The sequence below is a fragment of the Hordeum vulgare genome, chromosome 6H (genome assembly GCF_904849725.1).
Source record: "Hordeum vulgare subsp. vulgare chromosome 6H, MorexV3_pseudomolecules_assembly, whole genome shotgun sequence".
In the NCBI taxonomy this organism is placed as follows: domain Eukaryota; kingdom Viridiplantae; phylum Streptophyta; class Magnoliopsida; order Poales; family Poaceae; genus Hordeum; species Hordeum vulgare.
The window spans coordinates 38,642,898-38,712,455 of record NC_058523.1 but is presented as its reverse complement, the minus strand read 5'-3'; the positions used below and the strand labels follow the sequence as shown (position 1 = coordinate 38,712,455).

At 47.0% G+C, this 69,558-nt stretch overlaps 25 non-coding genes and 6 pseudogenes across 25 annotated transcripts; 13 read left to right on the top strand and 18 right to left on the bottom strand.

The window, feature by feature from the left end:
• Positions 1-14,318: 14,318 nt before the first annotated feature.
• LOC123406632 lies at positions 14,319-14,413 on the top strand. Its single transcript, XR_006612294.1, has one exon. It is a non-coding gene; the product is annotated as a small nucleolar RNA Z157/R69/R10 (small nucleolar RNA).
• A 62-nt stretch (positions 14,414-14,475) lies between these two features.
• On the top strand, positions 14,476-14,609 carry LOC123406666. The gene has a single exon (XR_006612326.1). It is a non-coding gene; the product is annotated as a small nucleolar RNA snoR80 (small nucleolar RNA).
• A 67-nt stretch (positions 14,610-14,676) lies between these two features.
• LOC123406581 lies at positions 14,677-14,769 on the top strand. The gene has a single exon (XR_006612251.1). It is a non-coding gene; the product is annotated as a small nucleolar RNA R38 (small nucleolar RNA).
• A 70-nt stretch (positions 14,770-14,839) lies between these two features.
• On the top strand, positions 14,840-14,920 carry LOC123406570. The gene has a single exon (XR_006612242.1). It is a non-coding gene; the product is annotated as a small nucleolar RNA R12 (small nucleolar RNA).
• A 76-nt stretch (positions 14,921-14,996) lies between these two features.
• On the top strand, positions 14,997-15,081 carry LOC123406501. The gene has a single exon (XR_006612191.1). It is a non-coding gene; the product is annotated as a small nucleolar RNA SNORD24 (small nucleolar RNA).
• A 1,216-nt stretch (positions 15,082-16,297) lies between these two features.
• On the top strand, positions 16,298-16,390 carry LOC123406493. Its single transcript, XR_006612183.1, has one exon. It is a non-coding gene; the product is annotated as a small nucleolar RNA SNORD96 family (small nucleolar RNA).
• Positions 16,391-16,620: 230 nt separating this feature from the next.
• Positions 16,621-16,692, top strand: LOC123406562. The gene has a single exon (XR_006612235.1). It is a non-coding gene; the product is annotated as a small nucleolar RNA R66 (small nucleolar RNA).
• Positions 16,693-17,076: 384 nt separating this feature from the next.
• On the top strand, positions 17,077-17,180 carry LOC123406545 (annotated as a pseudogene).
• Positions 17,181-17,249: 69 nt separating this feature from the next.
• Positions 17,250-17,345, top strand: LOC123406541 (annotated as a pseudogene).
• Positions 17,346-17,648: 303 nt separating this feature from the next.
• Positions 17,649-17,743, top strand: LOC123406628. The gene has a single exon (XR_006612290.1). It is a non-coding gene; the product is annotated as a small nucleolar RNA Z157/R69/R10 (small nucleolar RNA).
• Positions 17,744-17,805: 62 nt separating this feature from the next.
• LOC123406669 lies at positions 17,806-17,920 on the top strand. Its single transcript, XR_006612329.1, has one exon. It is a non-coding gene; the product is annotated as a small nucleolar RNA snoR80 (small nucleolar RNA).
• Positions 17,921-18,019: 99 nt separating this feature from the next.
• Positions 18,020-18,111, top strand: LOC123406584. The gene has a single exon (XR_006612254.1). It is a non-coding gene; the product is annotated as a small nucleolar RNA R38 (small nucleolar RNA).
• A 68-nt stretch (positions 18,112-18,179) lies between these two features.
• LOC123406574 lies at positions 18,180-18,259 on the top strand. Its single transcript, XR_006612246.1, has one exon. It is a non-coding gene; the product is annotated as a small nucleolar RNA R12 (small nucleolar RNA).
• A 29,553-nt stretch (positions 18,260-47,812) lies between these two features.
• On the bottom strand, positions 47,813-47,884 carry LOC123406560. The gene has a single exon (XR_006612233.1). It is a non-coding gene; the product is annotated as a small nucleolar RNA R66 (small nucleolar RNA).
• Positions 47,885-48,096: 212 nt separating this feature from the next.
• LOC123406585 lies at positions 48,097-48,188 on the bottom strand. The gene has a single exon (XR_006612255.1). It is a non-coding gene; the product is annotated as a small nucleolar RNA R38 (small nucleolar RNA).
• A 609-nt stretch (positions 48,189-48,797) lies between these two features.
• On the bottom strand, positions 48,798-48,883 carry LOC123406500. Its single transcript, XR_006612190.1, has one exon. It is a non-coding gene; the product is annotated as a small nucleolar RNA SNORD24 (small nucleolar RNA).
• A 76-nt stretch (positions 48,884-48,959) lies between these two features.
• Positions 48,960-49,040, bottom strand: LOC123406572. Its single transcript, XR_006612244.1, has one exon. It is a non-coding gene; the product is annotated as a small nucleolar RNA R12 (small nucleolar RNA).
• A 70-nt stretch (positions 49,041-49,110) lies between these two features.
• Positions 49,111-49,202, bottom strand: LOC123406582. Its single transcript, XR_006612252.1, has one exon. It is a non-coding gene; the product is annotated as a small nucleolar RNA R38 (small nucleolar RNA).
• An 89-nt stretch (positions 49,203-49,291) lies between these two features.
• On the bottom strand, positions 49,292-49,425 carry LOC123406668. Its single transcript, XR_006612328.1, has one exon. It is a non-coding gene; the product is annotated as a small nucleolar RNA snoR80 (small nucleolar RNA).
• A 62-nt stretch (positions 49,426-49,487) lies between these two features.
• LOC123406631 lies at positions 49,488-49,581 on the bottom strand. Its single transcript, XR_006612293.1, has one exon. It is a non-coding gene; the product is annotated as a small nucleolar RNA Z157/R69/R10 (small nucleolar RNA).
• A 297-nt stretch (positions 49,582-49,878) lies between these two features.
• On the bottom strand, positions 49,879-49,974 carry LOC123406543 (annotated as a pseudogene).
• A 73-nt stretch (positions 49,975-50,047) lies between these two features.
• Positions 50,048-50,143, bottom strand: LOC123406542 (annotated as a pseudogene).
• A 328-nt stretch (positions 50,144-50,471) lies between these two features.
• Positions 50,472-50,543, bottom strand: LOC123406561. Its single transcript, XR_006612234.1, has one exon. It is a non-coding gene; the product is annotated as a small nucleolar RNA R66 (small nucleolar RNA).
• Positions 50,544-50,776: 233 nt separating this feature from the next.
• On the bottom strand, positions 50,777-50,868 carry LOC123406495. The gene has a single exon (XR_006612185.1). It is a non-coding gene; the product is annotated as a small nucleolar RNA SNORD96 family (small nucleolar RNA).
• A 606-nt stretch (positions 50,869-51,474) lies between these two features.
• On the bottom strand, positions 51,475-51,570 carry LOC123406538 (annotated as a pseudogene).
• Positions 51,571-51,642: 72 nt separating this feature from the next.
• Positions 51,643-51,738, bottom strand: LOC123406544 (annotated as a pseudogene).
• A 317-nt stretch (positions 51,739-52,055) lies between these two features.
• LOC123406499 lies at positions 52,056-52,141 on the bottom strand. Its single transcript, XR_006612189.1, has one exon. It is a non-coding gene; the product is annotated as a small nucleolar RNA SNORD24 (small nucleolar RNA).
• Positions 52,142-52,219: 78 nt separating this feature from the next.
• LOC123406568 lies at positions 52,220-52,301 on the bottom strand. The gene has a single exon (XR_006612240.1). It is a non-coding gene; the product is annotated as a small nucleolar RNA R12 (small nucleolar RNA).
• Positions 52,302-52,388: 87 nt separating this feature from the next.
• On the bottom strand, positions 52,389-52,481 carry LOC123406580. The gene has a single exon (XR_006612250.1). It is a non-coding gene; the product is annotated as a small nucleolar RNA R38 (small nucleolar RNA).
• Positions 52,482-52,537: 56 nt separating this feature from the next.
• LOC123406667 lies at positions 52,538-52,671 on the bottom strand. The gene has a single exon (XR_006612327.1). It is a non-coding gene; the product is annotated as a small nucleolar RNA snoR80 (small nucleolar RNA).
• A 63-nt stretch (positions 52,672-52,734) lies between these two features.
• On the bottom strand, positions 52,735-52,829 carry LOC123406630. Its single transcript, XR_006612292.1, has one exon. It is a non-coding gene; the product is annotated as a small nucleolar RNA Z157/R69/R10 (small nucleolar RNA).
• Positions 52,830-69,558: the final 16,729 nt, after the last annotated feature.

The window sequence follows — 69,558 nt, the reverse complement described above, 5'->3', positions numbered from 1 at the left end:
TCGGCTCATAAAGTCGCGACAGGATGAGGCGAGTCAGAAAGCTCGTGCACACATCCTAAATGCAGGTTTCGTCGGCTCATAAGGTCGCGACAAGATGAGGCGAGTCAGAAAACTCAAGCACACACCCTAAAATGCATGATTCTGTCGGCTCATAAGGTCGCAACAGGATGACACAATTGCTCTTTAATGAAGAAGCCCCCAAGCTAGGGAGTATTTGTAACTTTATTACTTCATAATGAAACTGAAAAACTTACAAAATGTAGAGCTTAAGAGCTCAAGTGTAATAAGGCCGCAGGTGGGCAATATTCCAGGGGCGAGTTGACTCAGCCTCCGTGGTTTGCCGGTTAGGCCGGAGATCCACCAAATAATAAGAGCCATTGCGGAGGTTCTTGCTGACGACGAACGGCCCTTCCCAAGGTGGTGACAACTTGTGCATGCCTGCTCGATCTTGTATCAACCGAAGAACCAAGTCGCCTTCCTGAAAGGTCCGACTTTTAACCCGGCGGCTGTGATAACGCCGCAGATCCTGCTGGTAGATAGCTGAACAGGCCGCAGCCAGGTCACGCGCCTCCTCTAAGGCGTCCAAAGAGTCTTGACGTGCCAGCTCATTGTCTTGTTCCACATATGCGGCGACTCTAAGTGAGTCATGCATTATGTCAGTAGGAAGAACAGCCTCTGCTCCATAGACCAGAAAGAAAGGGGTGAAACCCGTGGATCGGTTCGGGGTGGTCCGAATACTCCACAACACTGAAGGTAGTTCTTCAACCCAACACCCTAGGGTTTTTTCCAGGGGAACCATGAGTCGGGGCTTAATCCCTCGCAAAACCTCCTGATTCGCCCGTTCTGCCTGCCCATTAGATTGTGGGTGAGCGACTGCAGAAACGTCAAGTCGGATATGTTCTCGATGACAAAACTCCTGCATCGCCCCTTGGGACAAGTTAGTACCATTATCAATAAAGATACTGTGCGGATATCCAAACCGGAAAATCAACTTTTTCAAGAATTTGACCGCTCTTTCCGCATCGCAAGCTCCAATAGGTTCCGCCTCAACCCACTTGGTGAACTTATCAACCGCCATCAGCAGGTGGGTCTTCTTATTAGAGGACATTTTAAAGGGGTCGACCATGTCCAGCCCCCAGACTGCGAAAGGCCAAGTGATGGGGATCATTCTTAATTCTTGAGCCGGTACATGAGCCTGCCGCCCATAACGCTGACACCCTTCGCACCGACGAACTATATCTTCTGCATCTGCATGAGCCGTCAGCCAAAAGAAACCATGACGGAAAGCCTTTGATACTAAAGAACGTGACCCGGCGTGATGCCCACAGTCTCCGGAATGAATGTCATTTAAGATTATGCATCCTTCTTCGGAGGAAACACATCGCTAAAAAACTCCAGAAGCGCTCCGCTTATATAACTCGCCATTGATGATGACCATGGATTTGCTGCGCCGAACGATTTGACGAGCCAAAACTTCGTCTGCCGGTAACTCGCCCCGAGTGAGATAAGCCAGATAAGGAAGAACCCAATCCGGCGTGACATGGAGAGCCGCCACAAGCTGAGACTCGGGATCTGGTATTGCTAATTCCTCCTCTGATGGTAGAATCACGGATGGTTTATGCAAGACATCCAGAAAAACATTGGGAGGAACTGGCTTTCTCTGGGAGCCAAGTCGTGAAAGGGCGTCAGCTGCCTCGTTGAGGCACCGATCAATATGGTCCACCTGATAACCATGAAAATGACCCGCCACATCAGACATAGCTCGTCTGTAAGCCGCCATCATGGGGTCCCGGGAATCCCAGGTACCTGAAACTTGTTGTGCCACCAAATCAGAGTCGCCAAAGCATCTGACTCATGTTAGATTCATCTCCTTGGTGAGTCGCAAGCCATGAAGCAAAGCTTTGTATTCCGCCGCATTGTTAGTGCACGGAAACATGAGTCGGAGAACATAACAGAATTTATCTCCTTGAGGGGATACCAACACCACACCAGCCCCCGAGCCTTCCAGCTGCCTAGACCCATCAAAATAAATAGTCCAGTAAGTGAGATCAGGCCGATCTTCCGGAGCCTGTAACTCCGTCCAGTCGTTGACGAAATCAACTAAGGCCTGGGATTTGATGGCTGTGCAGGGGGTATACTGTATGTGATGGGGCCCGAGTTCTATTGCCCACTTGGCGATCCGCCCTGTGGCCTCCCGATTCTGGATGATGTCCCCAAGGGGGGCAGAGCTAACCACTGTGATAGGGTGTTCTTGGAAGTAATGCTTAAGTTTTCGACTCGCCATAAACACCCCATATACCAACTTCTGCCAGTGTGGGTACCGCTGCTTGGAAAGAGTTAGCACCTCGCTGATAAAATATACCGGGCGTTGCACTGGGTATTCCTTCCCTTCCTCCTTTCTCTCAACGACCATTGCCACACTTACTGCTTTGGAATTTGCCGCGATATACAGAAGCATGGGCTCCTTTTCAGTCGGGGCGGCCAGGACCGGCGGGTTAACCAATTGGCGTTTCAGGGCTTCGAGCGCCTCGTCTGCCACATTCGTCCAAACAAACCGATCGGATTTCCTCAATAACTGATAAAGAGGGATCACCTTCTCGCCCAGGCGACTCACAAAATGACTTAGGGCCGCAATGCGACCCGCCAGTCGTTGAACTTGATTAACGTTCGCCGGTTTTCCAAGGGACGTAACTGCTTCGATCTTGTCCGGGTTAGCTTCAATGTCGCGCTCCGATACCAAGAAACCCAACAATTTCCCTGCAGGCACACCTAAAACACACTTGGTGGGATTTAGCTTCATCTGATATACCCTTAGATTATCGAACGTTTCCTTGAGATCTTCTAGTAGTGTCTCCCGCTGGCGGGTTTTGATCACAATATCGTCGACATAGGCATGGACGTTGCGACCAATTTGGTTGCGGAGGCAATTCTGGATGCAGCGTTGATAAGTCGCCCCCGCACTCTTGAGTTCAAAGGGCATGGACACATAACAAAAAGCCCTGAAGTGGGTTATAAAGGCTGTTTTCTCTTGATCCTCCACGGCCATCTTGATCTGGTGATATCCTGAGTAGGCATCCAAAAAACACAATCGTTCGCATCCCACCACCGAGTCAATGATCTGGTCGATGCGGGGAAGAGCGAAGGGATCTTTTGGGCAAGCTCTGTTGAGATCTGTGTAATCAATGCACATATGAAAAGTACCGTTCTTCTTGAGTACCAAAACCGGGTTAGCCAGCCATTTGGGGTGAAAAACTTCCACGATAAATCCGACGGCTAAAAGACAGGCAACCTCTTCCCCAATCGCTTTGCGTCGCTCCTCCTTAAATCTGCGAAGGTACTGCTGGATGGGTTTGCACTTTGGGTCAACATTAAGATGGTGCTCATCGAATTCTCTCGGCACACCAGGCATATCAGAAGGTTTCCATGCGAAGATGTCCCGATTATCACGGATGAATTCGATGAGCGCGCTTTCCTATTTGGGGTCCAGACCCGTCCCGATGGTGAACTACTTGGATGAATGGCCAGGCACGAAATCAATTGTCTTAGTGTCGTCCGTTGGCTTGAACTTGAGGGGCGACTCAGAATCTTTAGTCGGCTTCTTTAGGGGTGACATGTCCGCCGGGTCAACATTGGCCCTGTGGTGTTTGAGCTCCTCCGCAGCATAGGCGACTTCCGCATAAGCCGCGTCCCCTTCTTCACATTCCTTTGCAATCCTTCTATCTCCATCAACTGTGATGGGTCCTTTGGGACCAGGCATTTTGAGCTTGAGGTAGACATAGCACGGGCGAGCCATGAAGCGGGCGTAAGTCGGCCGCCCAAACAGCGCATGGTAGGGGCTTTTCAATTTTACCACCTCGAAGATCAGTGATTCCGACCTATAATTCTGCGCAGTTCCAAATGCCACTCTGAGCCTGACCCGGCCTATGGGATAAGCCGACTTGCCTGGGACGATTCCGTGGAAAACCGTGGTTGAAGGCATTAGGTCTTTTTCTAGTAGGTTCATCCTTTGGAAAGTGTCAAAGTATAGGATATTGATGCTGCTGCCACCATCCATTAGCACCTTTGATAGGGTGTAACCCCCAACTTGGGGAGCCACGACCAACGCCAGATCGCCCGGGTTATCAACTCTCGGCGGGTTATCCTCCCTGCTCCACGTTATGGTTTGCTCAGACCAATGGAGGTATCTGGGAAGCGCCGGTTCAGATACACTGTACGCCCGGTTACTCACCTTCTTATCACGCCTGCAAGCATTAGTGGTGAAAACATGATACTGCCCATTACTTAACTGTTTGGGGTTGCTGCGAAAGCCCCCATTATCGTCCTGACCCTGCGGAGCCCCCTGTGGGGGTGGCTGCTGGAAGGCTCCTGGCGGGTTATACCGCCGCTGGTGGTGCACCGGGTATTGGCCGCCACCTGGCTGCGGGCCTCCCTGAGCCCCCTGTTCGGGAAAACCGCCGAAAGGGTTCTGTCTTTGGTTGGGTGCGGCGAATTGCTCCTGGCGTTGGTCCGGGTCATCATTTTGACTCTTCTTGATCGCCTCCGCCCGAAACTCTCGCATCACGAAGCAGTTTTCCCAAGAGTGAGTCGCCGGACCGTCTGCCGTGGCGTGGTGCGGGCAAGGGCCTTTGAGTAGCTCTTCGTAGTTACGCGGCCTCTTCCCGCTGAACCCCCGATTCTTCTTCTTGCCGTTGTTGGCGTTGGTATTGGCGACTAAGTCCGAGGGCTCCTCCTGCGGTCTCCGGTTGCCATTGGTCCCTTGACTGTGACGGTTACGTCCCTGGGACCGGGTATGATTTTTGGATGACTTGCCCTTCTTGGGCGAATTAGCCTTACCAACCTCGCCAGGATCTTTGGTATCATCGGCCTCAGCGTATCTAGTGAGGGTGTCCATCAGTTCTCCCATGTCTTGGACCTTTCGCTTGAGTCGCCCCAATTTTTGCACCAAGGGTTTGTAATGGCAATTATGCTCGAGGATGAGCACAACTTGAGCCGCCGTAATGCCATCTGACGAATGGATAATTTCTGCAACCCGCCGTGACCAATGGTGGGCTGACTCATCCGGGCGCTGAACACAGTGCTATAGATCGACGATCGTCATCGGACGTTTGCAAGTTCCTCGGAAGTTTTTGATGAAACGTTCTTTTAACTCGGCCCAGGACTGGATGGAATTGGGAGGTAAGTTTTTCAACCAAGTGCGTGCTGACCCCTCGAGCATCATCGTGAAGTATCTGGCGCAAACCGCCTCGTTCACGTCGAGCATGTCCATGGCAATTTCATAACTCTCGATCCACGATGTCGGCTCGAGGTCCGGGGTATAATTAGGCACTTTCCTTGGTCCCTTGAAGTCTTTGGGCATCTTTTTGTTCCGAAGGGCGGGGGACAAGCATGGTACCCCAACTCGCCCTCCGCCCCCGACGAGGGGGCCGAGCGTCTTGGGTGTTCGGGAGATCCCGGCCCGACGGGTTCCGTTCAGGAGGGTTGTCCTGTGGGATGTGTCGCGGCCCGCTGTTTACGGTGGGCTGGTCCTCTGGCTGGCTCCTGGTGTAACTTGCCTGGGGGGTGGAATGCAACCTCTCGAGGCTATGTGAGAACTGGGCGTTTTGAACCACCGCCGTCTTCAACATCTCGATGGCGTTCCTTGCTTCTATCTCGGCAGGGGTGTTGCCGTGAATCGGAAGAGACTCCAGATGGCGAGTTGTCGCAAGCACGTTATCCACCGGGTTGGAAAAGTGGCCCTGAGGCGTCCGGAATCGGGGATATGATCCTCAGCTGGCTGAGCCGGCGGGTTAAGTGGGCGACCGAGTCCTCCCCCCGGGGCGGCTCCCACCCCAGGGGTTCGTGGAGTGTCGAACAGGCGGGTCGGGTTGAGATCATGGGGCAGGCAACCCTGGTGTCTCCGCTGATGGACGGTGTCGGATGCGCGCTGCTGTCTCTCGAGTCGCCAGTTGTCAGTGTTTAAACGCATCCTTTCGGCCGTAATTTGAGCTTGCCGAGTCTCGATCCTGGTGGACTCCATCTCGGCATCCCGATGATCCTTTGCCAGTGCCTCTCTGAGTTTTGCCAGCTCCACATTTATCTCCTCCTGGTTTTCTGGTGTGAGGGGAGTCGCCATCAGCCTTGTGATCTCCGCCGCTAAATCCACCAGGACTGCAGCCGGGCTCCTGGATGTCTCGCCGGTTCCATCGCCTCCGGTAGGGTTTTGCGTGGGTTGCGTCGCCCCAACCATGTAGATGGTGATCTGGCGGCGGGTTCAATCAAGGACTTCAGGGTCCATGGCCAGCGACAAGCCCCCAAGACAATCCCCATGCAGAGACCGGATTGAATCTGAGTCGCCCATGGATGATTCGTCATCAGAGTTGACCGATGTGGTTTCCTGAGTCACCAAGCGCTCTGCCTCCTCCGATCCATGCGTGAACCCCACAAAGACCGGGCGAGTCAAACTTGGCATTATTACTGGGCGGACGTACCTGGCCGGCTCGACGATGTTGGTGGAGATGTCCGGCTCAGGCGCGGATGATCCGATCATGCCGATGAAGATGTTGATCTTGCCGAAGGGGACCCTATAACCAGATTCAATCGAATCCGCTTCAGGTCCCCATCGCTGGTTGTCGATGTAGGTTATCCCGCAGCGGCTTCGAGTCATGAGCCCCGTTGCGTAACTCCCAAACCCTGGTAGGGCTCCCTTTGAGAACTCAACTCCACCGTGCGTAGGCCCCATGGTGGACGCCAACTATCGTGGTTTTGTCACGGCAGATGTCCTCGTGAAAGGACTTAGTATTGGAGCCATCACACCTTGGTGGCGACTCAAAGGGGTTAAGCGGGAGAGACACGACAATTTACCCAGGTTCGGCCCCTCGTGAGGAGGTAAAAGCCTACGTCCTGCTTTGGTGTGTATTGATATGGTTTCGATTACAAGGAGGGCGTAACTCGCCGAACCTAGCACTCGATGATTTCTAACCTACCCTCTCCTCCCCTAGGACTCGCCTTTATATACAGGTTGAACCCCTAGGGTTTACACGGGTACTTTCCTTCCTACAAGTCGTGACCCCTGTGGTCTCTAAGTCGCCGTCTTCCAAAGCCTAGAGACCTTCCAGAAATAATAAACCGTCATACGACCTTGATCCGGCCAGGACAAGGCCCAAATAATTGTCAAGGTGAATCGCTTGATTGAATAACCCGGCCCAACTAGGGTGGGTCATTCACTGGTAATATCCCCAACAGATCCTTTCTAGAGAAAGAGTTTCTCTCGAAAGAAGTAAGTGGGAGGAAAGTAGAACTTGATGAGGTAATTACACCCCCTCTGGAACAGGAAAGTAGCGCAGCGCGGGAAACTGTTCATGTGGCGCCTACACCAACTGAAGAGGAAGTTAATGATAATGATCATGAAGCTTTGGATCAAATTACTACTGAACCGCGAAGGTCCATAAGGGCACGCTCCGCACCAGAGTGGTACGGCAACCCTGTGGTGGAAATCATGTTGTTGGACAACGGTGAACCTTCGAACTATGAAGAAGCAATGGCGGGCCCGGATTCCAACAAATGGCTTGAGGCTATGAAATCCGAGATAGGATCCATGTATGAGAACAAATTATGGACTTTGGTGGACTTGCCCGATGACCGGCGAGCCATAGAAAATAAATGGATCTTCAAGAAGAAGACTGATGCAAACGGTAATGTGACCGTTTATAAAGCTCGACTTGTCGCAAAGGGTTTTCAACAAATTCAAGGAGTTGACTACGAAGAGACTTTCTCTCCCATAGCGAAGCTGAAATCAGTCCGAATCATGTTAGCAATTGCCACCTTTTATGATTATGAAATTTGGCAAATGGACATCAAAACAGCGTTCCTTAACGGGAATCTTAAGGAAGAGTTGTATATGATGCAACCAGAAGGTTTTGTCGACCCTAAGGGTGCTAACAAAGTGTGCAAGCTCCAGCGCTCCATCTATGGGCTGGTGCAAGCATCTCGGAGTTGGAACATTTGCTTTAATGAGGTGATTAAAGCGTTTGGGTTCATACAGTTTTGCAGAGAAGCCTGTCTGTACAAGAAAGTGAGTGGGAGCTCTATAGCTTTCCTCATACTATATATGGATGACATATTATTGATGGGGAATAATATAGAGATGTTGGAGAGCATAAAGGCCTATATGAACAAGAGTTTTTAAATGAAGGACCTTGGAGAAGCTGCATACATATTAGGCATCAAGATCTACAAAGATAGATCGAGGCGCCTCATAGGTCTTTCGCAAAGTACATACCTTGACGAGATATTGAAGAAGTTCAATATGGAAAACTCAAAGAAAGGGTTCTTGCCAGTTTTGCAAGGTATAAGATTGAGCAAGACTCAGTCACCGACCACGACAGCAGATAGAGAGAAGATGAGTATTGTCCCCTACGCTTCAGCCGTAGGCTCTCTAATGTAAGACATGCTGTGTACCAGACCTGATATAAACCTTGCCATAAGTTTGGTTGGGAGGTACCAAAGTGATCCCGGTATGGAACACTGGACAACGGTCAAGAATATCCTTAAGTACCTTAAGAGGACTAAGGAGATGTTTCTCGTTTATGGAGGTGACGAAGAGTTCGTCGTAAAGGGTTACGTCGATGCTAGCTTCAACACAGATCCGGATGACTCTAAGTCACAGACCGGATACGTATATGTTTTGAATGGTGGGACAGTGAGCTAGTGCAGCAGCAAGCAAGAAGTTGTGGCAGCATCTACATGTGAAGCGGAGTACATAGTTGCTTCAGAAGCGGCTCATGAAGGAATTTGGATGAAGGAGCTCATCACCGACCTTGGAGTGGTTCCAAGCGCGTCGGGTCCAATGGCGCTCTTCTGTGATAACACTGGGGCCATTGCCATAGCCAAGGAGCCCAGGTTTCACCGAAAGACCAAGCACATCAAACGCCGCTACAACTCCATCCAGGACCATGTCCAGAGTGGAGTAATAGAGATTTGTAAAGTACATACAGATCTGAATGTTGCAGACCCGTTGACTAAACCTCTTCCTCGAGCAAAACATGATCAACACCATAATGCTATGGGTGTTCAATACATCACAATGTAACTAGATTATTGACTCTATCGCAAGTGGGAGACTGTTGGAAATATGCCCTAGAGGCAATAATAAAATGGTTATTATCATATTTCCTTGTTCATGATAATCGTCTATTGTTCATGTTATAATTGTATTAACAGAAAACAATAATACATGTGTGAATATATAGATCACAATGTGTCCCTAGCAAGCCTCTAGTTGGCTAGCTCGTTGATCAATAGATGATCATGGTTTCCTGATCATGGACATTAGATGTCATTGATAATGGGATCACATCATTGGGAGAATGATGTGATGGACAAGACCCAGTCCTAAGCATAGCACTAGATCGTATTGTTCGTATCCTAAAGCTTTTTCTTATGTCAAGTGTCTTTTCCTTCGACCGTGAGATTGTGCAACTCCCGGCTACCGTAGGAGTGCTTTGGGTGTATCAAACGTCACAACGTAACTGGGTGACTATAAAGGTGCACTACGGGTACCTCTGAAAGTGTCTGTTGGGTTGGTACGAATCGATATCGGGATTTGTCACTCTGTGTGACGGAGAGGTATCTCTAGGCCCACTCGGTAGAATATCATCATGAGATCAGTGTGACTAAGGAGTTAGTCACACGATGACGTGCTACGGAACGAGTAAAGAGACTTACCGGTAACGAGATTGAACAAGGTATAGGTATACTGACGATCGAATCTCGGGCAAGTTCTATACCAAAAAACAAAGGGAATTGTATACGGGATTGATTGAATCATTGACATCGTGGTTCATTTGATGAGATCATCGTGGAACGTGTGGGAGCCACCATGGGTATCCAGATCCCGCTGATGGTTATTGGTCGGAGAATGTCTCGGTCATGTCTGCATGCTTCCCGAACCCGTAGGGTCTACACACTTAAGGTTCGATGTCGCTAGGGTTATAGGGAAATGTTATACGAGGTTACCCCCTCCCCTCCTCCTATAAATAGAGAGGGGTTTGTGGCCGTTTTGGACACCGTTTTCTCTCCTCCTCGGCGCAGCCCTGCTCCCCTCTTTCCTCCTCCTCCCACGGTGCTTGGCGAAGCCCTCCGGGAGACCTCATCTCTCCATCGACACCACGCCGTCGTGCTGCCGGAGAGCTTCCCCAACCTCTCCCTCCTCCTTTCTGGATCAAGGTGCGGGAGACGTCACCGGGCTACACGCGTGTTGAACGCGGAGGTGCCGTGGTTTGGCACTAGATCGGAATCACACCGCGATTTGAATCGCCGCGAATACGACTCCGTCAACCGTGTTCTAGCAACGCTTCCGCTTAGCGATCTTCAAAGGTATGAAGATGCACTCACCCCTCTCTCGCTGCTGGTCTCTCCATAGGAAGATCTGAATATGCGTAGGAAAAATTTCGAATTTATGCTACGTTACCCGAGAGGTGGCCCCTGCCTTGGTTCTCAAGTCTCGTGCGTATCTTCTGTTCCGGAAAAAATCTTTTCGGAAGGTTTATTCCGTTTGGACACCGTTTAAAATCATCCTCTGAAAAGGGTCAAAAACACGGAAAAAACAGGAACTCGCACTTGGCACTGAGTTAATAAGTTAGTCCCAAAAAAAGATATAAAAGGCATATAAAACATACAAAGTTTGATAAGATAATAGCATGGAACCATAAAAAATTATAGATACGTTGGAGACGTATCAGCAGACTATAATCTCGTATCCCCCCTTCCAGACCTATGTTTGAAAAACAACATCATCTCATCAGACCACCTCATTCCTAATCAAATAACCACCAAGGTAGACTATAAGCTCATATCTCCTACCTTCCAGACCTAACTGGTTGCGCGGAGGATGGGAATGAGAGGCGATTTCTGCTTGTCGGGTCTAAAGGTGATGCACATGGGAAGGAGAGGGGAAAATGACTAAGAGATTGGCGAAACTAAAATCGCCGCCATGGTGATTTTGTGACTGATTGGCAGGGACACGACGAGCGTGGAGTGGAGATCGGAGCGTGCGCGGTCGATGGTTGGGCAGAGCGGGGCCGACCTTGTAGTCTCCTTGGCTCGTGCACGGCTTGCGCACAAATCGGTGCCACCTCCGCCTCCGTCAATAATTCCAAACCCTAGGATGATTCCTGGGGCGCCTCGGCTGGATCCACCGAGAAGGCCGCGCGCCGCTGGATCGCCTTCAAGGCCTCGGCTCGGTCACCTCCCATGCCTCGGCTCGACCTGGTGAGAAGACCAGCGGATGCTGGATCTCATCGTGAAACGCCGGCGTGGCCGACATCCCTATATCAAAAGACCCCACCCTACAGATCCTTTGAGCAAACAATTTTTTCTTACGGAGAAAAAGCGCGGCGTCGGATAGTTTTCTACCTAAATGGGCTGCCCGTAGAAACCCAATTAACCACAGGCCTTGAAAAAGGTTTCCAGAACATCGACCTATTAGGACAACCAGCTCAGATCGCGTCAATAAAAACTTAGAGGAAGATCTGACGACCATAAACTAATCTAGCGCAAATCCGACGGCCGAAAACGTTGAGGGCCTGAGAGAGCTCGCTTTAGGCTCAATTTTACTGTCCTAAATAAATGTTCCCACCTGAACTCGTCATACATACGTGTAAGGCTGGTCTTAGTGAGGAGTATCATATAGTAGTATCATGCATATGATACTATTGTATGATACTACCTTCATAGTGCATAATATCGTAAAGTAGTATTACAGATGACCTTATTTATTGACATGCATGACACATAGTAGCATAACATTTAACATGTTATGGTATCCATCTATGTTACTATAACCCTCTCTCTCTTTTTTAATTATCTGCCACATCAGCATGTTTGCGAGTTCCAAGTACATGATACTACCTTAGTTGCTCCCACTATGTCCAGCCTAAGTCTCCACTTAACATTGCTCTCATCTGCTACTTCCTCCGTCTCGGTGAATAAGTCATCTTACGAAAACCAAATAATCCCAAAACACTTAAGCACGATGCATTAACTTTCACCTCGTTTCTTGTTTTTTGACATGAATAAAGGAATCAACCAATAAAAGACGTGGGGCATGTATGTTTTCAATGACTCGAGACTAACTAGCACAACATGCATTGATCAATTCATTGCATGCAATGGTATTAATTAGCAAATTAGCATTAATATCTTTCGTTTTCCTCTCCGTCTTGGTCACGGTGCACAACCTAAGATGACTTATACACCGAGACGGAGGGAATACCATTACATCAATGAGCATAGGGTCAAGCTCCAGCCTTTGTACTTACATTTCTTTTTTGTAACCAGTACCAAAACATCTTTTCGGGCATCTCCCTCACACCAATTTGTGAACCATTCTTAATCTCGTTTGTAAACATTCAGCCGGATATATTTTCAAGTGCGTCTCCGACAAAAACATCACATCTGGGTTGCATGCTCGCTGGACATCCAACAATGCCCGAACCGCTGCAGCATTTTCGAGCCCGTTACAGTTCTAGCTTAAAACTTCCATGATGACCGGACAACCTCCATCGAGAAGGCCATGAATCCGGTGATCTACGACGAAAAAACTCGGTCGACATAGCCGTCGGAGGACAGCCGATCACAACTTTACAACGATGATTTAAGAAGAGAACTCAGTATCAATTTAGCTGCCGGAGGACATCAAAACCCTGACTAAGTGAGGGGATGGGAACCTCACGAGGGAGCACCTCCTTAGGGCATCAGACTAGACTCACGAGGAGGTCTGAGGGCCAGCGGCAGCGACCACGATGCACCAGCCCTAGATCGAGGTATATTGTATGTTATGAAATATTTACTTTTGTGTCTTTAACGTTAACATTTTTGGGAAAATCTAATCTACACACGCCGCATCGCTGTTTTCCGGTGCGGCCGTTGACACCACGTCTAGCAACAAAAGAAACCAGACCTCTCTTTCGATATGCAATGATGTCACAAAATTCATTCTAAATGATCAAAATTTAAAAAGTTTTATATTTGAAACCATTAATTTGATCGATGATCCGTTTTCGTCGTTGACTTTATTTCGACGAAATCTTTAAAGCTAGATCCCATGTCGACATGTTTCGATAACTTTTCTTTTGCTCGTACTTACCACATTTGTTGCACTTGTTTGATAAAAATAACTTAATCATCATACTTTTAGGAAATTGCGTATAAATATGACATCTCGACATAATCGAACTTGTAAGCACGAACAATTTCTTTAAAAACGATAACATGTCAAAATATGACAACTCAACATATTTAAAACCGACGATCATAAATTATATTTTTTTTGGTAATTGTTAGTAATATGATATGTCGGCATAGTTAAACCAGCAAGCACATAAAATATTTTTCTGACAAAGTTGTATGTAAATATGATAAGTTGACATATTTAAATTGATAAACCTATGACATACGTTTATATCATGTATAATGAAAAATGCTACAAGACAACAATCATTTGTCAAACACGGTCATCGGGTTTAAGTAAGCGTAGTTGCCAAAAATCTATACACACGGCTGTCAAGTTGACAACTAATGAAAATTGCTACAAGACAACAATCATTTTTCAAACACGGTCGTCGGGTTTAAGTAAGCGTAGTTGCCAAAAATCTATACACACAGTTGTCTAGTTGACAACTAAGTTAATTAAAGGTGGCTACTAAGTGTTTCATAATCTAACAACTAAATAATAGTAATCTCGCAACTGTCGATGAAAAAAAGTTGTCGAAACATATGGACATGGGATCTAGTTTTGAAGATCTTGTTGCGAGAAAGCTAACGGTAAAAATGAATTGTCAATTGGATTTACACTTTAAGAGATAAACACTTTTTAAAAATTCAATATTTTTTTTTTTGCTGATGTCACACTGATGTATTAGCTGTATGCATGAAGAAAAACCGTCGCACAGAAAGACGCTCGTGCAACGCCGTTATGTAGTGGCTTCCAACATTTCTTAGCACAAGGGGTTAACATTATTATGGGAATAGTTTTTTAAAAAATAGTCCCCGTGAGGAGAGAGGAGAGAGAGAGACGTGTACCGTTCGACCGGCCCACTAAAGCTCGCGCTGCCCCTTGTGCTGCAGCCCAGAAGGCCGACGCGTCGGGCCGCCTCATTTGCAGCCGAGGAAGAGAACCCTAGACAGACCTCAATATAAATTCCCACCAACGCCTCGTCCAGAATCCAGACCCAATAGCTCCTCTCCCCCCTTGCGGCTCCAAAGCTCCCCTGCGCATAGCTCTGGTTTCCGATTCGGTTCGTTTCTTGTACTTCGTCTCGATTTTCGATCTCAGATGAGTGGTCGTAGCGTTGATGACAGATTTGTGGACTAGAGTTTCTGATGCCGCCTCTTCAGCAGCATCTGCAGACAACCCCTTGGCTGTCTGAGCTCCCAGATCTCATCCCATCAGATCGATTTGTTCTTCTACTTCTTTGTTTTGATTGATGCGCGTTCATTACCAATTCCCGAGGATGATTTGTGTTCCTCGCGGTAATTAGTCTCGGACGCTACACGCGATTATCTCATGTGTGGTATATCCTGATTGGTGGCGTTCTCTTTGCCATTTTATCCTGGAAACGCCACATACATTCACTTGACGTCCTCTCTTATTTCTCTCTTCTTTTCTTTGTCTTCTGATTTTTTCCAGTCGATTGGTATGAATGTGGATGATGAGATGACAAGTAAAAATACAGTTATCCCTGTCTTACTTCTTTGGAAGGATGCTGAGAATACTTTTAATCTGACACCATATATGTAGTGCTGTAAGAAGAATATTTGATTTTCGTAGACATATTGTTTTTCTTTTGGTTTGGCTTGGATGGCGAGGATGAAGAAGAAAATCATTCGGATTCCCATTGATTTGTAAAAACATGAGATCTTTAACCAGCTACTTCTGACTCGTCATGCAATCTCTCAACTGGTGGATTCAGTAGTTTATTTCTTATTGGTATAGTGGTGCTTGTTCGTGTTTTTCATGGAGCCAGTGATGTTATCAAAATATTTGCTACTCTTGATGGGCAACGACCCCATTTGATGAACACGACCACCAAGATCTCTGAGGCTCTGTAAATCATCTTTTATATTTTTGATGATTCTCTGTACCTCCACAGGTAGTACGTATAAGTCTGGCGAAACAGGAAGTAATATTGTTGTCTGGAGCTGAATATTCAAATGTCAGATTTCTATCCATAGCTGATAAACGACATGATGCGTGTAAGGCATCCATACTGATAATCTAACTTAGTTTTTATTATCTGCTGAAACTTGGAAGTCACCAAATAACACCTGGCGTCCTGCTTCTTTTTCCAAAATAACTTGGCGTCCTGGCGTCCGTTCCTGGTGATTATCTGTACTTGCACATGGAAAAGTCTTTGAGATGCACCAATTCTAAAGGGCTACTCTGTGCAACGGTTGGTGCTTGCCTTTTACTGACCTGCTTCAGATTCGGTTCAGGAAACACGAGAATGCATACAAAAGAAAAGACAAATCTGAAACATAAGACTTTGCAGATAGTATGGTTTCAGGCCAAATAAGCTTTGACAGCTCGGAGTGTTTCTGTACATATTAGTATGGAGGATGATTTGTGTTCCTAGTGGTATATCTTGCTGACATATATTTTTTTATTTTTATTTTTGGGATCTGATTTTGGCGATCCTGTTTGTTCCTTCTTGTTTGATATGTGAAGATGTGGTAGGTTCAACAAATGTTAAGTTTCTTAATTGGTTTTCAAATCAAACTAATTAGTATGTATATGCATGATGAGATGACATGTAAAGTACAGTTATCCCTGTCTTATTCCCTTGGATGGGTGCTGTGAATACTTCGTCTCGACCCTTGCTTTTTATGTGCACTGATCTTTTACTAGCATGTACAATTATCTTTTTATATTGTTTAGAAGATCTTGTGATGAAATGTATTAATTGCTGAGCCAACCATTGTCACTCTTTATGTCACATTGAATTGACTCATGAACAGTTTTGTAAGAGGAGACGGAGCAGCTTCGACCTAGTCTCAGATATTTTAAGTTTTACTTAGTTTTTGAGTGGGGAACGAAAATAAGCACACAATTGAAAAATCATCTAACTGTCAGTCTAAACTACTAAGAGGCTTCAGTGTAGTACGTTTGATTGTGTTGATTTGAATCCTCATGTTAGTAGTGCCTTCCTACAACATGTGGGTCCTTGAGTAACCGTCCTTATCTGGTACCTACAAGTATTAGTAGGTTATACATGGTATCTATAATTTGTCCAAGAATTAGCTTTCATGCATTGGTTATATTTGTCCAGTGATGAAAAACCTGTTAAATCATACCATCTTTCCGGACTGATTGGTCGCTATGCGTCCATGCTGTCATTCTGTAATTCTGAGGACAAATTATGTTGAAGATCACTTAACTTTTGTTCTGAATAAGGTGTCTCTGCCCTTGATTAGTTGATCTTTCTATTTTATTTCTCTGGGCTCGAATTTCCTGAAGTGGCTAGGCTTTATGGGGATCATGAGTCGCTTCACCTACTTCTAGTTGTGATGTGTAAACTGTCATGCTTATCATTACATCTGTTATGATTTTAATTTGCCCTTTTGTATTTGGTTCAGTTCTGTGAGTCCAGTCATGTCACATCTTTGAGACCTGAGTTTTCTTCCTTGATGAAAATCATAATCATAATCCCTGAGGGCTACCAAGTTGATCTTCTGCTATTCCTTGATCCTCTTTCTTCTCTTTTGATCGACTATTCTTCTGCTTGATGTAGACGCATTTGCCTAGAACACATTTTCTTACAGCCCAACAATCAATCACCATGGTACTTTCCTTCTTAAAATCTTTAATGTGGAAGAACTGATCCTGGTGATTCATGGGTTGATTAGATATATATTATCACCTTGATTTGGTTCGGTTCGTTTTGTTGTTGTTCATTTCGAGATTCACCTTAATCTGATTCTTGTGTTGGTTAGATATATATTATCACGTTGTTTTGGCCTCTTGATGACAGGACAAATATTTTTGGTTTCAGCATTGTCCTTGTTTTATTATTAATCTGGTACTGGGTATGATGTTGAAAACTGTCTGATGATGATCAAACTAAATACTTTTGTTCTTCTGATGTGGTATCTCATATTCTCATGGCGCTGTGCGGAAGGAATCTGGAGACCTGAATTGAGGAGACAAGTCATTTTATATTATTTCTGCCCTGAAACAATGGATGTGGTTGGTATCATGTTTTTTATGTTGAAAACTTTCTGATGATGATTAATCTAAATACTTTTGTTCTTCTGATATGCTATTTCATAGTGCTGTGCGGAGGCAATTTGGAGACCTGAACTGAGGAAATACTTCATTTCTCGCCCAAAACAAGCATTATTTTATTTATTAAAAATTCTACGACTGGTGAATGGAAATGAATTGAGTGACCATCTTTTTATTTGGCCGGCTTGGGCCGCAGCACCTGAGCGGAAAACCTTAGATAAATCCCCACCTCCTATTTTCTTTGTGTATAAATCCCCACCAACGATGCCTACAATTTCCAAGCTGCAACCGCTCTTCCACTCAACCTGCATATGCATCGCTCGTCTTATTCTTGATGAATCTCGATTTTGTTCGTTTCTTGGTTGTTCATTTCAATGGTTGATGAGAGGTTGTAGTGGTGATGACAAATTTGTGGACTAGAGTTTCTGATGCCGCCTCTTCAGCAGCATCTGCAGACAACCCCTTGGCTGTCTGAGCTCCTAGATCTCATCCCATCGAATTTATCTGTTCTTCCATTTCTTTGTTTTGATTGATGGGCGTTCATTACCAATTCCTGAGGATGATTTGTGTTCCTCGTGGCACGCGATTCTTTGATGTGTAGTATGTCCTGATTGGTGGTGTCCTCTGTGCCAGCTTATCCTGGAAACGCCACATACTTTACGTCCTCATTTCTTTTCCTTCTGCTTTTCTTTGTCTTTTGGCTCTAAATGTTTTGAATTTGATTTTTTATATTTATTTTTTGTACTTATCTATTGTTATGTATGTGGATGATGAGATCACAAGTAAAAATACAGTTATCCCTGTCTTACTCCTTGGAAGGGTGCTGAGAATACTTTCAATCTGATATGATACCGGTGTTGCTGCAAGAAGGATATGATTTTCGTGAACATATTGTTTTTCTTTTGATTTGGCTGGGATAGCGAGGATGAAGAAGAAAATCATTTGGATTCCCATTGACTTGTAAAACATGAGATCTCTAACCAGCTACTTCTGACTCATCATACAATCTGCCAACTGGTTGATTCAGTCGTTTATTTCTTATTGTTTTAGCGGTGCTTGTTTGTGTTTTTCATGGAGCCAGTGATCTTATCAAAATATTTGCTACTTGGTAGAGGCTAGGGTTCTATCAGGTCTCGGACGTAGGTTGTAGGGGTGGAAGTACGGGCTGCGAGGTTGGGGACGACGGCGTCGGCGGTTGGGCGCCGTCGCGGCGTGAGAGAGAGAGAGGTGGCTAGGGTTTGGGGCTCTCGTCTTCTGAGGGAGACGACAACAAAATATACTGTTTATTGTCTGCTTAATATCGAAGGGGTACATTTGTTTATATAGGAGGACAGCCTCTCCTAAACCCTAGATAACTTGGACTCTAATATAACTTGGACTCTAAGATAGGTAAGATAACTTTGGCTAAGCCCGTAATTAACCCTGCCCAATGGGCCTCCTCCGTTGGTACGTTGTACCGGTCATAACATCTCTCCCCGCCTTCTCAAACAGCTCGTCCTTGAGCTAAACATCTGGAAACTGCTGGCGGAAATCGTCGAGCTTCTCCCAAGTTGCTTCCTCCTTTGGCAGGCCGGTCCATTGTACCAAGACATGCCAGAAGCCGCGACGCTGTTGTGCCTGTAGCACATTCGCCACCTGTGCGGAAGTTGGAAGGAGGCGGCCATCCGAAGTAGGAGGAAGGGCCGGTGTCGTTGCAGGAGGGTCCTCGCGGTAGGCCTTCAATAAGCTGACATGGAAGACGTCGTGGAGGCGAGAACCAGCTGGCAGCTCGAAGCGGTATGCAAGTGTGCCGACACGCTCTAGCACACGAAAGGGACCGGCGTAGCGAGGTCCCAATTTGTGCTTGGAGCGCGGGTCCAGATACTGCGTGGTCCTGTGGAGGAGGCGCAGCCACACCCAATCGCCCCCTGCGAACTCCGCCTCGTGATGATGAGCATCGCAGTACTTCCGAGCCAGTTGCTGTGCTTGGAGAAGACGCTGGCGTGCCTCAGCGAGAATGTCGTCGCGGGTGCGGAGTAAGTCGCCCGCCGTCTCGGATCGAGCCGTCCCAGGCTCGTAAGGGAGCATCGTCGGAGGTGGGCGCCCGTAGACCACCTCGAAAGGCGTGGTGCGCAGGGCGGAGTGATAGGAGGTGTTGTAGTAGTACTTTGTCCATGCCAACCAGTCCACCCAAGCTCGTGGACGATCACCAGTAACACAACACATGTACATGGCGATCACCTTGTTGCTTGTTGACCACCTTGGATTGGCCCTCTGTCTGAGGGTGGAACGCCGTGCTCATGTGGAGCTTCATGCCCGCCAGTCGAAAGAGATCCTGCCAGACATGTCCCGTGAACACGGGATCACGATCGTTGACGATGGACGACGGAAAATCGTGGAGGCAGACGATGCCGTCGAAGAAGGCCCGCGCCACGGAGGCGGCTGTATATGGATGACCCAGGGCGATGAAGTGCGCGTACTTGGAGAAGCGGTCAACCACCGTGAGGATGACGGACTTGCCGCTCACCTTGGGAAGGCCCTCGATGAAGTCCATGGAAATATTCGCCCACACCTGGGAGGGTACGTCCAGCGGCTGCAGTAGACCCGTGGGTCGTAGTGTCTCCGTCTTGTTCCGCTGGCACGTCACGCACGACCGCACCCAGTCACGGACCATCGCGCAATTACCGGGGATGTAAAAATCAGCACGGAGACGATGGAGAGTCTTCTACACACCCTTGTGCCCTGCAGAGTGCGCCAAGGTCAGGACTTGGTGGCGCAGGTCGCCATGGTCAGGCACGAAGATGCGGCGGCCATGTAGGAGTAGCCCCTCGTCCAAGCGCCAGGGCGTGTCCAGCTCGTCGGTGTCAAGGCGCTGGCGCAGGCCCCGGGCGTCCACGGCCGTCGAAGTTGCCCGGCGAATGTCGTTGATGAAGGCGAAAGATGGCCCGGAGCGAATGCACATGATACGGCCGGGGCGGTACTCAACAGTGAAGTCGAAGCCAAAGAGCTTGTTGATCCACTGGTGTTGCGGAACTGCGGAGAGGCGCTGGTCCATCAAGAACTTGAGGCTGTAGTGGTTTGTGCGCACACGGAATGACCGGCCCCAAAGATAAGGCCGCCAGTGGCGCACCGCCTGAACCAGCCCAATAAGCTCGCGCTCGTAGGCCGCGAGCTTGTGATGGAGAGCGGCGAAGGGGCGGCTGAAGAAGGCGAGCGGTCCCTCGCCCTGGTGAAGGACGGCGCCGAAGCCGATGCCAGAAGCGTCGCAGTCCACGATGAACGGCATATCAAAGTCCGGCATCTGGAGGACGGGTCCCGTCGTGAGCGCCCGCTGGAGAGCCTTGAATGCCGTAGTCGCCTCCTCGTCCCAGGAGAAGGCGTCGCGTCGAAGGAGACGCGTCAGTGGCGCGGCGATGAGGCTGAAGTCCCGGATGTACTTCCGGTAGTAGCCGGCGAGGCCCAAGAAGCCGCGGAGCGCCCGCGGTGACCGCGGGATCGGCGACGACGACGACCTTGTCCGCGTCCATCACTACCCCATCCGCCGAGATGACGTGCGCCAGGTACGCGACGGAGGTCGTGCCGAACGAGCACTTCGAGCGCTTGAGGTGAAGACGATGCGCTCGAAGCTCGTTGAAGATGATGGCCACATGTTGTAGATGCTCCGCCCAAGATGCACTGTAGATGAGAATGTCATCAAAGAAAACAAGCACAAAGCGGCGCAAGTATGGGCTGAGCACGTCGTTCATCAGGGCCTGGAAGGTCGCCGGCGCGTTGGAGAGGCCGAACGGCATCACCAGGAACTCGAAGTGGAATGCCGTGCTCATGCGGAGCTTCACGCGCCGCCAGTCGAAAGAGATCCCGCCAGACATGTCCCGTGAACACGGGATCACGATCGCTGACGATGGACGACGGAAAATCGTGGAGGCAGACGATGCCGTCGAAGAAGGCCCGCGCCACGGAGGCGGCTGTATATGGATGACCCAGGGTGATGAAGTGCGCGTACTTGGAGAAGCGGTCAACCACCGTGAGGATGACGGACTTGCTGCTCACCTTGGGAAGGCCCTCGATGAAGTCCATGGAAATATTCGCCCACACCTGGGAGGGTACGTCCAGCGGCTGCAGTAGACCCGTGGGTCGTAGTGTCTCCGTCTTGTTCCGCTGGCACGTCACGCACGACCGCACCCAATTACGGACCATCGCGCCATTACCGGGGATGTAAAAATCAGCACGGAGACGATGGAGAGTCTTCTGCACACCCTTGTGCCCTGCAGAGTGCGCCAAGGTCAGGACCTGGTGGCGCAGGCCGCCATGGTCGGGCACGAAGATGCGGCGGCCATGTAGGAGTAGCCCCTCGTCCAAGCGCCAGGGCGTGTCCAGCTCGTCGGTGTCAAGGCGCTGGCGCAGGCCCTCGGCGTCCACAGCCGTCGAAGTTGCCCAGCGAATGTCGTTGATGAAGGCGAAAGATGGCCCAGAGCGAATGCACATGATACGATCGGGGCGGTACTCAACAGTGAAGTCGAAGCCAAAGAGCTTGTTGATCCACTGGTGTTGCGGAACTGTGGAGAGGCGCTGGTCCAGCAAGAACTTGAGGCTGTAGTGGTCCGTGCGCACACGGAATGACCGGCCCCAAAGATAAGGCCGCCAGTGGCGCACCGCCTGAACCAGCCCAATAAGCTCGCGCTCGTAGGCCGCGAGCTTGTGATGGCGAGCGGCGAAGGGGCGGCTGAAGAAGGCGAGCGGTCCCTCGCGCTGGTGAAGGACGACGCCGAAGCCGATGCCAGAAGCATCGCAGTCCACGATGAATGGCATATCAAAGTCCGACATCTGGAGGACGGGTCCCGTCGTGAGTGCCCGCTGGAGAGCCTTGAATGCCGTAGTCGCCTCCTCGTCCCAGGAGAAGGCGTCGCGTCGAAGGAGACGCGTCAGTGGCGCGGCGATGAGGCTGAAGTCCCGGTTGTACTTCCGGTAGTAGCCGGCGAGGCCCAAGAAGCCGCGGAGCGCCCGCGGTGACCGTGGGATCGGCGATGACGACGACCTTGTCCGCGTCCATCACTACCCCGTCCGCCGAGATGACGTGCCCCAGGTACGCGACGGAGGTCGTGCCGAACGAGCACTTCGAGCGCTTGAGGTGAAGACGATGCGCTCGAAGCTCGTTGAAGATGATGGCCACATGTTGTAGATGCTCTGCCCAAGATGCACTGTAGATGAGAATGTCATCAAAGAAAACAAGCACAAAGCGGCGCAAGTATGGGCTGAGCATGTCGTTCATCAGGGCCTGGAAGGTCGCCGGCGCGTTGGAGAGGCCGAACGGCATCACCAGGAACTCGAAGTGGCCATGGTGAGTGCGGAACGTCGTCTTCTCGATGTCGTCAGGGTGCATGCGCACCTGATGGTAGACCGAGCGAAAGTCGAGCTTGGTGAAGAAGCGCGCACCTCGTCCAAGAGCTCATCCACGACGGGGATGGGGAACTTGTCCTTGGACGTCAGGGCGTTGAGGGTGCGGTAGTCGATGCAGAAGCGCCATGTGCCGTCGGACTTGCGCACAAGGAGCACCGGGGCGGAGAACGGCGATGTCGAAATCCGGATGATGCCCTGCGCGAGCATGACCGCCACCTGACGCTCGAGCTCGTCTTTCTGTAGCTGAGGGTACCGGTACGGATGCACGGCTACAGGTGCCGTGTCCGGCAGCAGGTGGATGCGGTGGTCACAGGGCCGCACGGGAAGGAGGCCCTGTGGCTCGTCGAAGATGTCGTTGTGCTGCTGCAGGAGGTCGGCCAGGAGGGGATGTGCCTCGTCCAGTGCGGACGCCATCAACTGGAGCTGTGGAGTCACGGCGCCGGAGCCGTCGATGCTTGTCCACTGAACGCGACGGCCACCCTCGCGCTAGAAGATGAGGGACAGCACATCGAGGTCCCAAAGGATGGGGCTGAGAGTGGACAGGAAGTCGATGCCGAGGATGAAGTCGTAGCAGCCCAGGTCGATGCCGACGCAGTCGATGGAGAACGGCTCGTCGCCGATGAGGACGGGAACCTGCCGCGCCACCCCCTGGCAAGCAAGGTGGTCCCCGTTGGCGACGGTGACGCTGAACTTCTCCGAGCCCGTGGTTGGAGTGCGAGGCGGCGCATGGCGTCCCCGGACAGGAAGTTGTGCGTCGAACCCGTGTCCACGAGCGCGGTGAGACGCTCCCCGTTGATCGTCACTGGAAGCAGCATCGTCTTTGCCGTCTTGATGCCAGCCATGGCATGAAGGGAGACGACGAAGGCGGTCGCGTCGACCGGCCCGTAGGTCGTGACGCCGGCCTCGGAGAGTGTGGTGGCGTCGAGCTCCGCGGTGAGGGCCTCCACCTCCGCGTCGTCGACTGTCTCCAAGTAGAACAGGCGGGCGCACGTATGACCCGGCGCATACGGCTCGTCGCAGTTGAAGCACAGGCCCTTGCGGCGCCGCTCGAGCTGCTCGGCCGACGTCAAGCACCGGAAGGTGCGTGTCGGCGCGGGGGCAGGCGCAGTAGCGGCCGGCAGGGCGGGACGTGTCGGGGTGGTGGCCGTCGGGGCGGGGCGGGTCGGGGGACGCGTGCCGCGGCCCGGGAACGCCTGCTGCAGGGCGTTGGCGCGCTGCTCGTACGCGCGTGCGTAATACATGGCCGTCTGCAGGTCTTGGGGTCGCGCATCTCGACGTCGATGCGGATGTGGTCGGGAAGGCCACCGACGAAGAGCTCGGCGCGTTGGCGAGCCGTGACGTTAGGCGCATGGCAGGCCAACGTCTGGAAGCGGTCGGCGAAGTCCTGCACCGAGGTGGTGAAGGGAAGGCGACCGAGCTCGGCCAAGCGACTCCCACGTATGGGGGGCCGAACTGGAGGAGACACAGGTCGCGAAAGCGCTCCCACGAAGGCATCCCGCCCTCGTCCTGCTCGAGGGCGTAGTACCAAGTCTGGGCGGCGCCACGGAGGTGGTAGGAGGCGATCCACGTGGTCGGACGCCATGGTCCGCTGCCCCTGAAAAACTGGTCGCACTGATTGAGCCAGTTCAGGGGGTCGACGGTGCCGTCGTAGGTGGCGAACTCCAGCTTGGTGAAGCGGGGTGGCTGCTGCACGTGTGGCGAGGCCGCGTAGGTGCCCTCGTGACGACCCAACGCGGCGGAAGGAGAGTGCTGCGGCACCACGGAGCTCCCGGCGTACGGATCGGTGTGCCCGCCGAACCCCCCGAAGGTGGGGGCGGGTGGCTGCAACACCGTCGGCTGTAGTGGCGTCGTCGTGTAGGTCGGCGTGTCAATCCACGTCGGTAGCGGGGACGGCGACGGCGGCCACCGGACCTGGGTGATCGACAGGCCCTGGGGCACGACAGTCGCCGGGGGCGGTGGCGCGAAGGGCGCCGCCGGCGGAGCGGTGGTGGCGGGGTTGCGTACGGAGCCTATAGGAAAGTCCGGAGGTTCGAGACCGCCAGGTTGAGGTCGCGGATCGCCGAGGACATCTCCGCCGGGGAGAGGACGGGGGCGGGTTCGGCCGCCAGGGCCGCGGGACCGGAGGCGGCCGGACCTGAGGTGGCCGCCGGCGGCGAGTGGTGCGGCGGCGGCGGCTGCTGCTGTGAGGTGGCGGGGAAGGCAATGGTGGCGGCGGTGGTGGTGGTGGGAAGGTCGGACAAACTCATCGAACCCAAGCTACCTGATACCAAATTGGTAGAGGCTAGGGTTCTACCAGGTCTTGGACGTAGGTTGTAGGGGTGGAAGTGCGGGCTGCGAGGTTGGGGACGCCGGCGGTTGGCCGTCGTCGCGGCGTGAGAGAGAGAGAGAGAGAGAGGTGGCTAGGGTTTGGGGCTCTCGTCTCTTGAGGGAGACGACAACAGAATATACTATTTATTTTCTGCTTAATATCGAAGGGGTACATGTGTTTATATAGGAGGACAACCTCCACTAAACCCTATATAACTTGGACTCTAATATAACTTGGACTTTAAGATAGGTAAGATAACTTAGGCTAAGCCCGTAATTAACCCTGCCCATTGGGCCCCCTCCGTTGATACGTTGTACCGGTCATAACACTACTCTTGATGGGGCAATGACCCCATTTGATGATCACAACCACCAAGATCTTTGAGGCCCTGCAAATCATCTTTTATATTTTTGATGATTCTCTGTATCTCCAAATGAAAAGTCCTCAGATGCACCAATTCTGAAGGGTGGCAACTCAGCTGCTTTGTGCTTCCCTGTGCAGCGGTTGGCGCTTGCCTTGTAGTGACCTGCTTCATATTCGGTTCAGTAAACACGAGAGTGTAATATTGTTTCAGGCCAAATAAGCTTTGAGAGCTCGGAGTGTTTCTTTACATATATTGTTGCCTGGAGTTGAATATTCAAATGTCAGATTTTTAGCCATGGCTGATCAAGAACAAGAAAATCAGATATTTGACACTTTTAATACCGGGACTGGCTTCATAAAAATGCCAGCCAGTTCGTGTACACTTTGATTACCATGTCATTATTTCTTTTTTCATATTATTTCTTTTTTATTTACATTTTCTGACTCCAGAAAGGACAAAAAGGATAAGGATACCCCTGATGCTCTATTCAGTATTCACCAATCGGATCAACACTTTTAGCGAACGTGTTTTGTGGTGTGCACCGAGAAGACCGTGCTTGCTGCATCCCTGATCGCGCCTTGACTTCTTGAGTCAATCGATGAACTCACTTACGTTTTGACGCTGTCGATTTCCTCGATGTCGCGTGCCACCAATCTCCTCGGCGTCCCGTCGCCGGTCGCCCAGCACCGTGGGCAGCACGAGGGTGACCTGCGCTGGATGCTTGCACGAGGGTGACCTGCGCCTGCGAGGGAAGACATGGAGAGAGCGGCAGTGATGAGGGTGAGTTGAAGCGGCGCCCGCAGGGGACAGGCGTGGGTAACTAGGGCGAGGAGTTCGGGTAACTCGCGTAGGTATTGTTAATGTTGTAATTGAAAAGCAGAGATGTAATGAAAATCACTGTTCACTTTATTCTTGATGATGAACTTTATATGACAGGGAAAGACAGTTCCCGCATATGTCGGTTCCCGCATCATGCGTGCGGTTACAAATAGGGATTAACTTAATTAATTACATAATTAATTAAACTCTAACACTCCCCCTAATCTCTACTTGTCCTTGAACGTGTTCATCATCTTGTAATAATCTCCTCCAAAAACCCTGTGGGAAAATAAGAAGAAAATGATACCGCATATAATGGTTATTGCCTCCGTTAACTCCATATGAAATGCATCCATAGAATAAGAGGACAATAAACATGTCGTATATACTTTTCCTAAAAACCCCGGTGGGGAAAACAGATAGTATGACATGTGTTCTTATGTTGATATTACCTCATTAAAAACCTTGATGAGAACCTCTAGAGTAAACTCATAGAAAAAGAGTGTAATATGAGGCTTTGAACAGGAACAGTTCCCCCTGACTCTTGCAAATCTCGGAGCCGTCGCATACCAATTCCATGAAGGTATTTCTGGAATGTTGAAGCTGGTAGAGACTTTGTGAAAAGATCAGCGAGATTATCACATGACTTGACTTGCAAGATGTTGATTTCACCACTTTTCTGGAGTTCATGGGGATAAAACAACTTTGGGGCAATATGCTTAGTGATATTGCTCTTTATGTATCATGTTTGCATCTGTGCAACACAAGCCCCATTATCTTCATAGATAATGGTAGGTGATTCGATAGAACCAATTCCACATGACTGTTGTATGTGGTTTATCATTCTGCGAAGCCACGTGCATTCACGTGGTGCCTCATATAAAGCAATTATTTCAGAATGATTGGTAGATGTTGCAACTAGGGTCTGTTTCGAAGACTTCCATGATATAGCAGTTCCACCATGTAGGAATACAAAACCGGTCTGCGATCTGGCATTATGGGGATCAGATAAATAGCCAGCATGTGTATATCCAATTATACTAGAGTCCAGTTTTTCCTGGAATTGAAAGTATAGACCAAAATCCTTTGTGCCTTGGAGATATCGAAAGACATTCTTGACTCCCGACCAATGGCGTTTGGTAGGAGCAGCGCTGTGTCTAGCAAGTAGATTTACTGCAAATGCAATATCGGGTCTTGTGCAATTTGCAAGATACATCAGCGCTCCAATAGCACTGAGATATGGAACCTCAGGTCCCAAAATCTCTTCACCATCATCCCTTGGTCTGAACGGATCTTTCTCTACGTCTAGAGATCTAACCACCATGGGTGTTTTAGATGGGTAGGATTTGTCCATATTGAATTTCTCCAATATTTTCTGGATATAGGCAGCTTGGTGTACCATTATTCCTGAGGTAAGATGCTCGAGTTGGAGACCCAAGAAAAATTTGGTTTGACCCAAATCCTTCATCTCAAATTCCATCTTTAGGTGATTGCGTGCTTTATCAATATCTGGTGCGTTGCCGATGATGTTGAGATCATCAACATACACAGAAATGATGCAAAATCCTGTAGAGGACTTCTTGATGAAGACACATGGGCAATCATCACTATTGGAGTAACCTTTCTGAAGAAGGAACTCACTTAGTCGGTTGTACCACATCCTCCCCGACTGTTTTAAGCCATACAATGACTTATTCAGCTTTACACAATATATGTTGCGTTTTGCATTGTTACTCGGGACAGAGATACCGTCAGGAACCTTCATATATATGTCCGAATCTAGTGACCCGTAAAGATATGCGGTCACGACGTCCATCAACTGCATGGATAGACGATTTTGTACTGCCATTGATATAAGATATCGGAAAGTTGTTCCACTCATTACTGGAGAGTATGTCTCATTGAAATCAATGCCGGGTTTCTGCGTAAAACCTTGTGCTACGAGCCTTGCTTTATATCTCACCACCTCATTGTTCTCATTCCGTTTCCGGAGGAAAACCCATTTGAATCCCACAGGGAAAACATTGGGAGGTGTAGGTATTGCTTTAGTGAATACCTTCCTTTTGTTAAGCGAGGCAATTTCTGCTTGGATTGCAGCCTTCCATTTAGGCTAGTCGGAGCGCCTTTGGCACTCGACAATAGACTTTGGATCATGATCAGTGATAAGGATATCTGCAATCTTTTCAGCAAAATATATGTCGACAGTCGTATACTTGCGGTCAAATGATTCTCCAGAATCAACATAGTTGATGGAAATTTCTTGCACCCCTAGAGACTCTTCGTTATTTCCCAATACGATTGAGTCTAGGTGTTCCGATGTTCCAGCTAGTTTGTGCACACTGGAGCTGGGTTGTGAAGGTTGGCCTTCTACTGGATGAAAACTACCCATAAGGTGTTCATCAACGTTGAGTTGACTTGCATTTACTGATTTTGAGGATTTTCTCCTCTCTCTCCTTTGCTGCTTGCAAGAAGCAGGTTCCGGGTCAGCGGCCGTACTACTCCCCCTCTTTTTAGGAACAAGGAGTTGAGTGGTTTTAGTTGGTACCTCCACTCGTTCGTGCGCATTCCTGGCTGGAATAAAGGATTTTGTAACACCTTTTAGATCAGTAAATGAATCTGGCAGATTATTTGCAAGATGTTGCAAATTAATAATTTTCCGAACTTGTAGTTCAGTCTCATGAGTACGTGGATCAGAGGTTGAAATGGCAATGGCATTCCAATCAATTTCCGGGCATTCTTTCTGGTACTTGAAATCTCCCCCTAATGCCGGAAAATGCTCCTCGTCAAAAATGCAATCAGCGTGACGGGCTGTGAATAGATCCCCAGTAAGAGGTTCTAGGTACTTGATAATCGACGGTGATTTGTACCCCACATAGATCCCAAGTTTCCTGTGTGGGCCCATGGATGTCCGCTGTGGTGGTGAGATTGGGACGTACGTAGCACATCCGAACTTACGCAAATGGGAAATGCTGGGAGGATTTCCACGTACCAATTGCAGAGGGGAAGTACTGTGATATGCAGTAGGTCGCAATTGGATTAAGTCAGCAGCGTGTAAAATTGCATGACCCCAACACGAAGTTGGCAAGCTGCAATTCATTAACAAAGGTCTTGCAATGAGTTTGATCCTTTTAATTAGAGATTCAGCCAAACCATTTTGAGTATGGACGTATGGGACAGAGTGCTGAACTTCTATCCCCAAGGCCATGCAATAGTCATTGAAAGCACGTGAGGAGAATTCTGCAGCATTGTCCATGCGAATTGATTTAATCCGATTTTCTGGATAATGGGCCTGTAACTTAATTACTTCCCGCATTATCTTGGCAAATGCATGGTTTCGTGTGGATAGAAGGCACACGTGTGACCATCGTGTAGATGCGTCAATCAGAACCATGAAATACCGAAATGGTCTAGATAATGGTTGGATTGGACCACAAATGTCACCTTGAATGCGTTCAAGGAACTGAAGCGGTTCAGCTTGTATTTTAAGGTGTGATGGCCTCAAAATTAGTTTCCCTGTGGCGCAGGATGTGCACACAAAGTCTGATGACTGAGGAAACTTTGACTCAAGCAAATTATGACCAATGGAATTGCTAGTAATTTTCCTCATCTTCCCAACACTAGGGTAACCAAGGCGATCATGCCAAGTTTGGAATGCATTAACATTCTGAAAAATTACCTTGTAAGCAACATGTTCTACGGGCTTGATGTACGTATAGTATAGTCCGGACGATAGTGAAGGAATTCTTTCAAGTACTTGCTTGCCATATCCGTAATCTTTTGTGAAGAATAGAAACTCTTCTTTGTTGTCCTGATGAGTTTCAATGTGAAGACCATTTTTACGGATATCTCGAAAACTGATGAGGGTACGAGATGAATCGGGATACAGCAAGGCATCCTCAATTGTCACCTGTGTACCACCTGGGAGGGTAAATATGGCACGTCCAGTGTCAACAATTACCGTATCGCGTCCAGCGATTGTCAAAATATCTCCATTCATCTTTTTCAGAGTCTGAAAATATTTCAACTCCCTCAGAATGGAGTTTGTGGTAGCACTGTCCACAAGGCATAATTCCTCTTCTATCGGATTGTCCCCGTAGAAAGCTATATATAAAATGAGGAATTTTCAATAAGAAAACCTTATTTCAATACATAGAATACAATCTAATTATATCAAAATGCTGATACAATATATAAATGACAACAATACGTATGTTCTATTACAATCATCACACATGGATATGATTTATTTAATAAATCGATCACTAAGGAGATAATGGGACTAATCAAAGTCTCTAAACATGTCGGTTGAGGCGTACTCAACCATCACGTTCTCCGTGTCTATAGGATCCTCTCATGTAAGGAGTGTCATGGTGTTGCTAGATCCGGGAGGAATTTCTTGCGAACCACCAGCTCCATTGGTGCCATCTGGATGAAGGTTGAAGTTGGCTTCAAACCTTTTCCCATGAGGTACTTTGCGTCCCTTAGATTGCTGATACAGAATTCGGGGTCTTGCACTTATTGGTAGGATGTGTGTAGCATCCACACTTGTCACAAAGCTTAGTTTTATCAAACTTGGGCTTTGCGGTGCCTTTCCCACGGTCCGAGTTTCCAAGCTTTCTGTTCCGATTGCGCTTGCGTTTACCCTTGAAGTTCGATGGCTTGCCATGGGACGCACCATCAAACTTTCGTTTGTTCACGACGTTCATATGAACTTCAGGCAAAGGTTGGGAACCAACCGGACGCTGAGAACCATTCTTAGCAAGTAGTTCATCATGCTTTTCAGCCTGAAGTAGGATATGAATGAGGTCGGAATAGACCTGGTAGTCACGAGCGCGGTACTGTTGCTGGAGGACCCTTTCAGATGGGAGCATAGTAGACAGAGTTTTTTCTATCTTTTCCGCATCAGTAGGTTCCTTCCCGCAAAAGCGTAATTTGGAACTTATCTTATGAACCTCGTGATTGTATGTCCCGATGGATTTGAAATCCTGGAGTCGGATATGCGTCCAATCATGGAGTGCTTCCGGCAGGACAACTGCCTTTTGCTGTTCATACCTCGTCTTGAGGGCCTGAAACAGTGTAAGTGGGGATTCCTCCTCCAAATATTCAGATTTGAGATCTGGGTGGATATGGTGCCTTATGATGTATAAGGCGGCATATTTCTGTTCATCTCTCAACGGCGTGACTCCATCCGGAAGAGGATCTTCCGGAGTTTGGATTGCACGCACTAATCCACGGGATGCAAGAGCGATCTTGATGTCCATGGCCCAGGTAGGATAGTTGTGGCCATTGAGGTCGAGTACATCGAACTCTCTTCCAGCCATTAGTTACCTACATGGGTAAACCAGAGATTATTGATTTACACCGTGGTAAATAAAAATCTTCATGGTTACGTTGTATTTAATGTCGCAAAATTAATGATAACTTCAAGAAATGGGCTTGAGATCATTAGTGTGACTTTCAAATTGTTAAGTTTGACACGTTGTAGATACGCCCCAAAATAAGATTCGGGGTCCATCTCTCAGAACTAGAGAGTATAATCTGATAAAAAACAGTAGATACTCATGTTTCTAGTACCTTATGTCATAACTTAATAAAATGTATGGGAGGGCACAATATTAAGCAATCATCATATCAATATGATAGAATGTAGGCTTAACCATAGTGGCGATAATCTGCTATGCAGTAGATCAACTCACTATTGTGTGGTCCCAAAACATCAATTTGAAGGAAAAACACTTTGAAATTTTGCATATCAACCCGTGCTTGTATTAAGCCAAAGGCTCAATTAAGACGAGGGGTTGATTTTTATTTGCAAGAAATTTGAAATCTCAATTACAAATAATAGAGGTAATAAATCTCAACATGTAGCAAACATGGAAATATATATTACATCACATATGTTCTAGAATACAAAGTACTCTACAGAAAACAGTACTGGAAATAGACGTACTGAAAACAGGAATTAAACAGGATCTAAGACAGGGATTAGTCTACTGCTAGATCTACTGTTGATAGTACAGGAAGTAATCTAAAACAGAGAGCAAATAGTACTAGAAAATACTACTAAAGTGTGCTGGAGTGTTGCAAGACCACATGTGCCATCGAACCAAGACCACATGTGTCCCAAGGATGTGCACATGTCGTCTGCAGCGCCCACTTTATTTAAATCACGGGAGGATAAGGCAGAGCCAGCTCTAGAAAAGCAGAAGCGGCACCGCATCAGGCAGAGCCCCGCGCCAGGGAGAGCTCCGCGCAGCAGCACACATTCACCAGGGACGGGCGAGAGAGCCTCCGCCGCGCTCGTCCTCGTCTTCGTCGGAAGGCCCGCCCGGGGGCAAGGAGCCAGGTGCAGCGCCATTCGCTAGCCCCAGTGCGGCCGGGCTCCAGGAGCCAGCGCGCGGGGCGTGGCTGCTCGACGGAGAGCCCGCCGCCGCGAGGCCGTAGGGCATCAGCCGGCGGCGCGTCGGAGGGGTCGCCGGCGTCGGGGACGGCAGGCGCGGGCGCGGGGGCGTAGCCGGCGCTGTGGGCGCGATGGAGTCGGCGGCCGCCGCGCAGGAGAAACTGCGGGCAGCGTAGTCAAAACCGGAGGCGCAGGCGCCGGTCGGCGCGAGCGCGGGCGCGAAGGCGGCGGCCCTGGTCAACGCGGGCACGGGCGCAGAGGCGGAGGCCCCGGTCGGCGCGAGCGCGGGCGCAGGGGCGGCAGCCCTCGTCGGCGCGGGCGCGGGCGCAGAAGCGGCGGCCCCGGTCGGCGCGAGCGCGAGCGCGGGCGCGGAGGCGGCGGCCCCAGTCGACGCGAGCGTGGGCGCGGAGGCGCCGAACGCAAAGAAGAGAGCAGGGGCTCCGGCCTGCGCGGGGAAACCGCCGCCCATCTCGGCAACCACCGGGGTCGGAGACGGGAGGCGCGGCGCGACGGGGTCTTCAGCGGCGGCGCTGGTGGATCCCCACTCGAAGACGGGTCCATGCACCTGCTCGAGGGAGTCGGTGTCATCCCCATGGAGTGGGCAGATAACCCACCCATGGGCAGGACACCAGAAGCCCGGCGAGGAGCCGAGCATCTGCGGGGCAGGGCCGGCGAGGAGCCAGTCGATGGACTCACGTGCGAGCGGGGCGCGGGGCTCGGCGCCAACAGCCGGATTTGCACCGCTCAGAGAGCGGGTGCCCAGGCCGTGACGGAGCGCTCTTGTAGCCACCGGCGCCGTGGCGGCGGCCGATGTAGCGACCCGCTCCATGGCGTCTTCCATCGAAGCGGCGGCGCTCTCCGAAACTGCGGCGGAGAACAGCAAGGCGGCGACGACGGACGTCGTTCTGCAGCACGCGACGAAGGTGCGTCGGCATTGAACGAGGCATCCTACCTTTCTTCTTCCTGTCTATCTCTTCTCGTCGAAGGCGCTCTCGAAGAAGCAGTGCTGATAACGTGTTGTAATTGAAAAGAGAGAGATGTAATGAAAACCACTGTTCACTTTATTCCTGATGATGAACTTTATATGACAGGGAAAGGCGGTTCCCGCATATGTCGGTTCCCGCATCGTGCGTGCGGTTCCCGCATCGTGCGTGCGGTTCCCGCATCGTGCGTGCGGTTACAAGTAGGGATTAACTTAATTAATTACATAATTAATTAAACTCTAACAGTTAAGGTTTATATTACACTTAGGGAATCTACTTTTCCGTTCTCAACCGACGCCTCTGCCGCTCGTCCTGGAACCGACGTCTCTTCACAGAGCGTCACGTCTGTCCGGGCAATATATAATCTCTGTAAAAAGTAACGATTGATTAAAGAATCTGTTTTGATTCTAAACATGTTATTAGCACCTAGTTTCTACCAAAAGAGCAACAGAGAAGAGGAAAATCTTTTGCCGCTGGTGAGATGTCGCCACTCACCTCCTTTTTCCTCCGCCTGATCCGCGAGGACGCTCGCCGTTACCGCCTTGTTGCCCTTCGTCGCCATGGGGTTGGAGGCCAGCGTCAATTCCGGCGCCGAATGCAAGCTATTCGCCATTTCAACCGTCCTGCCGCTGGACGTGGCACCCGTCGCGGCCCCCATGCCGATGGAAGTAACCATCACGACGCTGGACGCGGCCACCGCGCCGCTGGTCGCACCGCTGGATGCGGCCTCCATGTCGCTCCCGAGGCCCCTGAACGCGGCCCTGCGCCGCCCCCTGGATCTCCACCACCTCCCCCTCCTCTGCCCGAGGCATGGCTCCCGTCGTGGACGCCAACGCTTGATGCCGCGGCCGCCTGGCTACGCCCCGGTGCCCATGCACTCCGAGGTGAATGCCAAGGAGGCTCTCGTCTTCATCTCTGCAGGGACGGAGGGCGTCGACATGACCGCCCCGCCTCAGCAGGATATGGCCGTGGATCCGGGCAGCAGCGAGGAACTGTTAAAGTTTAATTAAACATGTGTTAATTATGGGGTAATCTCCCCTTCTAACTGCCATCTCTCCCGAACAGATGTCTCTTCATTGCATCTCTTTTCCTTGTATATATATCCAGAATCATCTAATGAAAGGGAGAAAGAATTCATTTTCAAACACGTTATCAGCACGCTCCCGGCGGAGCGATTCCATCGATGCGGTGTTCTCGGCTACTGCATGAAAAGAGAGTTCGACGGCCACAACCCTCGACAAGGCGTGGTGGCGCCCACTAACTCGGCGGCCCTCAGCGTGCCGGAAGCGTTTCCAATCCAAGACGGCAGCCTCGCACCGTGGAGTGCAACAGCACAAATCCTCGATCTCTAATTGTTTCTTCAAGAGCGGTTCCTTGCAGGAAATGAACGAAGAATTAAGAACAAGGGCATCGGCATCCATCGACTCTAAATTATTTTAGAGAACGTGAATCAAGAAAAAGGTAAGATGCCTAACTTAATTACCATTGTCGATGGACTCGTGGTGGCGCTCGTCGCCATCTTGCCATCAAGGACGACGACATCTATTTCATCTGGCCTTTGGTCGTGATGCGTCCACCGACGCATAGCGCGCACTGTCTGCGGTCCTCGGCCTGGTCTCCTCTGGCCTCTGCACCGACCCGCTCCAGCGTGGAACAAGATGGCGGTGGTCAACAGCCGGCGACACGCCTTGTTGAAATTTGGAGGTGGGCTTTACGTCCATTAGAGAATTTCAGAAAATCTCCAAGGGCCCATGTAGGTGGTGGCATGACAAGGTGGTAGGAGTTTAGTCCCACCCCGCTAGTGGAGGAGAGTTTGGACCCCTTTATAAGGGTCTCTCTTCCACATGCTATTGGAGAGTGAGAAGAGAAGGTGCCCTCGCGCACTCCTCCTCCGCCGCCCGCCTCGCCACGCCTCGTCATGACGCGCCGCGCCGCGGGAATGAGCCGAGCTCATACCTACGCGCTTATTTTTGACTCGGACGTGGGTTCGGCCCACGTCTCTCCACCCAGCCGCCTTGCGATCGCCTACCCTAGCCGTCCTTGAACTGCTGCCGCCGGCGACTCCGTCCCGTTTGCCGCGTACACGGTCGACGGGAGAGCAGGCCTCCGAAACCTCGCCTCTCTGGTTCCTGTACGGGAGAGGGGCGATTAGGTTTTTGGGGAGCGATCACGCGACTGCTCGCCTCCGTCTGTCTGCTTCGTCTACGTCCGCGTCGCCCTCATCATCGCCATGTCTTCAACAAGCGAAGCTAATCGTCTCCGCGAGAACGCCGAAGCCGAGAAGAAGGCGGCAGAGGATACTGCCGCCGCCGCTGCTGCTGCTACGGCCAACTGGCTGATCAGAGGGTATGATATGTTTATCTCTCTCATGTTTCTGTCTGCACTAGTAATACTGCCTATATGCGTAGATGTTTCTGCTATATGTGTAGTACTTGCTAGTATACTCCGTGATCAGTATGTCGTGAACCTAGTCAATGCCATGTTAGTAATTATTTCATGGATTAATCTACTCGGAAAATTGCCTATTTACTCAACAATCCAAAAACCTAATTTCTGTAGGAATTTTTCGAGTAATGGTTTTGCTGCTGCACTAAAACCGGATAAGTTTACCGGTACTTTTTTCAAGCGTTGGCAAACGAGAACCACCTTATGGCTCACGGCTATGAACGTGTTCTGGGTAGCCGGTGTCACTCCTACGGAAACTATCACTCCTGAACAGGAGAAGATGTTTAAGGAGGCCACCGTCCTATTCCTTGGAGCAGTCATTAGCGTGATCGGAGATAAGCTGGTTGATGCATATTTACATATGCATGTTGCCAAGGACTTGTGGGAGGCACTCGAATCTAAATTCGGGGCCACCGATGCTGGGAGTGAGATGTATGTTATGGAGCAGTTCCACGATTACAAGATGGTTGACAACCGTTCTGTATTGGAACAAGCTCATGAGATAATATGCATAGCTAAGGAACTTGAGGTTCTTAAATGCAATTTGCCGGGCAAGTTTGTCGCGGGCTGTATAATTGCTAAGCTCCCTAATTCCTGGAGGAGCTTTGCTACTACTCTGAAACATCAGAGGCGTGAGTTCTCAGTAGAGGACATCATCGGCCATCTGAGTGTTGAGCAGAACTCGAGAGCAAAGGACTCCAATGGAAAAGCAGTGGAAAGCTCTTCTGCTGCCAATATGGTACATCAGAGGAACTTCGATTCTCACAAGCCCAAGGGAAAGAATTCTGTCCAACAGAATACCGACTTCAAGAAGAAGGGAAAGAAGCCCTTCAAGAAGAATAAGAAGGGAGATGGCTGCTATACTTGTGGTTCAGAGGAACATTGGACGAACAAATGCCCAAACAAATACAAGAAGCCGGCGCAGGACTCCAAGTCTGCAAACATGATTGTGGGCAACAATGAAAGTGGTGCATCTGGGTACGGTAATTTACTTACTGTATTTACAGTTTGTCAGTCCACCGATTGGTGGGTGGACACGGGTGCAAATATTCATGTGTGTGCTGACTTATCATTGTTCTCTTCTTATCAGACCACCGGTCGCGGGTCCGTATTGATGGGGAATGGCGCGAGTGCTTCTGTTCTTGGTGTTGGCACGGTCAATCTGAAGTTTACTTCGGGAAGGATCGTGCAGCTGAAGAACGTGCAGCATGTCCCCGCCATCAAGAAGAATCTCGTTAGTGGCTCCCTTCTGTGTAGAGAAGGGTTTAAGTTGGTGTTCGAGTCTAATAAAGTAGTAGTTACGAAATATGGACTTTTCGTTGGAAAAGGTTATGAATGCAGAGGTCTGTTCCGCCTTTCCCTAGAAGATTTTTGTAATAAAGTCGTGAACAATATTCATTCCAGTGTTAATGAATCTGAAGTTTGGCATTCACGTCTTTGTCACATAAGTTTTGGTGTTATGTCGCGGCTAGCAAAACTGAATTTAATCCCAACTTTCACTTTAGCCAAAGGTTCTAAGTGCCATTCGTGTCTGCAAGCAAAGCAACGTCGCAAGCCTCACAAGGCTGCAGAGGAGAGACATTTGGCACCATTAGAACTCATACATTCTGATCTTTGTGAGATGAATGGTGTGTTGACTAAAGGTGGAAAGAAATACTTCATGACATTGATTGATGATTCCACTAGATTTTGCTATGTGTATCTGTTAAATACTAAAGATGAGGCTCTACACTACTTTAAAATCTATAAGGCAGAAGTTGAGAATCAACTTGAAAAGAAAATTAAACGAGTCCGGTCTGATCGTGGTGGAGAGTACTTCTCAAACGAATTTGATTCATTTTGTGCGGAACACGGCATTATTCATGAGAGGACGCCTCCCTATTCACCCCAGTCAAACGGGGTTGCCGAGCGGAAAAACCGTACTCTAACTGATTTGGTAAACGCCATGTTAGATACATCGGGTTTATCCAAGGCATGGTGGGGGGAGCCTATATTGACCGTGTGTCATGTCCTGAATAAAGTTCCTACAAAAGATAATGAGGTCACTCCCTACGAGGAGTGGTCGAAGAGAAGGACGATGCTCTCATACTTACGTACTTGGGGCTGCTTGGCGAAAGTCAATGTACCGATCCCCAAGAAGCGTAAGCTTGGACCAAAGACTGTGGACTGCGTTAATTTGGGATACGCTAAGAATAGCGTAGGCTATAGATTTCTAGTAGTGAAATCTGAGGTACCTGACGTGAAGGTCGGTACAATAATGGAGTCGAGGGATGCTACATTCTTTGAGGATATATTTCTCATGAGAGATATGCAAAGCACTTCTAGACAGGAATCTGAGATAACTCCTGAGCCTGCCATTCCTATGGAATACTATGAACAAACACATGATGAAAATCCTGAGGAGGATGACGAGGAAGCCCGTGGTAGGGGCAAGAGACAAAGGACTGCAAAGACCTTTGGTGATGATTTCTTCGTATACCTCGTGGATGATAATCCCACTTCTATTTCAGAAGCGTATGCTTCTCCAGATGCTGATTACTGGAAAGCTGCGGTCCGTAGCGAGATGGATTCCATCATGGCTAACGGGACATGGGAAATCACTGATCGTCCCTATGGTTGCAAACCATTGGGATGCAACTGGGTGTTCAAAAAGAAGCTTAGGCCCGATGGTACGATTGAAAAGTACAAGGCTAGGCTTGTGGCCAAGGGCTATGCCCAGAAAGAAGAGGAAGATTTCTTCGATACTTATTCACCTGTGGCTAGACTGACCACCATTAGAGTACTACTCTCATTGGCGGCCTCTCATGGTCTTCTCGTTCATCAAATGGACGTTAAGACGGCTTTCCTGAATGGAGAGCTAAATGAGGAAATCTATATGCAACAGCCAGATGGCTTTGTGATAGAAGGTCAGGAAGGAAAGGTGTGTAAGTTGCTGAAATATTTATATGGTATGAGACAAGCACCTAAGCAATGGCATGAGAAGTTTAATACAACTCTGACATCTGTTGGCTTCGTTGTTAATGAAGCTGACAAATGTGTATACTATCGCCATGGTGGGGGCGAAGGAGTTATATTGTGCTTGTATGTTGATGACATACTGATATTTGGAACCAACCTCAAAGTAATTGAGGAGGTTAACTCTTTTCTGTCTCAAAACTTTGAGATGAAGGACCTTGGGGTGGCTGATGTTATCTTGAACATCAAGCTGTTGAGAGATGATCAGGGTGGGATTACACTTCTGCAATCCCACTATGTTGATAAGATTTTGAGTCGCTTTGGATATTCAGACTGCAAAATTTGTCAAACACCTTATGATCCTAGTGTGCTTATTCTAAAGTTTAAAGGCACAGCTATAGATCAATTGAGATTCTCTCAAATTATCGGTTCACTTATGTACCTAGCTAGCGCAACGAGGCCTGACATCGCGTTTGCTGTGAGCAAACTTAGCCGGTTTGTTGCAAACCCGGGCGATGTTCATTGGCGTGCTGTTGAAAGAATAATGCGCTACATGAAAGGTACTGTCAACCACGGGCTTCACTATACGGGATTCCCATCGGTACTTGAAGGGTATAGTGATGCGAATTGGATCTCTGATGCTGATGAGATGAAGGCCACTACTGGGTATATGTTTACTCTTGGGGGTGGTGCTGTTTCCTGGAAGTCTTGCAAGCAAACGATCTTAACAAGATCGACAATGGAAGCAGAATTAACAGCATTAGACACATCTGGTGTCGAAGCAGAATTTCTTCGAGATCTTTTGATGGACTTACCTGTGGTTGAGAAGCCGGTTCCGGCTATCCTTATGAACTGCGATAATCAGACGGTTATTGTTAAAGTGAAGAGTTCAAAGGACAATATGAAGTCCAACAAACATATAAGAATGAGATTGAAGTCTGTCAGACGTTTGAGAAACTCCGGAGTGATAGCGTTGGATTATATCCAAACGGCTAAGAATCTGGCAGATCCCTTTACTAAAGGGCTATCACGTGTTGTGATAGATAGTGCATCGAGGGAGATGGGTATGAGACCCACATGAGTTGCCATGGTAGTAACCCAACCTATATGATCGGAGATCCCGTGAAGTAGGACCTGGGAAAACAAGCCAGTGGTGAACTGAGGAGAGTAACTTTACTAACCCACTCCGTTGGAGATGCAATACTCTCGGATACTGTATGGTAGGATGACTACTATCTTAATGTGTTCTAAAGCTTATATGTAAGCAAGATGATGTCCTACAGAGCGATCTTTGGAGGAACACACCTATATGAGCTTGACTGCTGGTCACATTCTATGAGATTTGGGTGATCTCTAGTAAACTCATGAATAGGCCAGGAGTGTGACTAATATGCTCCACCCGAGGGGTCACCTTCGGCAGTCTAGTACTAGTAAGACTTGTGGTGAAGCTCCTTTACGCCAAACTGACAATTCAAGGCATAGTCCATTGTTCAGTTGTAAAGGGGTGTAGCTACTTGCTCTAGGTGAAGCTCAACCTTAACAGGTCTTCACTGAAATGCTGGTATATTAAAACAGTGATTGGAACGAGGGAACACGATGTGCCCTTGAGATCTGGTGGGGGATTGTTGAAATTTGGAGGTGGGCTTTAGGCCCATTAGAGAATTTCAGAAAATCTCCAAGGGCCCATGTAGGTGGTGGCATGACAAGGTGGTGGGACTTTAGTCCCACCCCGCTAGTGGAGGAGAGTTTGGACCCCTTTATAAGGGTCTCTCTTCCACATGCTATTGGAGAGTGAGAAGAGAAGGTGCCCTCGCGCACTCCTCCTCCGCCGCCCGCCTCGCCACGCCACGCCTCGCCTCGCCTCGCCTCGCCTCGCCTCGTCACGACGCGCCGCGCCGCAGGAATGAGCCGAGCCGAGCTCATACCTACGCGCTTATTTTTGCCGGTCAGGAACGGTTCCTGTACGAGAGAGGGGCGATTAGGTTTTTGGGGAGCGATCACGCGACTGCTCGCCTCCGTCTGTCTGCTTCGTCTACGTCCGCGTCGCCCTCATCATCGCCATGTCTTCACCGAGCGAAGCTAATCGTCTCCGCGAGAACGCCGAAGCCGAGAAGAAGGCGGCAGAGGATACTGCCGCCGCTGCTACGGCCAACTGGCCGATCGGAGGGTATGATATGTTTATCTCTCTCATGTTTCTGTCTGCACTAGTAATACTGCCTATATGCGTAGATGTTTCTGCTATATGTGTAGTACTTGCTAGTATACTCCGTGATCAGTATGTCGTGAACCTAGTCAATGCCATGTTAGTAATTATTTCATGGATTAATCTACTCGGAAAATTGCCTATTTACTCAACATGCCTTGCCGGCACTCGGCTAGTCCATCACGAGAGCCTGTCTCTTGGCCACCGCGCCATGGCCTCCCCGCCCCCAAGCCCGCGTCAGGCCGGGGCCGTGCTCCACCCGGCTGCGTCGCCTCCTGTGTCCAGCACGTGGTCGCCGGGCCGTCACCCGGCCGCGCCAGGCCGTGGCCGGCCCTGCCCGTCCTGACCCACCCGCGCGTCGGCCGCTCCCGCGGTGACGCCTCCTCCCGTAGAGGCAGTAGCCAACGATGTGGTTGCGAGGCCGGCTACTGATGCTCGGTTAGCCGCAGGCATCAGGCCTCTCATGCTCTGTGCCCATGCGATGGATAGAATCAATCGATTTCGTATCCACAGACCACACCGACGAAGAGATAGCAAACCTGGACTTATCTCTTCTCGGTTTTGTATTTCAGGCCTAGTTGTTTTGCGTATTTACGGATTGGGCGCCGTCGTTTGTTCTCTAAGTCTTTTGACTTAGTTCAGTATGCGGAGTAATCCTCGACTTATATGTATTTCACATTCAAGTCTCTGTAAATTACAAATCAATGGTCAGGTCGTTTGTACAATGTAAATATTTTGTACAAAAACATGACATTTGCGATTGAGGATAAGTTTTCTCGCACAACAATATTGATTTGCGACTGAGAATTTTCTTTTCTTGCAACACAATCTCATTGCGATTGAGATTATTTTATTTTTCTCGCAAAATATTAATTCACTTTGCTGAATTATCTTGCAACTTGATACAAGATCATCTCACTTAATTTGAGTTCTATACAATTCAAGTTTTTCACTTGAACATCAAGTTTACAACATCATTACTATTCATTACAATAGTAGTGTATTTCTGTTGAGTACGATGTATTCCGAAATGTATGCATCTCCATGTTCGCTACATGTCGAGATTAATACGTTTATTTGCAATTGAGATTTTAAATTTCTTGCAAATACAGATGCAAAATTCAAAGTGATTTTCTTTAAATTGATGTATTGAGATCACAATGTAGTCATATGGATATGTTGCCTCAGATTATCGATGACTACTGATAAAGCCTACATTTTATCGTTTCAACATTATGATTGCTTTACAAAGTGCTCTCCCACACATTTTACTAAGTCATGACATAAGGCATTACAAGTGAGTATCTACTGATTTCATCAGATTATACTTCCTAGTGCTGTGAGATCTACTCCATCTTGAAGATTATGTTCAAGGTGTCATACTTAGCAATTTGAGATTCACACTAATGGTTTCAAGATAACTTCTTAAAATACACATTAATTTTGCTAAGTTTGTTACAACATCAACCATGATGGTCTTTAATTTACTGACTGTAAATTAATTATCTATGGTTTACCCATATCGGTAAAATATGGCTATAGAATTTGAGGCACTCGCCCACAATGGCCACCATTGCCCTCTCTGGGCCATGGGCATCATGATTGCTCTTGTCTCTCGTGGGATAAAGTGTGCAATCCTCATCTGTGGTCATGATCACACCGCTAACAGAAAAATGGTGTCTTATATATCATAAGCCATTAGATTCAGATCTCAGCATCTGGTTATTCTGTATTAGCAATTCCTGGGATACAATGAACTCAAGGGCAAAGGTTTGAAGCCCACTTCAACCTTCAACCCGACATCACCACTGATGACGGAATCCTATGGACATGGAGAATGACATGTTTAACCGACATGTTTGGAGACTATGAGTAGTCTCTCAATCTCTTGAGTGGTCAATATTTATTTATGTCCATTTATGATGTTGTATTAGCACCATAAGTATTGTTGTCATCATATATTGTATCAACATTTGGTACAAATACGTTTATATGTATTATATATATCTCACAATGATTTTCATATTGAGAATCTTCATGTCTATATATAGATTTCTACGGGAGTCAATCCAATGAAAGATGATATGTTCCTTGTGGACATATGCACCACAAACTCTATACTCAGGGAAGTCCAATGTTTCCACTCTCACTGAGAGAAATGAGATATTTAAAAATCGCTAGACGCGATGAGGAATTTGTTGGCTCAAATCGAGTCATATTTACTATCCCTCTGGGTACTTGAGTAATGTGAGGATGCTTTATTGCTCCTGATTTAACTCGTACCCTACTAAACTATAGAGGTATCCGTCAAAAGAGTTTCCATTGCGAAACTTATGATGACATCAAAGAGAAATGACTTCTCTTTACCATATGCAACGAATATGACAAGCACATTATGTATGTATCATCTGGATTGTACCACACATACTACAAAATCCGTAGGACATGTTGCGCCCAAAATAGTTTTCCATAATGTCTTGTACATGACAAACTTGGCATATTCGCCTTGGTCATCCAGACATTGGGCTAAAACCGAAACTATCAGCAATTCCATTGGTTTATGATTATTATGATGCTAAATTCTAACAATATTTGGATTTTATGTGCACTACATGTGACACGAGGAAACTAATTTTAAGGCTTGCGCACCTTAAAGTCTACGTTGAACCACTTAGACTCCTTGAATACATCAAGTTGAGGTAAGTGACTCTTCCCATCCATTGACTAGACTATTCAGGTGTTTCATGGTTCTAAAGGACATATCTACATGATGGTCTTGAGTGTGTGCTTTACTCACACAAAACCATTGGCTCATTATCCTGACATCGATTTCACGCAAATCGAATGGATAACATTGCAGAATTCTCCTTGAGTGTCTTCTCTATGGCCCTTGAATTGAAGTTTAGCAATTTGTCTGTCTAGACTCAAAATGATTTGGTAGAATCCTATATCCAAAGAATTAAGCTCATTACATGATCTTTATTTTGAAATAGCAACTTACCAACTTGACGTTGGAGTCATGCAGTTTTACACGCTCATGGCAGAACTGCATAATATTATTCCCCTCTATCTTTGATACGTGGAAATCTACCAAGTATTTCCCATCTGCGGTAATTCGGTTGCATACCGACATCACCACCCGGCATACATCATTGGCCCCTCAACATATAGTTGGGACTATGTGAGGAATAACTGTATTTCCGTTGATACATCAAGCCCCTCACATGGGGAGTTATTCAAGGCCAGTATGTTGATTCAGTGAGGAATATTTCCAGGCATTAGGGCGAGAATTCAAGTACCGTGAAAATGCCAGGAAATTAGTGGAATGTTCAACACATTTCTGCCTCAAATCCACGTACTCAAAGATATGAACCATGCATTCAGAAGGTTTGCAACACATTGCAAATAACCTGCCAGATTCATTTACTGACTATAAAGGTGTCACGCAATCCTACAATCCTGCAAAAATACATTGGAAAGAGTGGAGGTACCAACTAAAACCACTCAACTCCCCGTTCAAAGCACCAGGGGAAAAGTATGATGATGGTATATCAGGATTCAGCTTCTTGCAAGCAAGGATATCAAGGCCTGTGAATCAGTAAATGCAAGTCAAGTTCACGTTGACAGATACCTAATGGGTAGTATATACCCAGTGGATGGGAAACCTCCACAAACCTATGTCATAGTGCACACAATGACCGGGACATTGGAATACCTGACTCAACCGCATTGGGAAATCGCGAGTAGTCACCATGAGTAACGATATTTCCATCAAACTATATCGCGAGTAGTCACCAGAAGTCTACAATTGTCGACATACATTTCTCAATTAGATTGCAAAACCTTTCACATGATTCAGGTCCAAAGACCATGGCCATGGCAAAGTGTGAACAACACTCAGACTGAGCTCAAACAAAGGGTATAATCTAGGTAGAAATAATCTTGCTCAATAATGGGAAGGTATTCATAAGCAATACCTACACCAGTTTTCTTCTGGAAACAGAATTGAGAACAAGGTGGTGAAACATAGAGCAAGTATTGTAGCACAAGGGTTCACGCAGATACCCAACTATTCTCCATAGGTGGAATCTCTTTCCGATAAATTATATCATTGGCAGTGCAAAATCATCTACCTATGCAGTGGATAGATGTAGTGATCACATATCCATGTGGATCACTAGATTCAGACATATATGATGGATTCCCGATGGAATCTCACTTCTGAATCGAAATGCAAAATGCAACATACATTGTGTAAAAATCAGTAAGTCACCATACGACTTATTGTTGTCGGTACATATGGTACAACCGACATAGTGAGTTCCTTATACACAAGGATTACTCCTACAATGATGATTATCCATGTTTGTGTGTCTGCAATGACGACACATGTAATCATCTAAATGACGGAGTTTAAAATGAAGGATTTTGGTAAACCAGAATACCGCTCATTACTACAGCTTGATCACCTTCATTCATACATTGTGGTATATTATGTTGTCTATTTCCAAAATATATTAGAGAAATTCATTATGGACAAATCTTATCCATCCTTATTCTCATGGTAGTTCATTCTCTAGATGTAGAGAAAGATCTATTTATACCAAGAGGCGATGGAAATGAGATATTGGGACTCAACGTTCTATAATGCCATTGGATCCACCAAATGCAATTGGTTGGGACTCAAGAATATCTATCGATATCTCCAAGGGCATCAAACATCTTGTCCTCGTTCTTCAAGTTTCAGAGAAATCTGAATATCAATACCATTGGATACATTGATTAGATCCCCGCTATGTCAGATCATAGACAAGCTTAGTATTCCCACTAGGTGTGGTAGCCTTCTCGTGAAGAGTCTTCAAAATAGACCTCATGGCTAATCCACCAACCATTATCTCAACGATAATGTTTCTTGTGTTGTCCGGATGCAAATAGGTTATGTAATAAGCAACATCGCTATATTGCATATCTTGCAAATCAAATCATGTGACCGATTTTCTCACGAAGTTTGTACCAATTTTTACATTCCAGAAATATGTTCATGAAATTGGTATGTGACAGCTTCAAAATTTGCAAGAATCAAGGGGAGTATCTTCCCAAATTATTCATGTTCAACGCATCATATTATACTCTTTTTTCCTTCATGAGTTTACTATACAGGTTCTCATAAAGGTTTTTAATGAGGTAATATCAACATGAGATCATGTCATACTTTATGTTTTCCCCACCAGGGTTTTTAGGAAAGTATATACGACATATTTATTGTCCTCTAAATTCTATGTGTTTCTCATATTGAGTCATTTTCTCCTTATTTTTTCCACCGGGTTTGAAGGAGTTTTATCAACATATCAAACACTTTTCTCCTCATATTTTTCCACAGGGTTTTTGGAGGAGTTTCTATCAAGATGATGATGCTCACGAAATACAAGCCGTGATTAGTGATGATGCTCACGAACAACATACAATTACTTTGGTAAACGATTTTGATCTTAAAGAGCCTAGTTTTCAAATCTTTCGTACCAATGCATTATTTGTAAGTTATTGCAATGTTTGAAACTTGCACCAAGTCATGAAAAAATCTTAATAAAAGGGTCTGTTAAATGCATTTTAAGCCATCTTGAAGATTCACAAAAGAAATTGTCTACGTGTAAACGAAATCACCCCTATTTGTTGCATGCAACTCAACGCTTACATAGCACTTCTCATCTTTCTAATTGTGGTATTTTTGTTGCACATCACAGTCGAACGCTAAGCGACAACGCATATACGCGTGCCCTTCCCATGTCCCTCGATAAATTCATTTTAGTTACCAATTCTTTTGTGTCATTCTCTCCTTCATATTTTTTTTAAATCTTCCGTTCCTTTTTTATGCCGACAGGCTAAATTGTGGTATTCTTTATTGTGCCTATTGAAACCGACCATCCATACTTAATTTAGCATCACAACATTCCATGAAATCTAAGCCAAATGTCAGACCACCTTTGTTTTCTTATTAAGAAGGCCTTTTTCTTTTTAGAGGGTCGGCTTGTTTATTTTCCACATAACTTATGCACATATATGAACTTGGGAAATCTGATACAAAAAACGAGATAGGACTATTTATGGGATAGCGAACCCAAAGTTGATGCCAGCATGGTCCAGCACAATTGGTTACACGCTTCGCAACCATGGTTGAGGTCTGGGGTTCAAGACCATAAGAATCAATTATTATTTTTCCGATGCAGAATTTTTTATCGCACAATTACCATGGACTGGCCCCTAAAAGGAAAATACTCAATCACACTGGGGCAGAGGGTTGGGCCCATTGCCCGAGACGTGCGACCGACGACCAACAGATAAGGCATCAGAAGAACGAAAGTATTTAGTTTGATCATCATCAGACAGTTTTCAACATCATACCCAGTACCAGATTAATAATAAAACAAGGACAAGGCTGAATCCAAATATATTTATCCACTCATCAAGAGGCCAAAACAAGGTTATAATATATATCTAATCAACACATGAACCATACCAACATAGGTGATCACAAGGATCAGTTCTTCCACATTAAAGATTTTCAGAAGGGAAGTACCAAGGTGATTGATTGTTGGGCTGTAAGAAAATGCGTTCTAGGCAAATGCGTCTCCATCAAGCAAAAGAATAACCGATCAAAAGTGAAGAAAGAGGATCAAGGAATAGCAGAAGATCAACTTGGTAGCCCTCAGGGATTATGCTTATGATTTTCATCAAGGTAGAAAACTCAGGTCTCAAAGATGTGCCATCACTGGACTCACGGAATCAGACACAATCGAACCTACTACACTGAAGCTGCTCAGTCTCCTCTTACAACTGTTGGTGAGTCAATTCAATGTGACACATAGAGACTACAGATCCAAACAATGGTTGGTTCAGCAATCAATAAATTTCAACACCGGCCAAGATCTTCTAAACAATATTAAAAGATATTGTACATACTAGGAAAAGATCAGTGCACATAAAAAGCAAGGGTCCAGTCGAAGTATTCACAGCACCCATCCAAGGAAGTAAGACAGGGATAACTGTATTTTTACATGTCATCTCATCATCCACATACATACTAATCAGTTTGATTTGAAAACAAATTAAAAAATTAACATTTGTTGAACATACCACATCTTCATATATCAAACACGAAGGAACTAACATTATCGCCAAAATCAGATCCCAACAGCAGAAAAATAAATATATGTCAACAAGAACGCCACCAATCAATCAAGATATACAAGGAACACAAATCATCATCAGGAATTCGTAATGGATCACTCTGCAGCCAAGTTAGATTATCAGTATGGTTGTCTTACACGCATCATGTTATTGATCAGCCATGGCTAAAAATCTGACATTTGAATATTCAGCTCCAGGCAACAACATTGCTTCTGTTTCGACAGACTAATATGTAAAGAAACACTCCGAGCTCTCAAAGCTTATTTGGCCTGAAACCATACTGCCTGCACAAATCTTATGTTTCGGATTTGGCTTTTCTTTCGTACGCATTCTCGTGTTTCCTGAACCGAATCTGAAGCAGGTCGGTACAAGGCAAGCCCCAACCGTTGCACAGGGAAGCACAAAGCAGCTGAGTTGCCACCGTTTAGAATCGGTGCATCTGAGGACTTTTCATGTGCAGGTACGGATAATCTTCAAAAATATAGAAGATGATTTGCAGGGCCTCAGAGATCTTGGTGGTTGTGATCATCAAATGGGGTCGTTGCCCCATCAAGAGTAGCAAATATTTTGATAACATCACTGGCTCCATGAAAAACACGAACAAGTACAACTAAAACAAAAAGAAATAAACGCCTTAATCCACCAGATGGCAGATTGTATGTCGAGTCAGAAGTAGCTGGTTAAAGATCTCATGTTTTTACAAATCAATGGGAATCCGAATGATTTTCTTCTTCATCCTCGCCATCCAAGCCAACTCAACAGAAAAACAATATGTTTACAAAAATCAAATATTCTTCTTGCAGCACTACATATATGGTGTCAGGTTAAAAGTATTCTCAGCACCCTTCCAAGGAAGTAAGACAGGGATAACTGTATTTTACTTGTGATCTCATCATCCACATTCATACCAATCGACTGGAAAAAAATCAAATTCGAAACATTTAGAGCCAAAAGACAAAGAAAGGAAGAGAGAAATAAGAGAGGACGTCAAGCGAATGTATGTGGCGTTTCAAGGATAAGCTGGCACAGAGGACGCCACCAATCAGGATATACCACACATGAGATAATCGCGTGTAGCGTCCGAGACTAATTACCGCGAGGAACACAAATCATCCTCAGGAATTGGTAATGAACGCGCATCAATCAAAACAAAGAAGTAGAAGAACAAATCGATCTGATGGGATGAGATCTGGGAGCTCAGACAGCCAAGGGTTTGTCTGCAGATGCTGCTGAAGAGGCGGCATCAGAAACTCTAGTCCACAAATTTGTCATCACCGCTGCGGCCTCTCATCGACCATAGAAATGAACAAGAAACAAACCAAATTGAGATTCATCAAGAATCAGAAGAGCGATGCATATGCGGGTTGACTGGATGAGCTGTTGCGGTTTGAAAATTGTACGCAGTGTTGGTGGGGTTTTATACAAAAAAAAAATAGGAGGTGGGGATTTGTCTAGGGTTTTCCGCTCGGGTGATGCGCCCCGGCCTGCCAAATAAAAGATGGTCACTCAATTCCATTTCCATCCACCAGTCGTTGAATTTAAAAAATAAAATAATGCTTGTTTTGGGTGAGAAATGAATTATTTCCTCAGTTCAGGCCTCCAAATTTCCTCCGCACAGTACTATGAAAGAGCACATCAGAAGAACGAAAGTATTTAGATCAATCATCATCAGAAAGTTTTCAACATCAGAAAACATGAGATAAACAACTAAATCCATTATTTCAGGGCAGAAATAATATAAAATGAAGTGTCTCCTCAGTTCAGGTCTCCAAATTCCTTCCGCACAGTGCTATGAGATAACACATCAGAAGAACGAAAGTATTTAGTTTGATCATCATCAGACAGTTTTCAACATCATACCCAGAACCAGATTAATAAGAAAACAAGGACAAGGCTGAAACAAAAAATGTTTGTCCAGTCATCAAGAGGCAAAAACAAGGTGATAATATATATCTAATAAACACATGAATTATATCACTTTATTTTACCAACACAGGTGATCACGAGGATCAGTTCTTCCACATTAAAGATTTTCAGAAGGACAGTACCATGGTGATTGATTGTTGGGCTGTAAGAAAATGTGTTCTAGGCAAATACGTCTCCATCAAACAAAAGAATAGTCGACCAAAAGTGAAGAAAGAGAATCAAGGAATAGCAGAAGATCAACTTGGTAGCCCTCAGGGATTATGCTTATGATTTTCATCAAGGAAGAAAACTCAGGTCTCAAAGATGTGCCATGACTGGACTCACAGAACTGAACTGAATACAAAAGGGCAAACTAAAATCATAAAAGATATAATGATAAGCAGGAGCAGTTTAGACCACACGACTAGAAGTAGGTGAATCAACTGATGATCCCCATAAAGTCTAGCCCCTTCGGGAAATTCGAGCCCCAGAGAAATAAAACAGAAGGATCAACTAAACAAGGGGCAGAGTCACATTATTCAAAACAAAAAGTAAGTGATCTTCAACATAATTTGCCTCAGAATTGCATCATGACAGCATGGACGCATAGCGACCAATCAGTCCCGAAAGATGGTATGATTTATCAGGTTTTTCATCACTGGACAATCATAAACAAAAACACAAACCATCAAGGTTGTTGAATCTACATTATTTTAGGGTTGGACGTTGGAATAACATATTTAACAGAATGGCACACCAGAGCGGACCAATCAGTCTGTTCATGGTGACTATAATCAATATCAAGGAAAAATTTATTACCAAGAGTATAAGAGCAAAGAGAGAAGGTGTGCAATAATCAAGAGGATAAGAAGCATGAAGTCACAGGTTCCTATCAATGCATGAAAGCTAATTCTTGGCCCAATTATAGATACCATGGTTAATGCTTGGCTTGTAGGTACCAAAGAAGGACGATTAGGCCCTGGATGAGCTGTTGCAGCTTGGAAATTGGAGGAAGCGTTGGTGGGAATTTATAAAAAAAATACTCCCTCCATCCCAAAATAAGTGTCTCAAGCTTATTACAACTTTGTACTAGAGCTAGTATAAAGTTAAGACACTTATTTTGAGACAGAGGGAGTAGGAGGTGAGGATTTGTTGGGGTTTTCCGCTCGGGTGCTGCGCCAAATAAAAAGATGCTTACTCAAATACATTTCCATACACCAGTTGTTGAAAAAAAAATTAAAAAAATGTTTGTTTTGGTTGAGAAATTTAGTATTTCCTCAGTTCAGGTCTCCAAATTGCTTCCGCACAGCACTATGAAATAGCGCATCAGAAGAACGAAAGTATTTAGATTAATCATCATCAGAAAGTTTTAAACATCAGAAAACATGAGATAAACAACTAAATCCATTGTTTCAGGGTGGAAAGAAATAAAATGAAGTGTCTCCTCAGTTCAGGTCTCCAAATTCCTTCCGCACAGCGCCATGAGATAACGCATCAGAAGAACGAAAGTATTTAGTTTGATCATCATCAGACAGTTTTCAACATCATACCCAGTACAAGATTAATAATACAACAAGGACAACATGTAAAGAAACGATGCAAGCTCTCAAAGCTTATTTGGCCAGAAACCATACTGCCTGCACGAGTCTTATGTTTCGGATTTGGCTTTTCTTTCGTATGCATTCTCGTGTTTCCTGAACCGAATCTGAAGCAGGTCAGTACAATGCAAGCCCCAACCATTGCACGGGGAAGCACAAAGCAGCTGAGTTGCCACCGTTTAGAATCGGTGCATCTGAGGAGTTTTCATGTGCAGGCACGGATAATCTTCAAAAATATAGGAGATGATTTGCAGGGCCTCAGAGATCTTGGTGGTTGTGATCATCAAATGGGGTCGTTGCCCCATCAAGAGTAGCAAATATTTTGATAACATCACTGGCTCCATGAAAAACACGAACAAGCACAGCTGAAACAATAAAAAAATAAACGACTGCTATCCACCAGTTGGAGGATTGTATGACGAGTCAGAAGTAGCTGGTTAGAGATCTCATTTTTTTTACAAATCAATGGGAATCCGAATGATTTTCTTCTTCATCCTCGCCATCCAAGCCAAACCAAAAGAAAAACAACATGTCTACGAAAATCAGATATTCTTCTTGCAGCACTACGTGTATGGTGTCAGATTAAAAGTAGTGTCAGATTAAAAGTATTCTCAGCATCCTTCCGAGGAAGTAAGACAGGGATAACTGTATTTTTACTTGTGATCTCATCATCCACATCCATATCAATCAATTGAAAAAAAAAATCGAAACATTTTTCAGATACAAAAGACAAAGAGAATGTATGTGGCGTTTCCAGGATAAAATGGCACAGAGGAGGCCACCAATCAGGATATACCACACATCAGAGATTCGCGTGTAGCGTCCGAGACTAATTACCGCGAGGAACACAAATCATCCTCAGGAATTGGTAATGAACGCAGCATCAATCAAAATAAAGAACTGGATGAACAGACCGATTCGATGGGATGAGATCTGGGAGCTCAGACAGCCAAGGGGTTGTCTGCAGATGCTGCTGAAGAGGCGGCATCAGAAACTCTAGTCCACAAATTTGTCATCACCGCTACGACCACCCATCCACCATCGAAATGAAGAACAAGAAACGGAACGAATCGAGATTCGTCAAGAATCAGAAGAGCGATGCGTATGCGGGTTGGCTGGATGAGCTGTTGCGGCTTGAAAATTGTAGGCGGCGTTGGTGGGGATTTATATAAAAAGAAAATAGGAGGTGGGGATTTGTCTAGGGTTTTCCGCTCTTCTTCGCGGGTGCAGATGGGGTGGGCCGACGCATGCGCCTGCTGGGCTGCCGCGTGAGATTTTTCACGTGTACACGCTGCCCGGCCACGATTAGGCGTGTGGAATTTCCTACTTGGCATTTTTTTTGCAGAAATGATTTGATCTATTATCAAAGTTCATCAGAAGTATAAAGAATCTCAAACATAACAAAAGTTAAATTAAGATTTGAAGACCAACGAACAACCATTACTGTTGTCAGGACGAGTGTCGGCTCGTCACTTTCAACTCTCCCCTACCATAATAGGCTTGACCTTGTCGATGACAACCAAAAAAATCTCTATGTACGTGCCCCTAAGGACCAGCATCCTCATGCCGCAACGCCGTCGTCAGACCTTTGCATAGATCTAAACAACCTAACACCAAATCTTGTCATATGATGAGAAACTTAAACCTCATTGTTCCAAAGAGACAACAGGAATCTATGTGGGAGTTCCATCGACTATGTCCACACGAACGATCTCGAGAACAAACTCAAAGAAGTGGTGACATCATCCGTGTGAGAGCGGCACCTGTGAGGACTAAAAAAACCTAACCTAAACTACTAACCGAAGCGGAGGCACCAGGATTCCCCTCTCCAACATCTGTCGTCGGAGCAGCAGGCAAAGTGGAGGCGGGACCACAGGCTCGCTCGTGAAGTCTTAAGGGAAGAGCTTGACCTAAACTCCTAGGGTTAGGCGAGGAAAACGAAAGGGTTGTGGGCGTTCTAGAATTCTTATTTGGCGCTTTAAAGCAAGTGTTAATAAGGTGATCTAAGTGGGTTGTAAGGATTTAAATAATAACGTTTTGTGAGTTTAAGGAAAGAGAAGAAGAGTGAGAAAAAACATGCATGACATCTTTTGTCCTACCCTCTCGTAGCATGGGGTCCATATATTGGGGAATATCACATGGAAAACAAAAAAAATATGCACACGCAATACCTATCCATGGTGATGATCATCTACAAGAGGGGAGAGTGAATCTACATACCCTTGTAGATCGCTAAGCGAAAGCGTATATAACGCGGTTGATGTAGTGGAACATCTTCGCGATCCAAATCGCAGCCCGTCCCGTGATCTCATCACGATCCATCCCGCGATCCCATCACGATCCATCCCGATCTAGTGCCGAACGGACGACACCTGCGCGTTCAGCACACGTACAACTCAATGACGATCCCCGCCTTCTTGATCCCGCAAGAGGGGCGGAGAGGTAGATGAGTTCTCCAGCATGGTAGCGTGGTGGTGGTGGTGGTGAACTAATCCAGCATGGCTTCACCTAAGCACCGCCGAACTAGACTAGAGGAGAAACAGATCTACAGAGAAGTAGAGGGAGCACGTGGCAATTAGGGTTAGCCCTCACCTCTAAAACGTCTAGTATATATAGGAGGGAGGGAGGGGAGGAGGCAGCATCAAACCCTCAAGGTTTGGCCGAAATTGGAGGTGGAGGAGTCCTACTCCAATCCTACTAGGAGTAGGATTCCTCCTCTACACTTGGAAACCCTTTCCATCTTTTCCACCTTTGGGTTTCTTTCCTTCCCACCTCCAATACGCCTTGGGCTTTAGTGGGGGCTTCGGCCAGCCCACTAGAGGCTGGTCCACGTCCTCCCACAGCCCATGAGACCCTTTGGGGTGGGTGGGCCCACCTGGTGGACCCTGATACGTCTCCATCGTATCTACTTTTCCAAACTCTTTTGCCCTTGTTTTGGACTCTAATTTGCATGATTTGAATGGAACTAACCCGGACTGACGCTGTTTTCAGCAGAATTGCCATGATGTTGTTTTTGTGTGCAGAAATGAAAGTTCTCGGAATGTCCTGAAAATTTACGGAGAATATTTCTAGCAAATATGAAAAATACCTGCGCAAAGATCCACCAGAGGGGGTGAGCCAGTGGGCCACAAGCCCTGTGGCTGCAGCCACCCCCCAGGCCGCGCCGTCAGGGCTTGTGGGGCCCACGTGGCTCTGCCGCCCCCAAACTCAGCTCTATATATTCCCTTTCATCCCGAAAAAATCAAGAGAGAAGATTTCATCGCGTTTGCGATACGGACGCGCCGCCACATCCTGTTCTTCATCTGGAGGGTAGATCCGGAGTCCGTTTCGGACTCCGGATCAAGGAGATCGTCGCCATCGTCATCATCAACCTTCTTCCCTCTCCAATTCCATGAAGCTCTTCATCGTTCATGAGTAATCTATTCGTAGGCTCGCTGGACGGTGATGAGTAGGATGAGATCTATCATGTAATCGAGTTAGTTTTGACGGGGATTGATCCCTAGTATCCACTATGTTCTTAGATTGATGTTGCTACTACTTTGCCATGCTTAATGCTTGTCACTAGGGCCCGAGTGCCATGATTTCAGATCTGAAATTATTATGTTGTCACCAATATATGTGTGTTTTAGATCCGATCTTGCAAGTTGAATTTACCTACTATGTGTTATGATCCGGCAACCTCGGAGTGACAATAACTGGAACCACTCCCGGTGGTGACCATAGTTTGAGGAGTTCATGTGTTCACCAAGTGCTAATGCGTTGGTCCGATTCTTTATTAAAAGGAGAACCTTAATATCCCGTAGTATCCATTTGGACCCCGCTGCCACGGGAGGGATGGACAATAGATGTCATGCAAGTTCTTTTCCCTAAGCACGTATGACTACACACGGAATGCATGCCTACATCACATTGACGAACGGGAGCTAGCCACATATCTCTCCGTGTTATAACTGTTGTATGATGAATGGCATCCAACAAATCACCGATCCATTGCCTACGAGTTTGTCCCACTGCTGTTGTTACTTGCTTTGCTCTGCTGTTAATACTATTGTTGTTGCTACTATTACTTGCTACTACTGTTACTTGCTTTGTCCTGCTGCTGCTGCCACTATTGTTGCCACTACTGTTACTTGCTTTGTCCTGCTGCTGCTGCCACTACTCTTGCTACTGCTGTCACTATTGCTGTTCCTTGCTACTGCTGTTACTCGTTACACTGCTGCTACCTGCTATAATACTTTTCTGGCGCCGTTGATACAACCGTTAGAAATAGTCTGCCTTGTCACCAGATCGTTTTTGGCACTGTTGCTATCATATTACTTTGCTACTGATACTTTGCTTGCACACACTAATCTTTCAGGTGTGGTTGAATCTGACACATTCAGCTGCTAATACTTGAGAACATTCTTTCACTTCCCGTTGTGCGAACCAACAAATTTGGGTTGAATACTCTACCCTCGAAAACTGTCGCGATCTCACACGCTGGTGGGCCATTGCAAGACAATTGCTAATTGTTGAGCAACTCGAAGCAACTCTTTTCTGGCGCTGTTGCCGGGGAGGCATCAACTCAGGAATAGTTGCACGCCAACAACATTTTTCCGGCGCCGTTGCCGAGGAAGGATAGCTATATTCTCCGAGTCACTTGGGATTTATATCTGTTGATCACTATGAAGAATCTGAAAGATCCAAAAACCAAAGTCTTGCCCTCAACTACGAGGGGAGGTAAGGAACTGACATCTAGCTCTGCACTTGATTCACCTTCAGTTATGAGTAAGTTTGCGACACCACCTCCTGCTTGAAATCTTGATATGTCGCCTATGCTTGATGATGCTTATGATGCTACTATGCGTGATACAGCTAGAGATGCTATGCTTGATACTGCTTTGCCTGATACTGCTAGAGATGTTATGCCTGATACTGCTAGAGATGCTATGCTTGATACTGCTTTGCCTGATGATGCTAGAGATGCTATTTTTCCTGATGATGCTATGCTTGATACTGCTAGAGATACTACTTTGCCTGATATGCCACTAGGTGTATTCCTTGATGCTCATATTGCTAGAGTTACTGCCAATGCTCGTGATGCTTCTGAAACTGCCGATACTATTGAGATAGAACCTGCTTTTGCTCCTGCTAGATCTAGCTCTCCTAGATATGAATTGCATGATATACCTGAGGGTTAAGTTATGGAGGGAGAGATGATTTTCTTGCGTGTAAGGATGCCTATGCCGCTGATAAATTATTTCTCAAGTGGAAGGAAAAATCTCTGAAAGCTAGGATGAAATATGACCCGAAGTTTGCCACTTCACCTATCTTTATCACCGATGAGGATTATGAATTCTCTGTCGACCCTGAGATAATCTCTCTAGTCGAATCTGATCCTTTCCACGGTTATGAGCCTGAGACGGTCGTAGCCCATCTTACCAAACTACACGATATAGCTACCCTTTTCACTAGTGAAGAGAAGATCCGCTACTACTATATCCTTAAGCTGTTTCCTTTCTCTCTAAAGGATGACGCTAAAGCCTGGTTCACTTCTCTTGCTCCTGGATGTGTGAGTAGTCCCCAGGATATGGTCTATTACTTCTGTGAGAAATATTTCCCTGCCCATAAGAAGCAAGCTGCCTTGCAGGAAATATACAACTTTGCTCAAATCAAAGAAGAGAGTCTCCCACAAGCTTGGGGAGGCTCATCCAGCTACAGAATGCTTTACCTGATCACCCTCTTAAGAAGAACGAGATACTTGATATCTTCTATAACGGACTTACCAATGCTTCTAGAGACCACCTAGATAGTTGTGCCGGTTGTGTTTTTAGGGAACGAACTATAGAACAAGCTGAGATTCTATTGAATAACATCTTGATCAACGATAATGCTTGGACTACTCCCGAACCACCTCCTAAGCCAACTTCTAAGAAAAGAGGTATTCTATTCCTCAGTCCCGAAGATATGCAAGAAGCCAAGAAATCTATGCAAGAGAAAGGCATTAGATCTGAAGATGTCAAAAATCTACCACCTATCGAAGAGATCCATGGTCTCGATAACCCGATACAGGTAGTAGAAGTAAATTCTCTGCGTAGGTTTGCTGAGAGTTATGTTCCTTTTGACAAACCTGCTAGCCTATGCTTTAATGAATTTGACAACTTTGTTGCCAAACAACAGAGTTTCAATGATTATGTTAGCAGACAATTGGAACAAAGTACTCGTATGCTTAGTCATTTAAGTTCTTGTGTACATAGAAATGTCAATGATCTGAAGCTTCTGAGTAAACATGCCTCTATGATTACTACTTAGGTAGAACAAGTACTTAAAGCTCAGAATGACTTGCTCAATGAATTAAATGACAACTCTGTCAGAGTCATTACTAGAGGAGGCAAAATGACTCAGGAACCTTTGTATCTTGAAGGCCATCCTGAGAGAATTGATCAAGATTCTCAAGGAATTAATGCTAATACACCCAGACATCCTAAGAATAAGAAGAATGATGATAGAAACCTACATGTCAGTTCACCAAATACTGTCACACCTGAAGAACCAAATGATATTTCTGCGTCTGATGCAGAAACACAATCTGGTGATGAACATGAGCCTGGTGACAATATGGACAGCGATGTTCATAATAATGCTCAACCTAGCGATGATAAGGATGTGGAGATTGAACATACGGTTAATCCTAATAACCCACAACCTAAGAGATACGATAAGAATGACTTCACTGCTAGGAAGCATGGTAAAGAAAGGGAGCCATGGGTTCAGAGACCTATGCCCTTTCCTCCTAAGCCATCCAAGAAAAAGGATGATTAGGATTTTGAGCCCTTTATTGAAATGTTGAAACCCGTCTTTCTGCAGATGCGGTTAATTGATATGCTCAAAATGTCTCCATACGCCAAGTACATGAAAGATACCGTGACCAATAAACGAAAGATACCAGATCTTGAGATCTCCACCATGCTTGCCAATTACACTTCAAATGTGGAACTCCTAAGAAACTTGGTGATCCCGGAGTACCCACTATACCTTGCTCCATTAAAGGAAACTACGTAAGAACTACCTTATGTGACCTTGGAGCCGGTGTTAGTGTTATGCCTCTCTCTCTTTATCGTAGACTTGAACTGGATAAGTTGAGACCCGCTGAAATTTCTCTGCAAATGGCCAACAAATCAACTGCTTACCCTGTCGGAATTTGCGAGGATGTGCCTATTGTGGTTGCTAACACCACTATCTTAACAGACTTTGTTATCTTGGATATTCCCGAGGACGATGCCATGACTGTCATCCTCGGAAGACCCTTTTTAAACACTGCATGGCTGTTATAGATTGCAACAAAGGCAATGTCACTTTCCATGTCAACGGTACTGAGCATACAGTGCACTTTCCGAAGAAACGATATCAAGTACATTGCATCAATGCTATCGAAAAAACTTCATCGATTCTTATTGGGAGCTTTGAATGCTCTATACCTCGTGTTAAGATGAAGTTTGATTTGTTTGTTGGGGAGATTCATATCCCCATTGAGGTGACTTAGTGGCTATTCGACAATTCTTCGTTTCCTTTTGTGATTTGAAAAAGTTTTGTCCTGAGGATTTGATCAACCCCATTGACGGATTTCTTTCGATGACCATGAAATGGATGAATCAATTAGTCACATACCTCTGTTTTAAGCTTTCAATTTCTGTTGCTTAGAAGAAAAATGATAGATTTAGTTTAGTTTTCCCTGTTTCCTGTTTTAGCGTCCCGAAGAAAAGTACCCCAAAAATAAAAGTTCTTCGATGGTTCTAAAAATCAAATATGATTTTTTCTAGATTTTTTGAAAAATGCTGGGACTGGGAGCTGGCCTGGGGGCCACACCAGTGGGTCACAAGCCCTGTCACCGCCCCCTGGCCACGGCTACCAAGCTTGTGGGGCCCATAGGGACCCCCTCCACTCATTCCAGCTCCCATCCTCTTCTTCTACCTCCATAAAAAATCGTTTCGCAGCTCAAACCTGTGTTCTTGCTCATTTGGCTGTGATTTTCGATCTCCTTGCTCAAAGCACCATTCTCCGAACCGTTTTGGGGAAATTACTCCTTGGTAAGTGACTCCTCTATTGGTCCAATTAGTTTCTACTCTAGTGCTTTATCCTTTGCGTATTCTTGCTACCTTGGTGACCCTGTTCTTGAGCTTGAAATGTTGATTTTAGCTGGTCCCAAGTAGTTTTAGCGCGTGATACGGTCTCTAGGCACTAGTAGGAGTAGTTGCTACAAGGTGTGGTTGGTCTTTATTCACTTTTCTCTTGAACTTCAAAAATTTCAGCAAAAAGAAATTATGTTCAAGAGGAAGTTTCATGGTGGTTCCTCAAGTAAGAAGGGTCCCCATCTTTCTATTCGGGAGTCCGATCCTTTTCAACTAAGGGACGCACCGGTACAACCATGTGAATGGCCTTCCGATGAGTTCATGATCGAAGCAGGCTTCAAGGATGAGTTTGATACACTTGTCCGCAATGCCGGGTTAGAAGAATTCCTCTCAGATAAATGTGAACAGTATGCTATGCTCACTGCATCTTTCGTGCGTAGATTTAAATTTTCAGTTGGTCGTGACTCATCCATATTGTTTGATCTGTATGATAAATCCTACACCATGGATTGGGAGGATTTCAATAGGATTTGCAAGATACCCGATGGGGGTAGTCTTAATGATCCTGCTAAGTCTTCGGTTAGAGATTTTGTCTATAGTATAACTGTTGGAGAAACTCGAGACATCACGCAAGCTACCATAGGAAGCATTCATTTCCCTGCCTTGCACTACTTTGCCCTCTTCATAGGTAGATGCATTAACGACAAGGTTGAACATTGTCACCTATGCGCATCCGACCTTAGTATCCTTAAGAGCGCAGTGACGGGTGACAAAAGCTTCAACATGGGAGCTATAAGCAAGGAGGCTGAATAAGAATGCTATTGATGGGGATTTCTTTGGCGGGATCTATGGCACTCGCATAACATATTTTCTTGGAGTACCCATCCGCGCACGAGATCCCCCGCTCCATACAACTTTCCTTGACCGCGTCGCTATGACACGCTACCAGTTCCTTGAGAGGGATGATGAATCCCTCCTATACCGATTGATATTTAACCGGTAGCGTGTTTTCCATATTACCCTTCCTGCTCCTGCTTTCTTTGACTTTCAGGTAAAACAGAGATATTACATAACCAGAGGAGAGGCAGAGGAGTATGAGAGGGAGGCGAAGGCTGCTCGTCTCCGTGAGGCAGCTATTCAGGCAGTGGCTGCAGCGCTCCCGTATAACCCCGATTATGGTTTTGGGTTTCGCCAGGACCGTCCTTGGGAGTAGACCAAGTTAGGCCAAAAGCCTAAGCTTGGGGGAGTACGTGTTTGCACCAACTTTACATTCATGCTTATGCTTCCACTTTGTTAGTCGGTGTTTATACTTTACCACTGTATTATCCATGCTAGTTTATTTTCGTTTTCTTGTTTTCTTGTTTTGTGTCCTTTTGAGAAAACCCAAAAAGATTTTCCTTTCTTCTTTTGCTTGTTGGGATCTTTCCCGTGTAAATAGTTTTCTTTTTCTTTGGGTCGAGGTAGAAGACCATGGTTACAATGTTTAGTGGCTCTCGCATGCATACCTGTTCATTTGTTAAAGAGCCATATTACTTTGTCTTCTCCTTTGTGTTTGCCTGCAGATCCAGCTTAGTCCAATGCACGAGCACTCTTATTATTGTTCACATCGTTCGATCGTGTAAGTGAAAGGCAATAATGATGATATATGATGAAGTGACTGAGACTGGAAAAGCTGGTATAAACTCTATCTATTTTGTTTTTGTAAATATGACTAGCTTGTCGTCTTAGATTCAGCTTTGTTGAGAGGGAATCATGTTTGCAATGACAACTTAGAGATCATAGTTTCTGATGCCATGCTTAATTAACTAGGAGCTTATAATGGTTTGTCTTGAATGCCAACATAGATTTTGAGATGACTATGATGTAGTATGATGGGATGGTATTCTCCTTTGAATGATTCAAGTGGCTTGACTTGGCGCATGTTCATGCATGTAGTTGAAACAAAATCAACATAGCCTCTATGATGTTCGTGTTCATGGTGACTTATATCCTGCTCATGCTTGCACTCAATGTTAGCCAAACTCATTGCATCTTGATGACTGTTGTCGCTCTCTAGTTGGCCGCTTCCGAGTCTTTTGCTAGCCTTCACTTGTAATAAGCGGGAATACTGCTTGTGCATTGACTTCCATAAACCCAAATTTTTTTCCATGAGAGTCCACCATACCTACCTATTTGCGGTATCTACCTGCCGTTCCAAGTAAATTTGCATCTGTCATTCTCTAAACCTTCAAGAAATAATCTGTTTTGCATGCCCGAATCGCTCATGTGGTGACAGAGGGCTATTGGTATCTTCCATGTTAGGCGTGTTATCCTCGACATGTGTTTATTCACTGTCATTCACGAGAAAGGGGCCGGTAATTGGAATGCCTAGTTCCACGCTTAAATCGAAAATATAACTGTAAAACAAGACTCCCCCCGATTGATGTTAGTATGGACGGTACCCGAGGATTCGGCTAGCCGTGGAGTGTGATTGATTGGTAGTGGGGGAGTTAAAACTTTACTTTTCTGTTTGGGAACCGCCTATAGCATGTGTAGCGTGGAAGATATTTAGAACTCTTGGTCATTGCGTTGACAACGAAAGCATGCCACCCAAAATTATTATCTCTGTTTTCAAAGCTTGAGCTCTGGCACCTCTGCAAATCAATGCTTCCCTCTGCGAAGGGCCTGTCTATTTATTTTCCTGTTGAGTCATCCTCTTCTTATATAAGCACCAATTAGAGAGCACCTATTTCATTTTTATGCTTTGCTTTTGATTGATATTGAGTTTGACTATGACTAGATCTTCGTTGCTATGAATTACAATGTTTAGTCATCCCTTGATCTTTGAAAGTGCTCTGCATTTATGTTTTGCGATCTCAGAAAGATCTAGCGAGATACCACCTATTCATATTGCTTCATGCTTGTTTTGATTGAATTGTTGGTATGTGAAACTCATTATTATTTGCTCGCTAGCTGATTATGCCATTGATATCAGTTTACCATGAGAACTATGCACTACTAGGAAAAGGCCTGCTAGTGGCGCACCTGTTTTGGCTACTAATGGCGCACTACAGGTGCGCCACTAGCATCACGCCATTAGAATTTTTTACTAATGGCGCACCACAGGTGCGCCATTAGTATCTGGTATACTAATGGTGCACCAAGAAGTGCGCCATTAGTATAGCTCATGGTGCGCCATTAGTATAGCTCATGGTGCGCCATTAGTATCTGGTATACTAATGGTGCACCAGGAAGTGCTCCATTGGTATAGCTCATGGTGCGCCATTAGTATGCCTCACAGGGCCATATTTACCCATGTGCTCTGGCTTACTAATGGTGCACCAGTTGACGATGTGCCACAAGTGTGCTTTTGCAGTGCGCCACTAAAGTTCTGAGTGGTGCGCCACTAGTATGAATATTAGGTATTTATTTATTTTTCTGATATTTGCACAGATTACAAAACATATTATTGCACAGAATATAGAGAGCACAACATATAAACAACAGATTTATCGAATACAATAGAAGATTAGTCTCCGAATACAATTCATCATGTTAGTCTCCGAATTTAAAATACCGAAAAAAGTTAGAACATTACAAGTCTCGAGACCGCGAGTAGCGAGTTTGTCTTCACATTACAAGTCGATATCGACCATCTAAACTACCATCACATAGAAGAGAGCTGCGGTCATCACGATGAGCATAATCGCAATGAAACTGGTCTTCATCCGGTTCCTCCAACGCTCCCTCCTCTCTCCCGCTAGATAGCGCGCGTATCTAACTTCCGCCTCCGCCCTTGTGGTGTACCCTTTGTAACTGTTACCGCTGAATCGGTGAACCTGTCTCCGACACTCCTCCCAGTCGTCGTAGACTCGGGGAACCTTACCCTTGTACACGACATACGACGACATCTCTATGCACTAGCCAAACAAAACGTTAGTAGCAATTCACAAAGACATACAAGTTCATTAAAGTTTAATATTACAACTATAACATCACGATTCATGGTCCTACTAATAAATAGCATCGATTACATATAAGTTGAACGACTGTCCAAACCAAAGAGACATACAAGTTCATTAAAGTTTAATATTGCAACATGAATTAGTAGCAATTCATGGGAACGTGGATGAAGCCGTCGTGTTTCGTGATGGTCATGAAATTGCAGTCGTTGTCAGCCTACATTTGTAGCGTTGTATCTATCTCACCATTGGACAATTGAGATCTGAGGTAGAACTGCCCCGAGGTACGAAGGACATCTTGATGGATGATTTCCGCAAACTCCGACTGGATGCGAAAGAATTCTTGTCTGATGTCCGCATCCTGGATTGCCGACAAGCGTGCGACCCAATCTTTGAGATTATTTGGTAGCCGAAGGTGATTATTGTCCCGTATGATCGCCCACATGTGATGGAGGGCATAGTAGGCATCCTTCTGACTGCCAGGCAGCTGCTTGACGCAGGGGAACGTCGTATTGTGGGTGAACACGTGCTTGCCGTGCCTAGGACTTGTCCTGCTGAAGGTGCCTCCAGATATGGCGTAGCCGGGAAGAGCTTCATCAAGAACTTTCTTGATATTTGTGTAGTCTTTTTTTGACTGACGGTCCGAGTCGAAATACGTGGCCGTGGAATATTTCGGGCTTAAGAGGATGAGTGTGCAACGTGTGTCACTGCACAAAACACGGAATGTTAGAAAAAAAGGACGATCAAAATCTAAGAAATCATATGTTACGGGGCGATGAGGGGATAACTTACCAGGGAAAGGCATGAGGAAGTTATCCTTACCTGAGTTTGCCAGAATGACGCCTTTGAGGTATGAACTCACGACTTGCTGGTCCCCAGCGCTGCCCAAGATCTTGGCACACATATAGAAGGGGTCGACTATCACTAGGTCCGGGGTCTTGTCTCTAATGATCCGCATCTCCATACTCAGCAAAAATAGCCGAACGAAGGTGTAGTGCAGCGGATGAAGGTTAAACATGGCGAAGATGTCAGCAAACCGCGGGACGATCATACCCCCGATGTCGCTATCGACAAAGCCCTTGCCCTCTGGCACCTTGGCAACGAAAACCGGGTATGCCACATTATTCTTGGAGAGACGCCGCTTCTCCAAACAAAGAACACTGTCATGCAGACTCCGCATAGCACCGGTTGCAACATTGAGCAGATTAGTCGGTAGCATCAGCCTACCTGCCACATGCACCCTCCTCGATATATCCTTAGGTGAAGGTGGCCCGTCCAGAGCATGGATCGTACTCGGTGCCGGCTGGCTCGCACCCTTGTTAGTCTTTCTTTTCTATCCCTTCTTCTGCTGATGTAATGGGATCGAGTTCTGCTCAGAGACCACCTTATTGAGTGTGTTGGGGCTGATAATATTTCGCACCTCAGCTATCTGAGGCTCGATGAAGGCGGCAGCTGGAGGTGTCTCCTCAAAACTAAACGCCAGACAACGCCTGTTGCAATTGGGTTTCTCCATGGTACCAGCTAGATCGCGATCGTCTTTTGCAGGGTTGGGTTCTTGAGAAGGAGGCCCCAAGAATTCCTCACCGTACCCTTGTTCGGCAAAATAATTATCGACCTTGGTAAATGTACCGTCGTCGTCGTCCGGATCCTGTGCCATATGCATGTACGGATCCTATGCCATATGCATGTCCGGTAGTGTTGCGGCGGTCTTGCCATGGCTTGGCGCCGACACGACTGGCGGTGTTGTCTGTGGGGTTGTGTCCCCCGCCCCCAAACGAATCTGGCTCTTCGGCCAAAGCAAGGGACAGCTTAAGCAGGCGTTGAGGGTCATCACATCATCTTTGTCGGCCCCAGCGGGGTGGAATGGAGGTAACAAGTCGTCGCAGCCTGGCAGCACCCGAATGAGTTGAACCCTATACGTGGTGGGTGGCATCGGTTTACCGTGGAACATGGGGTTGCCCGATTGAACGATTCTGCCCTTGGCGGCATCGATCAACTCGCCGCCCACGAAGTGCAGGAGAGTGCATGGAACGTCGGCGCCGGCGCCCTGCGAAAATATGTAGGGCGTTAGGGGATGCCCAGTCAAAGGCAAGGAGATGAAGTCATTGTTGGGGAACGTAGCATAAATTCAAAATTTTCCTACGCATATTCAGATCTTCCTATGGAGATACCAGCAATGAGAGAGGGGTAAGAGCATCTTCATACCTTTGAACATCTCTAAGCGGAAGCGTTGCTAGAATGCGGTTGATGGAGTCGTACTCGCAGTGATTCGGATCGCGGTGTGATTCCGATCTAGTGCCGAACTACGGCACCTCCGCGTTCAACACACCTGCAGCCCGGTGACGTCTCCCGCACCTTGATCCAGCAAGGAGGAGGGAGAGGGTGGGAAAGAACTCCAGCAGCACGATGACATGTTGTCGATGGAGAGACGAGGTCTCCCGGCAGGGCTTCGCCAAGCACCGACAGAGAGGAGGAGGAAGAAGGGCAGGGCTACGCCGAGAGAGAGGGAAAAGTCTATCTCTCAATGGCCAAAAGTGCCCGGTATATATAGGGAAGGGAGGGGCTGCGCCCCTTGAGGGTTTCCCCCTCCTGGGGGGGGGGGCGCGACAGCCCTAGATGGGGTTGGTGCGGCGGCCAAGGGGGAGGAGGGGTGTGGCGCACCCCTGGTGGGCCTTAGGCCCACCTGGCTTAGGGTTTGCCCCCCTTTCTCTCCCCTGCGCATTGGGCTGAGTGGGGAGGCGCACCAGCCCACCTAGGGGCTGGTTACCTCCCCTACTTGGCCCATCTTACCTCCCGGGGTCGTTGCCCCCCTTCGGTGGACCCTCGGGGCCACCTCCGGTGGTCCCGGTACGTTACCGGTGATGCCCGAAACACTTCCGATGTCCGAAGCCATCTGTCCTATATATCAATCTTTACCTCCGAACCATTCCGGAGCTCCTCGTGATGTCCGGGATCTCATCCAGGACTCCGAACAACTTTCGGTAACCTCGTATAACAATTCCCTATAACCCTAGCGTCATCGAACCTTAAGTGTGTAGACCCTACGGATTCGGGAGACAGGCAGACATGACCGAGACACCTCTCCAGCCAATAACCATCAGCGGGGTCTGGATACCCATGGTGGCTCCCACTTGCTCCACGATGATCTCATCGGATGAACCACGATGTCAAGGATTCAATCAATCCCGTATACAATTCCCTTTGTCTGTCGGTATAGAACTTGCCCGAGATTCGATCATCGGTATACCAATACCTTGTTCAATCTCGTTACCGGTAAGTCTCTTTACTCGTTCCGTAGCACGTCATCGTGTGACTAACTCCTTAGTCACATTGAGATCATGATGATGTTCTACCGAGTGGGCCCAGAGATACCTCTCCGTCACACAGAGTGACAAATCCCGATCTCGATTCGTACCAACCCAACGGACACTTTCGAAGGTACCCGTAGTGCACCTTTATAGTCACCCAGTTATGTTGTGACGTTTGATACACCCAAAGCACTCCTACGGTATCCGGGAGTTGCACAATCTCACGGTCGAAGGAAAAGATACTTGACATTAGAAAAGCTTTAGCATACGAACAATACGATCTAGTGCTATGCTTAGGATTGGGTCTTGTCCATCACATCATTCTCCTAATGATGTGATCCCGTTATCAATGACATCTAATGCCCATGATCAGGAAACCATGATCATCTATTGACTAACGAGCTAGCCAACTAGAGGCTTGCTAGGGACACATTGTGATCTATTTATTCACACATGTATTACTGTTTCCTGTTAATACAATTATAGCATGAACAATAGACGATTATCATGAACAAGGAAATATGATAATAACCATTTTATTATTGCCTCTAGGGCATATTTCCAACAGTCATCGGCCGAGAGAGGCTTAGTTACCGTGATGGCGTCGAGCTCGGCTAATGTCGAGGCACCGCCAACGGTGGGCGTGCAAGTGACGGAGGGGCCGCTTGCTGCCGAGGTGCCGGCCGGCGTATTCTTCGCACACCCGGGTGCATTAATAAGGTCCAATGCCTGTGCTGGCGCCGGAGACACCAATGGCGCCGGAGCCGGAGATACCAATGGCGCCGTCTGCGCGTTGTGCGAGTTGCTGGCCGTGAAGCTGGGAATCGGGGGCGGCCCCTGTTGGCCGCCCGCAATCCACGCCTGCAACCCCTCAATCAAGGTAGGCACAATGGCGGTGATCACCCCTCCCACTTGGTGTTGCACTAGCTCTTGGACCATCTCCAGAATCCGCGCCACTTTTTCCTTGAGTTCTTCAACCTCGCGCGACTGGCTTTCCAAGTTGGTATTTCTCTCCTTTCGCCCACCAGCGTTATAGTATGACGACCATTTCGTGGACAAGCCTTTGCCGGCCACACGACCAGCTGACGACGGCTTACTGGACTTATCCTTGTTTTTCATTACGTTAAACGCCCTATTTAAATTGGTGTCCCAATGGGAGCTCTAAGACGACCCCGCGCTACTGCTTTTAGTGTCTTGCGAAAGGAATGAACCATTTAGAAATTTGGCTTCATTAATTAGAATGCAACCATATGGAGCTAATTACGTGGGGTGTATTCCTTACCAGAACAAGCTCAAGCGCCCTGGTCTTCGCATCCGTGGTAAGCTCCTTTGTTATCGGGTCCACCTTGTACCGAGCCCTGACATAGTTCCTGGTCTGCTTGTCACCGTATTTCTCGAAGCGGGGTGGTAGGCCTTGCTCGGCACGCTCCGCGTCCTCCTTGTCCCATATAGGTTCCGCCACTCTGTAACCGCCGTGACCGAGTTGGTGGACCCCTAAGTTCAACTCCCGCATTTCTTTCCCCCACTGACTTGATTCCACGGTTGCCTTGCTCTCGCACTTGATCTTGAACTCCTTGTAGTCATCTTCGCTGATCGAAGGATTTTTCGCCTTGATATTCTCATAACTATCACCTTTGTCAATCATTCTCTTCACCACGCTTCTCCAAGTAGACAGGGCCTTGCTCATCTTCGTGAGGGCGGCACTGTTCACTTTATTCCTTGAGAGGCGTGTGTTTGCGACGTCACCAGGGAACTTGTATCGTTCGTGCAGCTTCGTGAAGAGGAGGTTGCGCAAATTCCCTCGGTCCTTATGCCTTAGGTTCTCGGTGTTGATCGAGACAGTGCTTCTGAGAATGCACCCGAGCTGAACCGCGTACCCCTTGACTATTTCTTTGGGTGCCGTTGGATACCCGTCGGAGTTCACTTTAGTAAATTCCTCCTTTACGGTGCTGAGCACGTTCGGGTGCTGGTCCTTCCGTTGCCTCTTCGATTGGCTGCCATCTGTGCGTGCGCTGCCATCATCAATGGTGGCATCCTCGGCAGCACCATCAGTGGTGTCATCCCCGACGCCACTAGGGGTTGTGTACTCGGGATTGGTGTCTTCCGCGGCGTCCTCATAGCGGTGAGGTTCTTCCTCCATCTCCTCGGACAGCTCCCAGAATGCCTTGCCCGAACCGCCGGCCTCATCGTTGTGGGCCATGTTTCGCTCTAAATAGGAAAAAAGTTTGGTCAAAAAGTTGGTTATTGTCAAGGAACAAGGTCATGGTCTCATCATTTATGGGTTGTCGACACCGAGGCATCCTAAAAGCTAAACTTTTATCATTTAGGGTTTGTCGACGCCGAGGCACCCTAAAAGCCTAAGCTTTCATCATTTAGGTTTTTATCGACACCGAGGCACCC